This window comes from Orcinus orca, chromosome 7 (genome assembly GCF_937001465.1).
Source record: "Orcinus orca chromosome 7, mOrcOrc1.1, whole genome shotgun sequence".
In the NCBI taxonomy this organism is placed as follows: Eukaryota; Metazoa; Chordata; class Mammalia; order Artiodactyla; family Delphinidae; genus Orcinus; species Orcinus orca.
The window spans coordinates 37020648-37092736 of NC_064565.1; the positions used below are offsets into that span (position 1 = coordinate 37020648).

Sequence of the window (72089 nt, forward strand, 5' to 3'; positions counted from 1 at the left end):
TTTCAGTTATCATCACACCTCTTTAAAGTTGGACGTATTGCTCTTCCTTTCACATTTTATCCTACGTATAGGTACATAGTTCAGGTGATACAGGTTGCACATCTATACAAAACTCAAGTAAGGGGTAGATGTTAAAACAGGAAAAGGGAGTAACATGAACCAAGGCAATCCAGTTTTAGGAAATTGGATATAAGTTCAACTTGGAGTCTTACGGTAGAAAATTCATGACATGGCTTCATTGGGCAAGTGCCATCCATCTACCTCTGGCACTGGGCCCTTGCCCTCTAAGCTAAAGAAAGGGGCATTATTTGAACATATTATAAGGCAGAGTTTTACAAACTTTTCCAACTAAGTATCTCTGATAGAAAGAGCAAGAGAAATGGGGCTGTGTGTTTGTGTGCTCATACAAACTTTGGGGAAGGGTTATATGTGACAATGTGTGTGTTTATTTATGTGCTATCAGGCTGAAATGGTCTATCAAAAGCATAATATTCCTTTGGATTCTTACAATTTTCTTTAAAATCCTTAAAAATATTGCATGTACTCTATATCTACCTTATTTTCAAATAAATATAACAGTATAAAATGAGTACAAAAAAAGTTGATGATGCAAGATGTGCAGTTTTTCCCAGGGAATCTCATATACTTTATATTCCTCATAACTTGCATAATATCTGCTTAGTAAGTTAGGGTTGCTGTAACAGAATACCATAGACTGGGTGGCTTATAAACTACAGTTTTCACAGCTCTGGCGGTTGAGAAGTCCAATATCCAGACACCAGCAGATTTGGTGTCTGGTGAGAGTTCACATCCTGGTTCACTGACAATCATTTTCTCACTGTGTCCTCACATGGTTGAGGCAGGAAGGAGCTCACTAGGGTCTCTTTTACAAGGGCCCTATACTTATTCTTGAGGACCCCATGCTCATGACATAATCACCTCCTAAAGGCCTCACCTACAAATGCCATCACACTGCACATTAAAATTTAAGATATAAATTTGGGGAGGACACAAAACATTCACTCTATAGCAATATCCCCAAGGTTTTGTTTTTAACTGTGCATTTATGAAACAGGCATGTACATTAACAACTGAAGAGGGCAGAAAAATCCCCCAAATGACATAAGCAAATATATATATACCCAACTATCACTATAACTGTATTTTAGAATACTTTCATGATGCTAAAATGAAACCTGTACCTCTTAGGTATCACTTCTCATTCCCACCTCCCACCAGCCCTAAGAAACTACTAATCTATTTTCAGCCACTATGAGTTTGTCTATTCTGGACATTTCATATATTTAAAAAAAATCATACAATATGTAGTTATTTTTGACTGATTTCTTTCACTTGGCATAATGTTTTCAAGGTTCATCTAGGTTGTAGCATGTATCAGTACTTTAGACATTTTCATTGCTGAATAATATTCCATTGTATGATTATATCACACATTTTATTTATATATTCATCAGATGATCATCTGGGTTGTTTCCGTTTTACACAATTATGAATAATGTTGCTCTAAATATTCACATACAAGTTTTTACATGGAAATAAGCTTTTATTCTCTTGGGTATATATCAAGGAGTAGACTTGCTGAGTCATATGTTTCAAATTTAACATTTTGAAGAAATCACAAACTGTTTTCCAAAGCATCTGTCACGATATAAATTTCTATCAACAATGTATGAGAATCCCAATTTCCCCACATTCTCATGAATATGTGTTTTAAAGCATCTTTTTGAGAAGAGCCAACCTAGTGGGTGTAAAGTGGTATCTCATTGTGGTTTCGATTAGCACTTCCCCAAAGACTACTGATTTTGAGCATTTTTTCTTGTATTTATTGGTCATCTATATATCTTCTTTAGACAATACCTATTTAGATATTTTCCCCATTTTTACTTATCAGATATATAATTTGAACATATTTTTCCCACTTTGGATAGTTTTTTACTTTATTGATGATACTATTTAAAGCACAAAAGTTTTTATTTTGATAAAATCCAGTTTTTTTTCCTTTGTCACTGTGCTTTTGGTTTTATATCTAACAAGACATCACCTAACCCAAGACAACAAATATTTACTTATATTATGTTTGCTTATAAGAGTTCTTACATTTATGTCTACAATCCATTGAGTTCACTTTTGTATATTGTGTGAGATAAGAGTCCAGCTCCATTCTTTTGCATGTAAATATACAGCCCCTTGCATTGATAAGCCTATTCTTTACCCACTGAATGATCTTGGCACTTTTACCAAAAATCATTTGACCATATATTTGATAGTTTATTTCTGGACCCTCTGTTCTATTCCATGGGTCTGTATGTCTGTCTTTATGCCAGTACCGCAGTATTTTGATTATTGTAACTTTGTATTAAGTTTTGGAATTAGGAAATGTGAGACCTCCAACTTTGTTCTTGACTTTAAAGGTTGTTTTGGTTGTTTGGGGTCCCTTAAAATTCCATGTGAACTTTAGATGGAATTTTCTATTCCTGTAATAAACAATGTTGGGATTGGAATAAATCTATTCCATTAAATCTGTAGATCACTCTGGAGAGTACTGGCATCTGAACAACATAAAGTCTTCTAATCCATGAACAAAGGATGTGTTTCTATTTATTGGGGTCTTCTTTAAGTTTTTTCAACAACTTTTTGTAGCTTTTAGTGTACAAGTCTCTTGCTTTTTTGGGTTTTTGCTATATATATATTTTTTATGTCATTGTAAATGGAATTGTTTCTGTAATTTCTTTCTTTCTTTTTTTTTTTTTTTGCGGTACACGGGCCTCTCACTGCTGTGGCCTCTCCCGTTGCGGAGCACAGGCTCCGGACGCGCAGGCTCAGCGGCCATGGCTCACGGGCCCAGCCGCTCTGCAGCATGTGGGATCCTCCCGGACCAAGGCACGAACCCGTGTCCCCTGCATCGGCAGGCAGACTTCTCAACCACTGCGCCACCAGGGAAGCCCTGTAATTTCTTTTTTATATTGTTCATTGAAGTATATAGAAATTGAACTGATTTCTAGGTGTGGATCTGTATCCTGAAACTGCTAAATTCATTTATTAGTTTTAATAGATTGGGGGAGAATCTTTAGGTTTTTGTACATAAAAGATCATGTTATCTGCAAACAGGTAATTTTACTTCTTTCTAATTATGATGCTTTTTATTTCTTTTCTTTCCCAATTTCTCTGGCTAGGAATTCCAGTATTATGTTGAATAAAAGTGGTGAAAGCAGTCATCCTTGTCTTATTCCAGGTTCTAGAGGAAAAACTTTCAGGTTTTCATCACTGAGTATGATATCAGCTCTGAGCTTTTATATATGGTCTTTATTAGATTAGTTAAAAATAAGAAAAAAAAGTTTTTATTTTACCTTCTCTTATTCCTTCTGAAATGGTCTTCCTTATTTTATGCAGAACTGAGTTTCTAACCTATATTCTTTTCTGCCTCTCTAAAGAACTTCTTTTAACATTTCTTTGCAGGCAGGTATACTAGAAACAAATTTCCTCAATTTTTGTTTGTCTGAAAGAGTCTTTATTTCTCCTTAAGTTTTGAAGGATAATTTTGGGAATTCTTGGTTAGTGTTTTTTCACTCAACCCTTTAAAAATTTTACTCCACTCTGCTCTTGCTTGAATGATTTCTGAGGTAAGTTGGATAAAATCCTATCTTTGCTCTTTTATAGGTAAGGTGCTTTGTTCCTCTGACTTCGTTCAGGACTTTTCCTTTCTCTTTAATTTTCTATATGTTGAGTATGGTGTGGCTAGATGTATTTTTATTTATTTATTTATTTTTGATGTTTATCCTGTCTGCTGTCCTCTGGAGCTTCCTGGGTCTGTGGTTTGGTGTCTGATATTAGTCTGAGGAAATTCTCAGTCATTATTATTTAAAATATTTGTTCTATTATTTTATATCTTTTCTCTGGTATTCCTATTACAAGTATATATACCTTGTGTAGTTGTACCATAGTTTTTGGATATTCTGTTCTATTCCTTTAAGTTCTTCGTTATCTTTTCAGTTTTCAAGAGTTCTACTGACTCTAGCTCGGAGATTCTTTCCTCACCTGAGTCTAGTCTACTAATGAGTCCATCAAAGTCATTCTTAATTTGTGTTACAGTGTTTTTACCTATAGCATTTCATTTTGGCTCTTAGGATTTTTATCTTTCTGCTTACATTGCCCATATGCTCTTGTATATTGTGTACTTTATCAATTAGGAGCCTTTAGCACATTAATCATAGTTGTTTTAAATTACCCATCTGATAATTCTAATATTCCTGACATATCTGGATCTGATGCTTGTTCTGTCCCTTCAAATTATGTTTTTCTTTTTTTTTTTGCCTTTTGGTAACCTTGTGATTTTTTTCTTGATAGCTGGACATGTTGTATTGGGTAAAAGAAAATTATATAAAGAGACCATTAATAATCTGGGGGTAAGGTGTGGGGGTGGGGGAAGAGTTCTGTAGTCCTATGATTAGGTCTCATTCTTTTTGGTGAGCCCATGTCAGTGGACTGTGAACTTCGTAAGTGTTTCTCAGTCTCTATCGCCCACCTTAGGTGGAACAGGATGGATAGAGGAGTTGGCTATTCCCTTCTCCCATATAGAAGGCTAGAGTAGGATGGAGTTGAGTATTTTCATTCCTCCAAATCAATTAGTGTCTGATAATACCCCAACAGGTTAGTCTCTGATTAACTGGATTCCCATGAGGGCAGGCCTTATTTAGAAAAGTGCTGTGGTTTATTTCAAAATGCTTTTTTTCCTCTCCCCCTCCAGGAAGGACGAGGGGATTTTTCTCCAATATTTACTGTAGGAACCTGGTGAAGCTCTTGAAGATAAATCTCATAATAATGTGGGGACACCCTTATGATTGGTTTTTCCTGGAGTTTTTAACCCTCAGAGGTGTCCTCACTAAGCTTCTAGCAATTTGTCAATTCAGGTTTTCCTACCCTGGCACTGGCTCCCATGATAAAGCACTTAATTCTGTACTCTGGTAAGCCATGACTCCCTGTCCATCTTCTTTGCCCATGGTTTCCTTTAGCTCCTTGTGCACATTTAAGACAGTTGACTTAAAATTTTGTCTAGTATGTCCAATGTCTGGGCTTCCTCAGGGACACATTTCTGTCAATTTGTTTTTCTGTAAAATTTCCCCAGAGTTTCCTGTTGTTGATTGTTCAGTGCTGTCCTTTTGTCGTGACTTTTCTAAACAATTTTTCAAAGAATATATTCACTGCATTTGGCAGTCACTAAAGTGTTTATTCCTTTAACTCAGTGGTTAGCCAGTGGCCAGGCAGAGATTTTCTTAAATGCTTGAAGCCAAAAAGAGAAAGAAAAGAATTCTACCCTTCCAATCAATCATAGCGTTGATACAAACTGGAACATCCCTTCAATGCTAAACAGGCTGTCTACAGCTTTGCCTTTTCTTGCACCTCCTGCTTGTTTGGAACCTGCAGATCAGTCAAGGGTGCCAGCCTAGAGGTATTCCTAGATCTCTTTATGCATGTGTCTGGTTCTGGGCATGAACGTTGTCCTCCCTCTTCCCATGGTGTATGTGAGGGCCTCTAAGCGCTTATTCCTAAAAAAAGAGACTTCCTCTTTTTGCCGCCTCCTTCCATGGTTTTGGGTCTATATCCGTCTTATTAAGTAGTCCTCTGATTGCTGTAAGTTTTGGATTAAATTTCAGAGTTCTGAAAAATCAATTATGTCCATCTTTGCCAGTTCATGGTTGTTTCAGTGGAGTTCCCTACTCTACGATATTTTGTGACATCATTCACAGTACTGTTTTTGATTTACTCTCTTGGGAAAGGGAGGGATCTGGATAGTCTTAGAGTATTCCATTTGACCTTCCCCACTATGATCACTCTTTCTCAACAGATTAGTGGCCCAATATAGGGTTACACTAACTGATAAGCACATAGGTTCTAATTAAGTTTTCAAGGATTGAGGAAATACCAGTATATAGGTGGTGGATCCAGTGGGTTTAGTGGAAGGAGGACTTACTGCAGTCCAGTGTGAGTACTGGAAATAAATACTATATTTATTATCTACCTCCTATAGGTCCCCATTCTAGGGGAACTATGATAGTTCTTTGGGTATCCAGATAAAAATGTCACCTTAGAACATATGTTCAATAATCCTTGAAATGTCTGGACATTCCTCCTTTTCCAATGTATAGTTACCCAAATAAATGATAAGTACTGAGGCTCCTTTGGGTAAGAATGGGGTAATCATCATTTTATATACCTGCCATGGTGTTGCCGGGTCCTTCCTTCTAGAGATCCAGTGGACTCTGCGTATGAAAACTGGCTCATATTCAGAAACTGAGCAAAGGACCATGACTTTTAACTTAGGAGACTGATCTCACCCTCCTCATCCTCCATTCTTTTTTTTTTTTTTTTTGCGGTACGTGGGCCTTTCACTGTTGTGGCCTCTCCCGTTGCGGAGCACAGGCTCCGGACGCGCAGGCTCAGCGGCCATGGCTCACGGGCCCAGCCGCTCCGCGGCACGTGGGATCTTCCCGGACCGGGACACGAACCCGTATCTCTTGCATCGGCAGGCGGACTCTCAACCACTGCACCACCAGGGAAGCCCTTTTGTTTTGTTTTATTGATCAAAGATGTTAAGCAACACTCTTGTTGGACACCTATCACTTTATTCCCTAGATGTTCTATGATCCTTTTCCATAAAGATGTCTCTACAATCTTTCCGGTCTTTATGGTAATTGTGTCCTCTTGACTCTTCGTATTTAAGCACAATTACTTCCCCTCTATTACTTTGTTATCATGGATGTTAACAAGCACAGCTTTATCTGACTGCCTTTCCAACTATCCTCGCCTGCAGAGGAGAACCATCAACAAACTTATCAGTGATGCAGGTGCCTCTATTATCAGCATATTCCTTATGAATTCCTTAGTGAACGTTGCATCCACTCAGTCCTCCCATTGAACATAATTTTTGGTGAATCTTCTGCCCTTACATAATATAGTCATTCTAGCATTTCCACCTACCCCAGCCTATTATTTTTTCTACCATCTCTCAGGGTAACATAGACATTTCCACTTCACTGAAAGCTGACCATTATTTTTCCAAGATTCTAAGAGCAACCCAAATGGCAAGTTTGACCCCATCCTGTGGGGTTTTTCTCAATGTGCTAAATTCTGTGTCCTGAAAAAGTGTCCCTAATTCAATGAAATCTTGCTGATCTAATCTTATATTCTGATCCTCTTGGTCAAGTAGCCTTGAAGAACCAGTCTTAGGAGGACTTTCTTCATCCCTGTCAATACATGCTACGTAAACCTTGCAATTATTTAGAGTTATAATCTCTATCCTCCCTTATCAAGCCCAGCACATCCTCAAGGCAAATTATGCTGCGATTTAACCCTAGGTTGTTGTTTTTTTTTGGCCTGGCAGCAATGAGAGCAGGTAGGAACAGCTCCTGAGGGGCCACCTTTTGTCTGTGGGAGAGAGACTTCTGCAGAATCTTCCAGCACAGCTAGATGCTACATCATTTTTTTAAAAGGATGGACCATTTCTGGAAGCCTGAAAAGTCCAGGCAAGTTGCAGAGTCAATATCCTTGGGGATATCCCAACTTGTATCTCCTTATCATATTTCAGGATATCAGATTCCTCTCACCCTTCACATAACAGATCTGCTTTGCTGAGCAGTCAAATGTCTTTAGAGTGCTTGAGCTCTTACAATTAGGTCTTCAGTCTGCTGCTCATCTGTGTCAGCCCTTCCAGTGCTGGAGATAATGTCTTCTGTGATTCTTACATTAACTGCTTGTTAAGAGGTCTCAGTCTTTCATTATCCTCTACAGGGCTTAAATACATCACAGCAGTAACCAGCCAACTCTGCTGTCTTTGTAGGCATTGTTACTCCTATATATTTCAACTTTCCACACTTTATACCTACCACTGTATTCCCTCTATGGAGAAAATTTCCCAGATTACTGTTGGTAAAATTTTCAGCAACTGAAGCACCACATTTTTCTAAGTAAACTGCATGCCCTGCCTACCAACCAAATTGCCATCCTGCCTGTGAATGAGTCATTCCCAAATCCCAATCTTGTAGCCTCCTTTCTCAGACTATCCCAGTAGCAGTACCATTTTTATTAAATTTAGGTCTTCCAAGAAGCAGGCATCAAGATGGGATTAAACATACAAGAATTTCAATAGGGGAAATGTCTGTGAGAGAAAACAAGGATGAAAATAGGAAAGGCTGATCCTGAGTGAAGGAGATAGGGAAGGAAGGTTGGATGAAAGCATCATATAATACCAGGAAGTATAAGAATGGTTTGGCAAGAATTTCAGGGAGAGTTTGAGCCAAAGTCCACCATCAGAGGAGTCTCCTGTTTCCAAGATTGGTCCAGTGTTATGATTGTATCCCTGCTACACTAATCATTGGTTGGTAAGAACCTGTGGCCTATGTGAAGCCTGTGCTTGTTACAAATGAGGCAATGAATTTCAGAGTGCAACTCAACCTTTAGACAATATTGTTCCCTGGAAGTTGGAGGTCTGTAGGTATACTCATGGCTGCCACTCTATGTGAGATATCTTCAGTTTAAGTCTAGCAATTTATTTTTTAAATTAATCAGGTTGGATTTATCATAAAAGTATGAGCCTATGTAAATTCTAGATAATCTAGTAACATATCTAATTAAATTCAGATATTAAAGAAACAAGAAAAGAATTTCTGCTACCATTATTTAGTGTAACAAACACTGTAAGAAAAAAGAAAGTGAATATATATGGAAAGAAATAATTACATGTCATTATTCATAGAGGATAAAATCATCTATATAGATTACTAGGTTAATAAGAAAATTTAGCAGTTTTCTATTAGGCCTACAATCAAAAATTAAACTTGTTCCTTCAGACAAAAAACAATTAGAAATTGTAATTGAAATGCATGGAGAATTTTCAAAGTAATATATAATAATAAGTAATAAATGCTAGAAAAATATTCAGAAATTTTATAGAAAAAATTTACAAATTTATTGAAAGATAAGAAGACCTACATAAGTGGAAAGAAAAACCATGTTCATGAATGGGAATTTTTCATATTTTTAACTTCCTCAAATTAATCTCTAAATTCAATGTAATTCCAAAAAAAATTACAATGGGAATTTTTTTATAAACTAACTTTAAATTTTATATAAAAACAATAGGGTTATGAATCAATGAAACAAAGTTTGAAGGAAAATGAAAGTGAAGAAATTTTCTCTATAAGTTACAAATATATTTATAAATCTATAGTATGAAGAGAGTGTGGAATTTATGTAGAGATACATAAAGGGATCAATGAATCAGAACAGAACACCATACGTATATAGAAACTTTAAACATGAGCAATCTTCCACTCCTGGCTAAGAAACAGTACCAGGGAGTGGATTTATCCTCTGTGCCTAAAACAACCATAACACTGAAAAATTTATGAGAAAACTACTTTCAGACATTAGGCAGTGCAGGAAATTGATCACTGAGAAAGAGGAAACAAACAAGGTGAGCCCTTTGATTGTCTAAACTTACTGCCTGGAGAAAATATGTAAGTCACAGAGGCAGCAAAAAACAAAAACAAAAGCAGAAACCAAAGGAGACCCTAGTAGATCCTAGAAGTCTCCCTGACTTGAAGAAATAAAGTTGTGAGTCCTAAGCGACCAAAGCAGTCTGAGTTCATAGGTCAGAGGACCAGAAAGGAGAATGATACAAAAGATAAAGTTCTATAGGTCTATAGAAGGTCATTCTCAAGTCTTCAGCTGAGTACTGATTAGACTTTCTGAACAGAAATTTCCTGAGGTCCCAGAAATATACATCTAAAAAGATTAGAGGGAAAAAAATCCCTAGAGCTGGACAGAGACTAGAACTAGTTTGTGTTTTCCACCAACCAGAATGGAAAAACCTTGTAATTAATGAAAAACCAGGGAGTCAGGGAGTCTACTTAAGTATGGCTTAATAGTAAGTCAAATTTAGCCAAGGATATAGGCTTCCCTTATCTTGATCCTAACAGTAAACTTAAATAAAGGAACTTGAAAGGAGCAAAGTATTTTCAAGTAACTTAGCTGCATACCAAAAACAAAAGCTTAATAGTATTTGTAGGAATATGAAAATACCTGGCACCCAACAAGGTAAAGTTTACAATATTTAGAATCAAATAAAAAATTTCCAGGCATGCAAAGAAATAAAACAATATGACCCATAATAAAGAGAAGTTATTCAATAGAAATTAATTATTAGTTAAGAACATTAAAACAAAAAATATGAATTATATACTCCAAATGTTCAAGAAGTTAAAGATTGACCACGTTAAATTCAGACATAAAAGATATATAAAATATGACCAAATCAAATTTGTAGAGATGAAAAATGAATGAGATTAAAGAACACAGAGAATGAGATTAACAGCAGACTAGACTTGCAAGAGAAAAGATTAGTGAAACTGAAGATAAAGCAATGAAAAGTGTCCAAAATGAGACACAGATAAAAGGGACTGAAAATAAATGAACGGATCATAATGAGCTGTAGGACAACTTCAAGCAGCCTAATATACACATAATGAGCTTCCCAGAAGATAAGATAGAAATTGGGAAACAGAAAAAAGTATATGAAGTGGTTGCTTAGGGGCAGAATGGACAATGATGGTCTTGAGAGAGAGAGTACAAAGGGACATGAAGAATTTTGGGGAGACAGGTTCTTTTTCTTGATTGTAGTGACGATTTTATGAGTGCATATATATATATAAACTTATCAGTTTATACAATTTAAACATGTGCATTTTGTTACATTTCCTTAAAACCTTCATAAAACTGAAAACTTAGTGGCGAATAAATGGTCTAATGATTTTGGGAGAGCTTGTCATAAGGAAAATAAAGATTTACTCACTACGTTACATAGTATATGAAAATAAATACTAGACATAAGATCTAAGATTTAAAGGTAAAATTTGAAACATCAAGAAAAAATGTTTTTATGACTACAAAATAGAGGTCAAGTTTTTAATAAGACCTAAATACTAAATACCATAAGAGTGAAAGACTGATACATTGAGTTATATGAAATAAGGATATCCCACGCATCAAAAAACTTCACAAAAACATGAAAAGATAGATTGCATAAAAACTATTTACAATCCAGAGGATTACTATATAGAAGACAACTTCTGTCCAATTAATAAGACAAAGAAAACTTATTAGAAAAAATGATAAAATATTAAAATAGTTGATACACAGAAGAAATTACATTCCCAATAAACATAAAAAAGACCCCTGCAACCTCACTAGTAATCAAGAAACTGTAAGTAAAAATGACAGTGAGAATGAATCTGTATTTTCAGTAAGTAACAAAATGTTAAAAATCCTGATGTTACACATTGTGAAAAGAATTTAGGATAACTATAACTGACATTATTGTACACTGCTAGTGGGAATGTAAATTGTTTAAACACTTTGCAAAGCAAATTGTTATTATCTATTAAAGTCAAACATTTATAATACTTACACTTTAACTAGAAATTCCACACTTAGTCTTTCACCATAGAGAAAATCTCATGCATTAATTACCAGAAGATACTTATTAAGAATGCTACTCCAGTAATATTTAGAATAGAGAAAAATTATAAAAAACTCAATGTCCATCAGCAAAAACTGGATTTTAAAATTGAGTTCATATATATAAAAAATGTTATATGATAGACAAACTAGATGAACCAGTTATGTATAACAACACAGAAGTCTCAAAAACATAACAATGAGTTCCCATAAACAAGTAACATAAGAATATGTAAGCAAAATAACAAATAAATAATAGTTTACATTTTTCCCTTTATTTTTCGAAAGATATTTTTGCTAGGTATAGAATTTTGAATTGACTAGGTATAGTTTTTTTTCATGTTGGTACTTTAAATATTCATTTATTGTCATTGGGTTTGCATAGTTTCTAAGAAGAAGTCAGCTGCATTTCTTATTTTCATTTTCTCTCTGGCTGCTTGCAAGGTGTTCCTTTTATCTTTTCCTTTTTTAAGCAATTTGAAAATTTGAATATTATGTTTCTAAGAGTGTGTATGTGTGTCTTCTTATTTATCCTGCTTGGGTTTCCCTGAGCTTCTCAGCTCTGTGTTTTAATACCTTTCATTATTGTTGGACATTTCTTAGCTACTATTTCTCAAACCTTTCTTCTTCCATGTTCTTTCTCTCCTTTCCTTGTGAGACTCTAATAATGTGTGTTAGACTATTTGATATTGTATTACAGCTGTGTATGCTTTTGTTTGTTTGTTTTTTCATCTCATTACAGTTTTTGGATGCTCTGTTTTTTCTTTGTGATTGTATTTTGATAATTTTATTGGTTAACTTTCAATTTTGATTACCTTCTTCAGCTGTTTTGAGAGTGAGCTCTTTGAAGTCATTTTTCACTTTTGTTGCCTTTTCATTTCTATTTTTTAATTTAACTCTTTTTCTAGTTTTCAACTCTCTGTTGAATTCCCCATTTATTCCTTCATATTGCCCATTCTGTGAAATCCTTTAACATATCACTCATGGTTATTCAGTTCAATAATATCTGGATAATATCTGTCTGACCTTATAACTTTCTCTCTTCACAGTGGGTGAAGAAAATTTTTTAAATGTTTCTTCCTTTTTTTGTCTTGTAATTTTTATTAAATGTTAATGATAAGGTATAAAAAAGTAGAGAATGAAGAAAATAGTATTCATTCCTGCAATGGGCATATCTCTTCTACCAGGCTGTTGGTATGGGGTTTTAGCTGGTTTCTCTCTCTCTCTCTCTCTCTCTCTCTCTCTCTCTCTTTCTCTCTATCTATCTATCTATCTTGCTATGATAACTTAAGGACACAACAGGCTTCAAATTTCTTTAGTGGTGAGATTCTATTGGTTGAACTTAGGGTGATGGCTCCAGAGTTAGAAGGATTTTCTCATTGTCCTTGCTCTATCCTCAGCTTTACCCTTAACTACATGCTGTGCCACAGATGTGGTCTCCCCACTCTCTTGTCCTCCCTCTGTTGATACACTTTGCTGCTGCTTGTTACTAGATAGGTTACTCAGCTGATGATGTGGGTCAGGACCTTTTATCTGTTACCCTCATTCAACCTGAGTCTAAGGCAGGCCATGTATTCTTATGCTTTGAAAGGGTGGTTTTATACTTTGAAATATAAAACATAACACTACATGCTGTTTGTTGACAAATACACATATTTTGATTTATATAGCCATAAGTGAGATAGATTAATACTAAATATAGGATTATAGTATACTTTTGCAGAAAGAGGATGGAGAATAAATTGGAGCAAGGAACACATAGATATCAATAATATGCATATGATTTCCTAACATGGTTAGTTGTTAAAAGAATATTATTTTATTATTGTATTTTATATTTTATGTGAATATTGGGCACACATAATTTATGTTTAATAAGATAAAAATATCCCAAACTTAGCTTGAAATTTTATTCTAATTAGCTTTATTTTTCCTTTCTTCAATGATAGCAACCCATTATGCACCAGACATAATACTTCTTTACCAAGACCACTCAGATTTTTGTAATGTGACAATTAGTAGAACATAAATTAAAAAAAATTAATCATCTGGAAGAATTATTTCTCTACAAATATTTATGATTTTATTAAACTGAGTTCTATTAATTGGGTAGGAGTCATAATTGCCACACAAAAAATGGGAAGCTATGACTAGCTGAAAGAACTATTTGGAACACAAAAACTAGACCAATTAAAGGCTATATATATTTAAAGAAGAATAGCCTTTAAAATCAGCCTTAGCCAGGTTAGAATCTCATATTGCTAGTTGCATAAACTTGGGCAAATTGAATAACGCTAAGCTCTTTTTTCCTCAAATATAAAATGAAGATAATATGCCTACCTTGGCAGAGGGATTAAATAAACAGGGTACTTATTTTAATTTGTACAGAATAAAAATGTGTTCTTAAAAATAAGAAACTACTTCTGTGATTTTAGGAATGTCACGTGCCTTTTATGTACCAGTTTCCGTTTTTCCAACTAACCATAATTGCTTTTACCACCTACCTACAGAATTAAAAAATAAGGATAAAGTAAGATAACATATAAAACTTGCTCAGAAAAGGTATGCTACTGTAAAAAATTAAGTTATTATAGTGACTGGGTGTTTGCTTTCTTTCAGACAATTTAGTACCAGAATGGAAAAGCACTAAATTGAGTGAGATTAGAGATTTACCATTCTTCAGTGATGAGGTAAGCACATAATAACATGTTTAGGAGTCCAAAGGAAACAGAGCTGTGAACAAAGTTTTAAAAATTAATGGTAACACACAAATCAGAAAAATAGCAAAATAACGTAAATTTGGGGTTTTATTGCTTTTCTTGGCTTTTATTTTCAATATCATGATTTTACTTTCTGCAAACAGGATTAATATCTTTTTAATTGGAATGACAGTATGATGTGTAAACAGGTCTATAATAAATATAAACCATGGATCAGACGATCATGTGTATGGAATTGTGAAACATAGTATGGACAACTCAAATATACTGCAAACTTAAACATTTTTGAGCATCAGAAAAAGTTTTGACTGTATGGAATCAGTAATAGATTTATTTTAGAAGTAGTATAGATATACATCCTCCACACTTTTAATAAATTCTTAATAAAATTTGTGATAATTTTTACACCTTATTCTACCATATTTAGTCCCAACAATATTTGAAATCTATCCTACAAGACTTTTTTTCCTACTTAAAAGACTGAAATTGTTCTTACAAATCCAAATTAGTGTGTTTACAGAATTTATATAGTTTGTTTGCCTTGCTTTGATGTTTGGCAGTTGTCCATAAGTAGCTATTCTGACTAATCTCAATTCTATTCCATCTAAGATTTATAATGGTGGTGCTGAAAGAGTTTCATGAGGCACATAGAGAGAATTGTTTTCCTTTTCTTAAAGTTGAAAAAAATCAAGACACACTTGCGATTTCACAAGATGATAGTATTGGTCATAACATGAGCTCATAGCTTCTCCTAAATGCAAACAATACATGCAATGACTGACATGGATACCATTTTTTAAAGAAGAGATAACATTTGATTGAACCTTGGATCAGATTTCAAACCAATCTGATTTATTCCACTGCAGAAAAACCCTGACTCTTGACGGGAAGAATTTAGTTTAATTATCTACCACTTATGTCAGGGGAAAATTATTATGAAAAATACGAACCTGTTTCTAAAGTTCACCATGAGGCGACAGTTGTAACAGGAAGAAAGCATTAGTGATTTGAAGCTCAACTTACTTAGTTTTCACTTATGGTGGGAATGTGTGCTGAAAGTTGAGACATTTGTTACCCTTTCAGCAAAATAACTGAGGTGCTGGCTTTTTGACCCTATTTGGGTACCCATAGATGGAAAGAAGAAAAGGGATTTCAAATCAGAGTCCCAACGTGTGAGTATGTTTTTCTCCTTTCCCTTTTTGGTTCACGGCTCTCAGGCATCAAAAGCATAAGGTATCTTGGCCTCTTCTTTTCACAGCTTGAAAGTCAGTAAAGCTTTCAACAATCTCCTGTCCTTAATTGCTTTCTTTTCCATATATATTATATATAATTTTTCCCAAGCCCCAAAACAGCCATTAAAATTCACCATCAGCTATCCAGTTATAGAAGTAGCACAGAAAAGAGCTGAAGAGAACTATTAGTCATTGGCATAGAGCCAGGAATTCAAGCCTGATTTTCTACTTCTATTTCTTGAATTTAAGAGAATATGTCCCAAAGTAATTGCAGCTTAAGAGAAACTCTCAAGCCACACCATATATGTGTGTACAAGGAGAGAAAGAAATACAGGTGAAATGGATTAAAAACTACCTTGATTCTCAAAGTTTAAGACCCTTCAACAAAATGGATGAAATTTCAAGCTCCTTTGTCCTTTCACACTAAAGTTTCACAGTGTTGCAGGGTTTGTCCGCACTTGCTACAGAATAGGTTAAACCCAATGATTCAAAGTAAATTCTTTAGCCATCTTCAAGTTGGCTAAATAGCAGCTCTTTTAAATCAGATGAATACCCAGTAATCTATACCATCCCTGGAGCATGAGACAAAATGGTACTAAGGTTGACAGAGGGTCCCTTAAATATTCCTCAACTTTCCTAAAGATCTGTGGTCCTGCAACAAACTTGGCTCTATTTCCTGTCAAATTTTTGCTTGTCTTTTTTAGTGCTGAATTTATATTTCCTCAAAATATGCATCATTTGGACTCCCCTGTCTCTGACGTCCATTTGTTCTAGAGCATCATATGCCAGACATGATCATTTGTGTTTTATTTTGCTGTATGTGTATGTACATTGTATTGGCCCTTCTACTACCTACCAAGTATAACACTATCTTGAACATAAGAGAAATAAGGTACTTCTAAACTCTGTGCATTTATGGATATTTTCCATGTTTTAAAAACAGTGTGATAATATTACTTGTTATAAGAAAAATAATTAATTCTAAACTAGGTATTTCTATATTAAGGATCAGTTACTTCCCCAGTGATCAGTGCTAGTCTATAAGAGATTTCAGGTTGCCTAATCCTCTGAGGATTGAACAATTTTCAGCCCGTATATACCAGCATCTAATCTGATCGTCAGTGTGTTTTTTCATACCAAGTGCTCAGTAATGTGATTAATCTCTTAGAAATACTCATATTTCTCTACTATTCCCAATCCCTGGGCAGCTATGGGAATTATTAGTGTATTACTTTGTTGTTGCAAATGTCCTAGCCCATTTGACCCTAGATTGACTCAAAACCATGTATGTTTGTTTAATGGGCACAGTACCAAACTGAGAGTTTTATTCAGTGTTTCATCCATATGGTGACATTCAAGAACAATTGGTAAATATCATGAAAGAGAAAATCAAGCAAAAACATAGAACATTATCAAGTAGACCAGTTTTTAAATTTATCCCCCAAATAGGTCCAAATTTTATACTCCAGGGAATATAACTTAATCACATATAATTACTGAGGCACAACTACTCATGTCTCTCCACATGACATATGGAACATATGAAAGACTGCTAGTTTAGTGGCAATCTGGCCTCTTGTTTCTGAGCTATAACCTTAGAGGTCATTCTGTAAGATTTTCATACTCTAGGTAACATGCTTTATTCTTCTTATATGACATTAGGGCTGTATTTTCCAGTAGAGTATATAAACTACAACATTTTTAAAAGAAGAACAAAAATCTACATACAGTAGGGGAATTTTTTCCCACCTACTTTCTCAACATTAAATGTATGTTTTAACCCACTACAAAAACATTCAATTACTATATTGTATATCAGAAACTAATATAATATTGTAAATCAACTATACTTCAGTTAAATATATATATAATTGAAAGTCTAAATATTTCTTAATTAAAATATTTCTTTAATTGAAAATACTTCATTACGTGAAAAGAACTTAAATTTACAGAATACTTTCACATAATGAATCTGTCACTTGATAATAAAAAAGAAGCAGGAGACCAATTTGATGAACACAAATCCATGCATACAGAATGATGTTAAAGCTTATTTTTCCTTAAAAATTATGGCTAAAAAGTAAATCTTTCTACTCTAGTTAAGAAGTCATTATAATAAATTGTTAAATTTAACTGTTCTCTGTAAAGATTTCATTTAAAAAATTTTTAAATAATTGTCAAAAATGAAATTAACCCAGTTAACCATATAGAACAAATCTACCAAGACCAAGTAATGTCTCATTCAAAGTCTGAATTTATGTTTTCCTCAGGTGCTGTAAGACATCTCCAATATGTATATTTCATTGCTTCCCACAAAGCTATATTATAAATTTAAAAGACTAAAGCAGCTAAATTCTTGTTTTGTTGTTTTACGTGACGTATTTCAAGCACATGCTTTGAAGTGACAGCTTGGGGTAGAGTGAAAAGAAATTAGAACAATTCCCTGGAACCAACATTTGTTTTGTATTCTAATCCCAGTTATAAAGTTAATGAGTCTTCTTAGGGAATTGGAGTTCAAATAGTGGGTTAAAAGTTCACTGAAAGAACAAAGTTCAGGGGAAAATTCAAAGGCAGTCAAAAGAAGAATGAAGAAGAAGAGAAGGTGAAATGGAAAAGTCTAAAGGGAAAGGATGCTCTGAAATATGTTACACACACTTAAGAACAGGACTAAAAATCTCCAAAAAGAACGGAAAATGAGGTCATTTACCATTGTTCTCCATGGCAAGCACTATTGATGGAGGTTGCTTAGATGAATATCAAAAGCTATTATTTTTATTCAAATGCCCTCTCATCTTAACATGAATAGTCACCTCCCCTTAATAACATTTTAAAATTAATTATATCAGTTCATTCAATTAAGGGGATGCACTGACCATTTCTTTGGTTTCACAGAGGACATGATGAAGATAAAACACTAGAATTTCTGTCTACGTATTCTTTACATAAAAAAATACACATGAGTTTTGGAAAATGTAAATTAATAAGCTACATTTTTAATTCTAAAATTAGCTATCAGCACAACTCCCTGCTCCTTAACTAGAAATAGTTTAATTGATTGTTCTCCTGGGTTGATACCGGCTCCTCCACTTTGGTTTGTCTTAATGGTGGATCTTGACTGCCTGAAGAAGGAGCAAAGGACAGTGCCAGGAGTACTGAATTCAGCCTTGTGTTAGAGTTAACTGGCCCCAACTTGTGTACAAATCCAGTCAAAGGAAATTAGCTACATGTGAGGAAGAGCTCTAAATTGTTGTGACTGATTTTGAAAAATAATTCATATTTCATATATCCAGATCTGTTACCTTCTTAAAAAGTGTGGCTGTACATTTTTTCCAATTATCTTGCTATTGTTCAAATATTCTAGTGCTTTCTTAAGGAACTGAGATAAAATTAATGCCAGAAACTATAGTCTAAGTGAATTGTGATAATGGGCATTATTTTTATTTCTTTTTTTAGATAAAGAGATTGATACTCCATGAGGTTAAAACCTGTGATTTCTCTACCTTATAATGCTGAGTAACTGGGGACAAAACAGCTATATGACAGAGAAAAAGGAGAAGAAAAAGTGATAAATGAGATCTGAAGAAATTTACAAATGAAGCTCTAGCATTTTGATTGTACTAAGTATTAAAATACCTATATTGAAGGTTAACCCTATCTAAACTTTGTAAAATTTGTATATCTTTAAAAAAATTCATCATTGCTATTTCATAGTCACACCTATTTAAGAATCAACTTGTTAGGAATTATACATTTTTATTGTATCTATAAGGTAAATATAACTTAAATTATCATGAAGTAAAGTAAAACACCCTGATTAATGTTTTCCCTCTTACACAGTGTATCATTTGTTTAAAATTCAGGTCAATATGCTTTATTCAGAATACAGTGAATCTAATTTTAAAGTAGCATTATTTGCCTAACTTCCATGGACAATTTCCAATATTGTTCCTGCCCACTATAGATCCAGGACCATCAAAGATGCAATCCTGGGAGTATCTTCTGATTTTCTGATTTAAAAAAAAAACAAAACAAAAAAGCTGTTTCCATATCATCTCTGCCTCTCTCATCCTTGTCTTATAAAGCAGTAGTTGCTGGGATTATATTCCTGCATTTTAAGGAAAATGAGGTACTGAACTGTCTGTTTGCTTCCTCTGACAAATTAGTTTACTGTCTTCAGACTTTCTGAGTGGGCCCTCAATAAATACTGACCTGAAGTAAACTAAACTTCAACACATGGAATAATGTGTTTTCAGCAAATGAAAAAAAAAAAAATCCTGTAAATTTCAAGAGGGCACTGCATATAATGAAGTACCTTATGTGGACTTAAAGCAATAAGTGTAGCTATGGCAAAGACCTTCATCTAGGTATGAAGAAAGCAGTGAAATGTGATACTAAATTTTTAAGTTCAAATCTAGGAGGGTTTCAGGTCCAGGACACCAAGTCATTCAGAAACAACCTGGACATCAGCACACACAAAATAACCCACATGCCATCCAGAAATCCGAGTCACAAATTTTTAATATTTTATGATCTATAGATGTTATGAGAATGTTTTAACTAATTAGGTAGAATTTTCAGAATATCACATTTTGGAAGATTTACAGAATACAATATGCACACCATAGACACTAGGAAAAACTTGCATTAAATACTCTTTTCGCTGTTAGAAATTTAGTATAAATGCCAAATGATATTTACCTATGCCCCTGAGTTTATTGATTATTATCCTGGTTATCTGCAAGCTAATTTTCACTGTAACAGAGATGGCCTCTTATCCCCCAATTCTCCAAATAACCAGAAATCTGGTCTTTGTAAGACAGAAAAATAAAACACATGACAGACATTAGGGAGGACTGTGAGATTCATTGATTCAGTATTTAAAAAATGGTTATTTACAGGTGTGGGCAAGTGTGGCCTAGAACCCATGTTCTTGTGATTTGGTAGGTGACAGAGTCTTGCATTCATCTAAATTGCAGAGGTTAGCCTCTATTTACTTTAGTCTCTGCCTGATAGAAGTGTCCACTGCTTAGGAGAATCTAAGTGTACAGGACCAATATTTACTTCTGATGTGCTGAGAGGTGGGGAATTACAAAACTTGTCCCAGATGAAAGCAATTTTCCAGACATTTAAACTCACTGTTAAATTCTTTATATATGACTATCTTCAACTACTTGAATATTTCATCCTGTCAATAAGGTTAAACACTTTGTTTTTTTTTTTTTTGGCTGTTCAAGTTTTAAGTTTACTTGGTCAATAAAATGACATTCAGATCCAATACAAGAATTATATTATTTCATGTAACATCATAATCAGAATTTAAATTTTATATTAAAGTAAACTAGGTTAGAAAAATATTTATTGTCAGAATAACTGAAGTATCCCAATAACTGTTAAACATTTTTCTAAGGATACATTTTTAACAAGTGAAAGTTTGGTATTCTGTAAAGTTTAACAAACTGGTTATTGACCATATGCAAAATACAGTATGATTTGTTTCAGAGAACTATTTCTTCAGTTTACTTAGTTACCTAAATATCTATAAATGTTTTTGGAGATGTGAGATTAACTAGATATCTACAGACTAAAATAAAAATGTGTGCAATAAGGAAGAAGTTAGCATGCCTTGTCTCTTAGCAATTTCTCTTGAATACCTACCTACAAGTGATGATCATTATCATTCATCAGTTTCTCAGTATGTACACCAATTTCAGAGTCTCAATTTTGCCAGATAAATTTATAAAACTTACAAAAGGGAAGAGGAGTTTCCTGCATTGAATAGAAAATTAGAATTAGAATTCTATTTAGCTTGCATATCCAGGGAAATCCACATTAATTTGGAGAGAGATTCATTTGTGATATATGTTGTCATGGGTTTTAAAAGATACGTTTGAGGATGGAGTAAAGATTAAAATAGACCTCATATTTTACACTAAATGAAAGACATGTTTCCTAGTTATAGGCTACTATTAATTTCCTTGCTTCTGATATACCCAGAAGGAAACTACAATCTAAAGTAATGTTTTAAAAACTTCTATATCCAATATTAATGCAGTGAAGTAAGCTGGACACTCAATGTAAGGAAAGCTCATACCTACAAATATTGCTGAAACTCCAGTTAGTCAAGGAATCAAAGAAATTAAAGCATTTATACAGATTTTATTGAAAATAAATCACTATCATATACTCAAATGTATGCATGATTTGTTCATGGAGATTATTTTTGATCCTCTGTAGATTTCTTTTTGTAGAGTATCTCCTGCCCTCTTTAGTCCAGATTTTATAACTACATTGAGGAAAGAGATCTAATTCTACAGCATAATTCTGACTTCAGCTTCTTCTATTACTTGGTGAAAATAGGTCATTATTAGCCATTTCTGGCAGGAACAGTTGACAGGAAACAGGACAGGAAATGATATAATGATTCCAGAATTGTATATTTCCCCTATGCCCTGCTGTTTGGGGAATGACCTTACAGTTAACCAGGAAATTGGGCGGTGGTACTGAACCTCACTCATACTATTGAACTTTTTTGTCCCTCGCTCCTCTTTACTTAAAAAAATAGATTAAAATTCTAGGACCAATAGACATAAAGAAAACAAAGAAAATATTTATCTGTTAAATTATATCTATTTCTAGATTTTTGAGCAGACTATTCAAAGTAGACATTAATATCCAGTTAGCTAATAACAAATATAGCATATAAACCACTTAAATATTAAAACAACAAACTTCTAAATGCTTTTATATTTATGGAGCTTATTTTCTCATGAAAATGCAACTTTGATGCCATTTATTATTAAATACATAGTTTTTTATTTACAGTTAAATCATTACATTTTAAAACTGCTTTTTAAGATGTGTGCTTTTATATGCCACACAATGATAAATTACATTAATATGTGTGTCCGTTGTTATTTTTTTCTCTAAGATAGACGATATCTCCTACATGAAATATGCCCAATAAAAATTACATACCTAAAACTCACACAAACACATAGGCACAAGGATATCTATTTAAAATGTAAACTCCTCCATTTAAAATTGTATGCAAATGCAGTCAAATAAATTCCATTTATAATTTTTGTGTGGTATAAATTTACTTTATATCTTTAAAAACAGATATCCAATTCAGGACCTCACCTAAGATAATTAATTGCTCCACAAACAAAAGTGCAGACTCTAACACAGGAGGTCTGATGTTCACAGTGTGATCTAAACATTTTTTGTTACTCCAGCGTGGTATTAAGCCCTTTAAATATTTTAAAACACTTAACTATTTTATTTACATTCTTTTAGTCATTAACTTCAACCTGTTTTAAATTTATGTCACTGGAGAATTGAGAATAACAAAGCTGTACAAATTTAACAATTAGCCTTACTATGTAATTGCTCAGAATAAACATCCTGATTAGTCAAATCACTATTAAATTTTAATCAATGTGAGTGGGTGTTTCTATTTTTGATTGGGGATTTCACATGGATTTTCTAAGCAACTCCTTTTGTATGTGAAGTTGAGATGTTTTCTCTCTTCGTATTATGCCTAATGGATTGTGTCTCAATCTTACATAATGCACTGTTAGTGAGTAGTCAAAGACATTTTTCTTTCATATAAGCTTTCTCTTTATAATGCTAATGACACATTTTTCTTTTCTAAATGTATTTATTTTCTCTTGATGTTTAAATAAATAAAGGTATATATATAGAAATGTTCCAGTTTGTTATAATGATATTTTCAAGAAATAGAATTTAATTTCATGCAAATATTATTTGTGATTTTAGGTAAAAAAATGACTTTTAAAAAAGAACAATGCTAATTATTTGGAAGATGAGCATTTATTTTTTAAAAAGAAAATATGTCGTGATTTCACCCACACAAAATACAATATCAGAAGTTGAGTTAATATCTAACAATTCCTAAAATTCAGAAAACAAGTAATTTTTTTCTAGGAAGATTTATTCTATTAAATAGACATATAACTGTAGTTTTGTTTTTTGTTTAGTTTGAAAACCTTCCAATCAGAAACAACCAATTAATACAGAATAGGATTTTTGTATTTAATATGCTGCAGACTTCCTTTCTATTGATTTCTTAAATGAATGCTTATGAAGTCTTCAGGTGTTCTGAGATAACTAACTCATTTCCTATATATTCTCTTATGCCATCATTGTGAGAGCATTATCCCTGCAGTCAAATGTTCAGAACTACTTCATCTCTTTTAGCATTCTCTGGTAATTCAATGTAGTCTACCAGGGGACAGGTAGAATGGCTTTTGGAGTAACAGGTTCTATTACAAATGCAATCAATTCTGTGAAACAACAGGTTTCATTTTTTTTCAGCAATGTATTTAGTTAAAAGACTGAAATAAAATAACACATACACAAACATTGCATTTATGAAAATGAATAAAATATTTTCTTCCAATCACAGGAATCATATTTTCTAAATGCAATCTTTGTATTTTCTTGTCTTTTACAACCCAGCCAGTTCTGAATATGGTATTACTTTGAAACTTATCAGAACAAAGCACTGTTGAAATGACATTCTGCTTTTTTCTTGCTCAATGTACAGTTTGTGTTCTACAATTTCCATTTAGTCTGTTTTCCTTAATTAAATAATTATTCTGCTTTTTGAGAAGCTACATGTTTAATATGTGACTATGTAAATCTCCAGATAACTAAATGTACTTCCACTGTAATTTACCATTTCTAAGAAACATTTGAATGGGAACAATAGAGATCTCATCTTTTTTAAAGTAATGATGACAAAATTATGAAACTGTATTACTTACTAAAGTTAAAGACAAGTTTAAATGTGCCTTTGCTTTTCGTTTGGATCATTAAATGGTTAATCTGAACAAGCATGGGGGGAGGAAAAGAAATTAACTAAAGTAAGTCCCTTGTGATACAATGACACTTGCTCTATGCTCTTACGGAGAAAAAACATGATGATAAAACAGCACAAAGTGGAGTGTTATGAATTTTATTAATGACTAGGAGACAGTGTGCAAAACATCAAAGGTCTGTGGAAAAGATTAATGACCCCGTGTGAGACTGTTTAATTACCTCCAGCTAATTAGATTCTTGACCAAATTTTTAATATCTGCATTCCTTCTACAGCCTAATTGAGATTCCACATTATTTATCAATCTTTCAAAAAGCCCTTAGTGGACTGCTTTTTTAGTTTTTCCCTTTGCACTTTGACTCCATTTATGGTCAATTATTAAATAAATAGCAAAGTAACTATTCACTACAAATTGTATATGTGGAACACTTTATGCCTGTTTATTTTGACTAGGAGACTATCACTGGCATCTTATATACATAATGAAGCACTCCAACTAATAAACTAACTCCACCGTAAACAACGTGGATAATATTTTTGTTATCTGGGCTGTGCTCAGGAACTCCTCATGTGGTTTCTGTAAATTAGCCTTTGCAATAGTCAGTTAATCCTTTTTTCAGTTTACCTTGGTTGGGGCCCAGAGACCCATGGAATGTTATCATACAAACTAGAGAGAACAACTCAATCAATTCTTTTCTTGTTTTTCTTTTTTTCTTTTTGGTAAATTTAGATTGCCTTTTAGTGTTCAGAAAGTCTTAATTCCATGACAATTTGCATAAATAAATATCAAGCTGTTCCTTTTGAAATGCTGGAATTCCAAATATATATACAATATACTGTATATTGCATTTTATATATAGTTATATATCACATAGCATTTCTGAAGGAGAAACATTTGATATAGTACCATAATGGAAGGAAAGGGCACTGTTATGGACAACCCACCATTCACCTAGAAAATGCTGATGACTTGGATTGTCCTTAACACACAGTGAGTAAAACAGGAAGTCCAAACTCAGCAAGGGCCAGCCGAATTATCTTTGTCTAGGCAACAGCTTTTTCTAAATGATCTTACCTTTTTAATTCATTTATTTTTAATATAACAAATTCATTAACATGACAGATCAAATATTATTCTATCATCTATGTACTTACAGAACCAATGGAAAAAAAAGAAAAACTGTAGCAGTGCAAACACATCGAAAATGTCAACCCAAGACACATGAATCTAACAATGTGATTCTATTGAGGGATTCCAGGTATGTTTCGTCTTGGGTTCTAAAACCTAGAAAACATACATTGGGCTTCACAAAGCAAAACAAATTTTCAACTATTAATAATAATAATCTTCTATGTGTTTTTAGTATTATTCTTATGTTCATCATTTCATCCAATATTTATAAGCCATCAATTCATCCAACATTTATAAAGAGGACAGGGTGATTTTAACTATTTCATGGGAGGTGTAATTCTCCATCTTAACACATTTAAGCATGGCAGAAGAGTCATTCACCATTTTTTTTTTTGCTCACTTTTAGTACTTGGTACAGTCCACTGTGCCCAATGTTGCATTTATTCATACTGTTGATCATCTTTAAAATTAAAAAAAAACAAAAAACAAAATCCTGACAAGATGATTTCCAAAGTCACTTCCACTTCTAAAGTTCTATGATTCCAAAAGATTCTCATATCTCTACAACTCAAATACTTTCTTCCAGTGTAGTACCAAGTTTCACACCAATGGCCAGAGTCTAGAATCCCTATAAATAACTTCACTGTAGGCCTGCTGTATACTCATGCTCGAGATTCACATTTAGGTTAGATTAATATTAATAAGAGGAGCACCAACCTCCTATGAAATCTCATGGGAGTGAAAACAAAAGCAAAGCCTGTTATGCACCCCTAGGGAGATAGAGCCCAATAACAGTGATGAGATTTGGGGAAGTCCAAGGAAGATAGGATACATGACCAAAATAGCATGGAGCAGAGATAATCTCCCCACTCCACTCGAGAGAGCTGTAGATCTGAGACCAGATCCAGGACCCATGAATGAACAGGAGAAGGTAAAAATTTACATCAGTTAAGTCTCTGAACTCCAAGACACCACCAACCCCATGTCATAGATACCTGGATTTCAACATGAAAACTCTGGCAAAAGGCAAACAAACAAAAAAAGTTAGCTGTTAATGGTAAAAATAGCTATGAGAGGGACAAAGCCTTATCTGTCATTTGTGCCCGCACGAAAATAAAATTTCCAGATTCTTTCCCCAGAGAAAGTTTCAATGAAAGGGAGGCAGCATGAGGAGATTGGCACCTAGATTCCAAACACGGGAAGGAAAGCAAGAGAGAAAGTACAAGATACACCAATGTAAACCGTGATTTCTTCTTTATATCCTTGACTAAGATTGATCCAAGGACTTCCTCACTGGAATCTCTGGGACTCAGTCAAGGTAGAGGAAAGGGATATAATTGCACCGTGCCTCAGGCAACTCCTTTAGTTTTAACATACTGATCAGATGATCTAGTCAGGACATTCCAGAAGGTTTTAGACGAATAGAGAAACCTCAATACAGCACCACATTCTTAGTTCCGGCCTTAGCTAATAGCATTCATTCACCATCTTAGTCCACACATTCACTCATTTACTTATTGTTTTAAGCAAGCATGTTGTGAGTGTCAACTCTGTATGTGATGGCATGTAATGATTAATCAACCATGGTTTCTGTCTTCCAGGAGTTTGCCATCTAGCACAATCTTATGTAGTATCTATAAATGTGGAACAAATCTGGGGGCAGTCTACTATAAAAATGCATCCAAAAGAAATGCAGAGAGATACTTAGTAAAACTGAGGGCTCACTCTCCTTCCCCAGAAGTCCCAGGAAATCTTATTCATGTTTTTGGCACTGGGTTCACACTGAAGATTGAGGCTGAGATTCCTATGCTTTTAAAATCAAGGCAAAAGGCACCTGGCCAGCAGCAAAATTCAGATAATTTTAACATGATAATGAGGATAAAGGTCCCCTTTCCTTAATCCTACATCCATCTGGAAAAAACCTGTGGAGGACTTCATGACTAAAGCAGAGGAATCATCTAAGCCAACTTTCAGATCCTTATAGTAAAATCCATTTTAAGGCATCCTTGGTAGGCTTTCCTTTCAGAGCCTTACCTCCCAAGAGTCAGGCCACTTCTAGTTACATTTTAACACATCATTAGTTGTAATGCTGCCATTTATGCTTATATACTGTGTAGCAACTATTTAAGCAAACACTCTAAATTTCTCCATATCATTGTTATAATCGTAAATTCTTATAATTATGTTCTCAAAAACTGCAGGACTAATCTGGGAATAATTTCTTACCATTAGTTTTCTAGCTGCCATGCTTTTGCTCCATACTAAATCACTCAATAATTTGTTGGAAATACCAGTAGATTTTGGTGAGAATTAGGGTGAAACTCTTAGCAAGAAGACCTTTTTTCCTACCATTTAGTGCAAATTAAAAAGGAAAACTTATCAATAAGACCATCTAAGTATGAAATTTCAGGGAAACAAGTACTCTTATCCACTTTAGTAAAAAAATTTTAGTTTAACTTTTTTTAGTATGGAGTACTTACTTAATATAAAACAAGGGTCTGAAAATTTCTGTATCTTTGGTCCAATATTTCCCATTGATACAGTTCAATAAGAAGAAAAAGGGGATGATGATGATGAAAGTTATTCAAACTGATATCAAAATTATGGAGGTGTTTATTTCTAAATAGTACACTGGTCTATTATGAAGTTAAAAGAAAATATTGTGAAAATTTTACGTAATGATGAGAAATTATTCTAGCTCTAATTATGAGTAAAAAAAAATGCATACAAGTTTATAAGTAACCATGATCCAATATGTTAAAAATACACACAGAATATACTTACCTGGAAGTCTATATATTTTGTTTATTTTTAAGGGAAAAGAAGTTTTGAAAGGACATGTATAACATAGATCCACTTCTTTAGCAATACTTAAAAATAACTTGTTATCTTATTATATACTTTTAATTCATGGGGAAAATCTGTAAGACTATACAAGCTCTTAACATTTACTAGCTCTGAAATTGAAATGTTTAGAAATGTTTATTTTTTCAGCATGTTTTTGTAATGTTTGAATGTTTACAATAAATATTTTCTATCCATAAAATACATATTTATGAGTAGAAAAATTAAAACACATAGACATAAGCTGGGAAAGATAAACAATAAAATGTTATAATGGATTTCTTTGTCTCTATTTTTTTGTATTTGTCAAATTATCTAACATAACCATATATTATTTTATAATTACAAAAACATAAATTTTAATTAGGATGAAATTATCCAAATAAACATGCCAAATGGACTTAATGAATTAAAATCTAACTTCAGATAATATGCAATAAAACCTTCAAGAAATAAAGCACATATCCACTAATACCTAAAATATAACACTAACATAAAATAAGGATTTTTATTTTCTGATACTGTTATGTATTACTTAAAAAAAATGCCATACCATTAAGTTTTACACTACTAAAATTGTTGGTCAATCAAACATGAAAAGATGAGATTATGCATTTATGAAGCAGTCAGACAATTTTAGATCTTCCTTTTTCAAGACTTGCTAGAACTGACATCACATTGAATGTAAATTACACGTAAAATATAAAGCATTCTCTTAATTTTAATTGCTCTTGATCATGCCTGTTCAACTTATCAATTGTTCCTACATTTTCCCTTAGCTATATAAAACAATAAAACGTGCACTTGCAACAAAGCAGATATCGAATTTAGATCACTGATATTGTTGTTGACATTACTATTTAAAGCAGTCAAAGGAAGGTATGTGTGTGCATGGGAGTGTGTAACATGCCAGTTTTTCACTGGTTGTTACATTACATGGAACGAATATTCAATTCTATAAATAGAAAGAATATAAAACCTTAATCAATAAACTTGATAAAATGCATGTCAGTTTTTTTATACTATTTGCTCTCCAGTTTGGATAATTGCTGCTACCTGTAGCCTAAACCATTAACCTCTCAACCTCAGTAAATTGAGATTTCCTAGCAAAAAACCACAGCACCAAAAGGAAACCACATTTCTAACAGGAGAGTCTGTACCACACTGAATTTGAGAGTTAAAATTGTGTTGGCGTTTTGTATTTTCTTTCAAAAACAGCTTCTTATAACTCCTCAATAGGCTCTACTTATCCCCAGCCATGAAAAACAGCAGTGTTTCCAACTTTTCACCTTTCAACCAATGTGTCCCTGCAGTATTCACAGTACTAATGAAAGAGATTCTTGACAATGTCACTATGGACCACCCCAGAAGTGGAGTCCTGCCAATGTAAACCATTATTACAGAACTGACCACTCATCTCTTGCTGTGAGGTCATTCAGAAACTTCCCCTGCTTCCCTATTGCTCACACTGTCTCTAAAGAGTGACATCCTCCCTTGAACCATAGACACTGAGGCAAGCCCCCTGCTACTGATTCCCATCCAGATCGCTATGGACAACATCCACACTTTGATGCTACTGAATGGACTTTCTTTCTTTGGGGGGGAAAATCAAAGAACATTCAAAGAAAAAACAACTTGGTGATGACAAAGAAATGTCCACAAACTGATGCAGTCTTTGCTTTGGAATTTTTCTCACATCCTGAGCTTATAACAAGCAATGAAGCTCCTTGAGCATAATTATTTACTAATAAAAGCACCAAATAATATAAGAGCTGTGTTTTTGCCAGGATCACATTTAACTTCTAGGGGTGAAAATGATTTGGGTACAAATTTAGTCTACAGTTACTGACATGAGAGGAATTCAGTGATATGGATTATGAGACATGGGGACTATTAGACTCTATTAAATAATAGAGTGACCTGTCACACACAATTTGTGTTGAGTACACAGAAAGTTTAGGTTGCTATAGGTTTGGAAATTGCTATGCAAGGATAAGGGAACATAGATAAACATCCAGTGTTGCTAAGAAACAACTCATCCAATCATTTTTTCCCTAAAATAACTACCAAGTATCAGGTATTTTCATATACATGGCCAGACATGCCAGGTTGCCCTTATAGAGTCAAAGATAAATACATCCTCAGTGTTTAATTGGGTGTTTAAAGTGCCTTCCCCTTTGGCAAATTGGAGAACTTAGTCCTCCATGTCCCTGTCTTATACCTTTGCCTTTTGATTTCTTGCCTTTACTAATTGACAGTACAATGCCAAGAATGAAGGGTTAGTTGTCGCTTTACTCATTTGCCAAGAGATCAGCTTGATTTAGGCTCAGCAGTCCCTTATGTTCCACCTGTAGTGGATAACCACCACAGCATTGGATGGAAAGATTCACTTAAGCATATATCATCAGGAGAAGAAAAATATTTTGTCCTTGCTCTCATGAAAATAAATCATGATATAGACAAAGAGAGAAATATAAAAAGTTAAGTAAAATACAGTGGGGTGGGTGTTGATATAAATTATGAAAAATTATTTCTGTTTAAAATTGGAGAAGAATGTACAGGGGAGCTGACACAAAAAAGGGTTTTAACGAATAATTAGGAGTTTTCCAATGGAGGACTTGGAAGGCGAGTTTCAGTATGGAAGGATAGACAACAGCACATGTGAATGTACAAAGCCATGGAGAGAAAGCCAGGCAGGCTTTAGTTGGAAGTGACTCAGTGATGTTCTGGTAAATGGTTAACAACCAGCTCTTTGGAAACAAGCGAAAAACATGATATCCGTGAGTACACAGTTGGGAAAAGGCACACACCGTTTCCTGTTATGAGCAAGCACTAGCACCTTACTGAAGCTGGGTGATATGGTAGGTCCCCAATCTTCTTATACAGAAGTTATAAACATAATTGAGCATTTATGAAAATAGTTAATTTCACCAAGTAGTAATTCTAAATTTTTAGTTTTTGTTTGTTTTGCTTTTGTTTTTGTCCTTTTGGCAGGAGGGAGTCTCCTTCAAGCATCAAAGTCTGTTTTGCCAGTTTTCCTTTTACAACTTTGTTTGTCTTTAACAATATTTCTACTCTCCTCTGGGCTGAAGAAAAGATAATCAAGCCTATTAAAATATTATGTTAAGTAAGAGTCACTAGGACCCTCACTGAGGTCAAAAGATTTACAACCCAAGACTAAAAGACAGTGGTTTCTGACAGCTGTTGCAAGGCCAAGCCTTATTTCCAGATTCAGGACTATGGGTTGAAGGGTTAAGATGTCCTGAATATTAATCTCCTGGTGAGTAGAGTTGTAATATATGGATAGAAACATCATAAACAAGTAGGTTACTTTTGTGGTTTAAGCTGCAAAAGATCAGCTAGTTCCTTCATGTTAGAAAGAAGCAAAAGCAACAACAAAAATGTCTGCCATTATTTTATTAATAGAAAAAAATAGTGAATAATGATGACTTATTTAAGTAAATTGCTCATCTTATTAATGCAGGAGCCCCAAACAACATCTTTATAGTGTCTAACAGGTCATATAAATGAATTCAACAGGGCCAAGTAAAATATAGGAGAAGTAAAATAGAGTATCAGGGACTACGACAGACTGGAAAAGGAGCAGCTACCACCCATGCATTTGGTCATGGAATAGAGGTCCCTTTAAGAAAAACTGAGATTTCATGTAAAATTTCCTGATTCTTAAAAGTTGGCAAGTAATTCATATTTTAAACACACTGTGTGGGCCAAACAAAACATGTCAGCGGGCAGGATTTTGCCTGTTAGCCACCAACTCGAGACCTTTGCTTTCATTCATTCTAAACAGTGCAATGTGGTTTGTATTATGTGGTATTGGCAGGCAGGTAGTATGTGGAGCTAACGTGCCTGGATTTATTTTACTTATTAATTACTTTATATCCTGCCTTGTTCCCAGATGTATTTGAGATAGTTATTAAAAAAAAAATCATACAATAATATGATAAAGTAATTGAGGTGAAGGGAGAAAGGACTAAAATCATAAGAAGCATCCTAGGGAGAGGTAATATAAAGAAACAAAGGACATAAAGTTATAAAGTTAATAAAATAAAAGAAATAAAATTATGTAAGATAACAATGCTTCATTGAACTTCATAGCAGCCAAAGTAAAGAGTGAAACAAATTTCCTTGTAAAATTCATGTCCATCATGTGTCAGATAAACTATGCTAGATCATTGAGAAAAATGGAGCTTTACAAAGAACTGAGGTCAGACAAAAAAATTCTGCAAGGGCTTTTGTATTTTCCAGCAATGGAAGAACCTTTCTCCTCACACAAATGGCCTGGTCGCCTCATCTCCAGTAACTCTTGGCAGTGAAATCACAAACTACACTAAAGGCACAATATTCACACATGGTTCTTAGGGGCCTTTGTCAAAAAATATTACTTCCTCCTTCCTGCCCATATGTATACCCCAAATGAGGAAAGTTCTCCTGTGCTCACTGACAGATTCACTGATCACAAATATCAGTAAACTTTGTGGCCAAAACTTTAGTTAAAATCAGGACAGTTTTCAAAATTAAATTCCATTCAATATTTATTAAACACCCATAATATGTCAAATATGGTGCTAGATACTTGGTAATTTACAAAAATGAATAAAAAATATAAAAGTAACCTGCTTTTAATGAGCTTCCCTTCCAGTGAAGGAAACAAACAGGTTTTCAAATAATTATAAGATGCTGTGCTAAGTCATGTTAAAAATATATACGAAGCACAGAAGTAACAGAAAGAACATGATTATTTCTCTCTTGGAGGCATGAGAAAAGGCTCCAAAGAATATATAAAGTAGGCTCTTTAATATCATTTTGAATGATGATTAGAAGATTGCAGGTATCTCTGGGAAGGGCAAGTAGCCTTCTTGAGATATGCAAAAATATTTTATTTTTTGCCCAGAGAGACTTTTCCACCACTCTTTTTCTAAGGTGTTCACATCATTGGTAGTATCTCATTTTCAATTATATTCACGTCACTGCATTAAACAATACATTCTGATCCCTTCTTTTTATTACTCCCAGTGTGTCCATATGACTTACACCTGCTGCCCCACATTTAAGAATTCTATTCATTCCAACCAGCAATCATGCCTCTAGTATACATATAGTTCCAAGAAAATTGGTATTTTCTATTCTGATTCCCATATCCTAAACCTATGGCTTCAGGTTACTGGAATATGTAGCAGCCATACTCTCTGGTATTGTCCAATACCTTGGAAACTCTGACCAGCTGTAACTGTCAATTTACTACTGCCTTTTTGGTCAGATTCCCTGGCTGTTTTGATCAGATTCACTGACTCTCTTTTGTTCTCTTCTTACATCTTATTTGTTGGGTACTTTTTCCCTTACTGATCATGTTATTCCTTCTTTATGGCTAAAGGAACTCTCTTCACTTCATTTAAAGCCCCTAACATTATGAAAATCCCATTAATTCTTTGCAAATACTTTCACTTGCCCAGTGTGATGGACCTTACTCCTCCTTGGGAAACACTGCATCTGTTTCTCAGAGAATCCTCTAGTTTAACTAAACAACTATGATTTTCCAAAACAGTAATGATTCCAAACATCCTATCTATTGCTTTATACACGTAGTCTTCCCACACTTACCTCTGTAGTATTGATGTAAACTCTACTTATGGAAGAAAATGGTGTTAGTTAGGAAGAAAAGATATCTTAAGTATAGCACTCAATTGCATTTTAGCTCCACATCCTGAGACAGGAAAATTAGATTTAGCAAAAGAGTATCAGAAATACTTCTGTGATTACCTACATATATTAGATTCTCTCTCTATATATATTCAATTCCACAAAGGATAAAAAACATCAGAAGAGAACAGCAGACAAGCATTAGTAGACCGCACAGACAAGTAAATTCAAAGTTTTGGGAGGGCCCTAAATGTTGAAAAGAAAATAGACAATCCTAAAAGCACAAGTTCAGTCCTATGACCTCCATTTTTGAGGAACCAAGGTAGTTCGCACTCTAAAATTTGGTTATGTGCTTTGTTCTCAATAAAAGGCACAAGATCTCACAGGTAGGTATTTTTGGAAACAAAGAGGCAGAACCTTCTAGGAGCTGGTATATATCAATTTTTGTCAGGGTCAGAGGTCTAAGCTTAACAGGAGTATCTTCCTTTAAACCCAAAACATACACAGAAGCACCATGCTCTAGTGAATAACAGTACATGTTTAAGTTATCAATTTTTGCATCTCTTGATTTGGATTTGTGCTCTCCCTTATACACTGTCTCTCACTGTCCATTAGAGCACAATAGAACTTTCTCCTGGAAAAAAGTTTCCAAAGAAGAAGAAAATTTCCAAAGAGGAGGAAGGTTGTCAGAAATAGCAGGAGGGGGCTTCCCTGGTGGCGCAGTGGTTGAGAGTCTGCCTGGCGATGCAGGGGACACGGGTTCGTGCCCCGGTCCGGGAAGATCCCACATGCCGCGGAGCAGCTGGGCCCGTGAGCCATGGCCGCTGAGCCTGCGCGTCCAGAGCCTGTGCTCCGCAACGGGAGAGGCCACAGCAGTGAGAGGCCCGCGTACCAAAAAAAAAAAAAAAAAGAAATATCAGGAGGACAATGGGCAATTTCTCCTACCTCAAAGGAAGAGATCAGAAGAGGAAGAATCAAGAAGTTACAAATTGAGAAAAAAAAAAGTTATGAATTGCAAAAGAATGTAAAACCCTTAAAGTATAGAGGAATACATGTCCATGCCTCTTTATTGCTTTGTCACCGTTTACCCTTCCCCCTCCCCATAGCCTCAAGTCCATTCTCTAGTAAGTCTGTGTCTTTATTCCTGTTTCACCCCTAGGTTTTTCATGACATTTTTTTTTTCTTAAATTCCATATATAAAGCAATAAAGAGGCATGGACATGTATACACTACCAAACGTAAGGTAGATAGCTAGTGGGAAGCAGCCGCATAGCACAGGGAGATCAGCTCGGTGCTTTGTGACCGCCTGGAGGGGTGGGATAGGGAGGGTGGGAGGGAGGGTGACGCAAGCAGGAAGAGATATGGGAACATATGTATATATATAACTGATTCATTTTGTTGTGAAGCTGAAACTAACATACCATTGTAAAGCAATTATGCTCCAATAAAGATGTTTAAAAAAAAAAAAAAGACAATACACATTCTAAAAAAAAAAAAAAAAAAAAAAAAGTATAGAGGAATAAGATTTCTCGTCAAGTGTTGGACAATAAAACAGTGTAGAATGTGAAAGAATTCAATAGCTGATGTCCGCTACCCTTCGATAATTCTTTCACTTTTACTAAGAATTCATTTTCATTCCCTTTACAAAATCACTTATTGTTATCAAAGTCAATGTCAGACATTTCTATACAGAGTTAAGAACCCAAGAGAAGCACAATCTTTGAGATAACACCTACTCTCCATCGCTCTTAATAGATCAGCCTCAGATCCTTGATTTGCACCCTGTTGGTGAACAAGTAGGCGTACCAGCGCTGTTGCTCCAATAACTTCAAAAAGGGAGTGAGGAATAGAAAAGAATGCTGAGTCAGAGTTAGGAGAGACACGGGTTTTATTGACCTGAGACTTTACATTTATCTTTTAAAAATTGGTTAAAAATAAACCCATTAATTTATGTCTCTAAGAACATCTTGGGTCTTTACAGAGTTGGCAAAGCTGTAGTGAGAGAAACAAAAAGAAATAAACTTGGTTTTCCTTTTAACATACAATTATTGTCCTGTTAAATGTAAATTTAATCCCTATTTGAGACATGCAATTTAAATTGTGACCAAAAATATTATAAGCATGCTGACTACTTCTAATTAAATCAGGTGGCCTTATTTTAATGAATGGAGAATTTCGAGGCGATACCAGTTGCAGTAACAAGCTGATGACTTGCTTTTCACAGTCAACATATCATTAGCATTTGGACCCAGGAAAGAGAGTAATTATTTTTTTTAAATAAACTTTTAAAATTAAAGACTAGGTATACATAACATAGTCCACCCCTGAGTTTCTTTCTTTCTTTTTTTAAGTGCTCTTTGAAATAGACATAGACTAAACAAATTAAAATGTGCAGAAACACACCTGGTCCTTATCTGACCAACAGCTAAACCTTGGTACATGAACTGCATAAACTTATCAGCTGCTTCCTTTGCTCAGTTAGCATTGTCTTCTGGGTTTATTTTTTAAGACTTGGATCTGCATGGTAACCACTTAAACGTTCAAGGCTTGTTCAGCTTTATGGAATAAAATATAAATTGTTTACTACATCAGGGTATGGAGAGAAGAGCTAAATTCTCTTACTTTTAATATTTCTCTTTGATATCTGCCCTCCTGGACAGAAATTTCAAGCAACAGTTCCCAGCAAACATATGGGAAAACCCATTGGAAATATTGTAAGGTAAATTAATAATGGCAGATGCTGGCATGTCTGGATGTTGTTTATGCTGAAGAGTCCTGCATTCTTTATGTTTTGAAATTATTCTGTTGTAACCATTTTCATATTCGTTTAGTTTGGCGGTGTGTTCCCTCTCTAAAGGTGTCTGCATTTATTTGACTACAGAAAATATTTACTTTAGTAAAGGGCAGCTTAACCTTTCTTTAAATTTGAGGTGAGTTAAAGGTCACTGTAATTATTTGCTGTATTATTTGTGTCAGATTTGAATTACTATGAATACAGCCCATGCATTGCCCTTTATTATGAAATAAGCTAAAAGAAACTCAACTTCTGCATCCAGCCAGCATATTTTATGGAACCAATCAGTGTTGCAGAACATTTTCAAGGTTCTCTCTTGGACTGTGATTGACTGAAAGTGCTTGAGGTTAAGGTCCTTTCCCAGAGGGAGGGAAAGAGACGATTTAAAATGGCAGCTCACTCTCCCCGCCCCCACTCCCAGCTATGTTTTTGATGGCTAGCAGCCAGAATATGGACAGAGTGGGGTTCAAGGCTATTAGTGAAACACTGCAAGCAGTCACACTGGAAAAAATATATAGACAGGGCACTAGAAGGGTGGAACTGCTGAGCAGAGGAGGATTTCAGAACAGATAGGTTTTCACTGAGTGAAAATTCAAAGTTAAAACATGAATATTGGGATAAGAAAAGTCAGGGGAAAGTAAGGAGAAAATGATGGAAAAGTTTTGAACTCAAATAGGTTAAGGCATAAAAGTAGGTGAGCCTTCATTCTTTACCCTTCAGTCATGGAGAGAAAATAACGTAAGGTAACGTGGTGACCCCACCTTTAAGCACACACACACACACACACACACACACACACACACACACACATCAACCAAAGATATTTATGTATGATTCTGGTGACAAAGAAATATCAAAGTTCAAATAGCAACTGAGCTACATAAACAAGAGTAGTTTGTTTACTTAGGAGGATGCATGATGGGATGGAAATGAGTAGCACATTCAAAATAGTGAAAACAATGGGATTTATACTCCCAAATTAATCAGATGTTGCAAGTAAAGAATATCCTTATTTTCTTCATATAAAGATAATATTACCCTTTTGTTGTGTGTTCTAAGAATACTAATACCTGTATAGTACATAGGAAGTGCCTGTAACATAGCAAGCATTCAATAAATATTAGCTCTTATTTTCACTATCACTATCATTATTATTATTCAAATACTTAGGACAAAAAACATACCTACAGCAAACACACACCTTTGGCACAAGCTAAAGTGAAGGTAAAACTGAAATCGACTTCATACCTCTATAGCAAAGGCATTCAGTATTGATAAGATATGGTGAAAAGTGTCTTTCAGGATAACCTACATAATTATAACAGTATGGTCACAAAAAATGGAGATAATAGAGTCAGAGCAGGAAGAAAAAATTCCAAATATTCAAAAGCATCTGTAAGTGTTGGTGATGATGACGATTACTGCCCAATAGCTAGCCAGGATTTTATTTCAGTTCCAGGATATTCTGTATTCAGTTATAGCCAAAATTTCTGCCTTTTAGATTCTTCATCTACCACTTCTTACCACAATAAATAAATTCTGTAAAACTAAATTAATGGTCGTTAATAGTGCATGTGGCTTTCAAAGCAACCATTTTGAGGGTTTTTACATACCATAATTTACATACCATAATAGTCACCCATTCTAAGTGTATAATTCAATGATTTTTAGTACATTTACAGAGCTATGCAACCCTTCCCTCAATCCAAACATTTTAATGGCTTTATTGAGAAGCAATCCACCTACTATATAATTCATTCACTTAAATTTTACAATTTAAAGGTTTTCAGCATACTCACAGAAAGCATTTTGCTGCTATCAGGACAATCTACTTTTTAGAACATTTTCTTCATCTAAAAAAGTAACTCCATACCCATTAGCAGTTACTCCGCATTTCTTCCAAATTTCCTCTTCCTAGACAACTACTAATATGCTTTCTATATAATCTCTATAGATTTGACAATTACGGACATTTCATTGTATATAGGATCACATAGTATGTGGTCTTTGTGACTGGCCTCTTTCATTTAGTATGTTTTCAAGGTTTATCCATATTTATCAGTACTCCATTCCTTTTTATCTGCAAGTAGTATTCAATTGGATTAATATATCACTTTTTGTTTATCTATTCATCAGTTAATGAACGTTTAGGTTGTTTGCATTTTTGGCTCTTAAGAATACTGCTGCTATGAAGGTTCAAGTGTAAAATTTTGTGTGAACATATGATTTAATTTTTCTTGTGTAGATGCTCAGGAGTGGAATTGCGAGGTCATAAGGCAAATCTATGTTTAATATTTTAAGAAACGATAAAATTGTTTTCCATAGTATTTACAACATTTTATATTCCTATGAGTAGTACATAAGGTTTCCATTTTCTCCTTGTCAATTCTTGTTTCTTTGTTTTCATCCATTTTTGGTAATAGCCTTTCCGGTGGGTGGGAAGTGGTATCTCATTGTAGTTTTGATTTGCATTTTCTTAGTGAGTAATGATGTTAAACATCTTTTTATGTGCTTATTGGCCATTTGTATATCTTCTTTGGAGAAATGTATATTCAAACCCTTTGCCCATTTTATATTGGGTTGTCTTTTTACTGCTGAGTTTATGTATTTTCTACATTATTTATCAGATATATGATTTGCCAATATTTTCTCTCATTCTGTAGGTTGTCCTTTCACTTTTTGATGGTGTCCTATGATAAACAAACGTTTTTAATTTCGAAAAATTTATTTTTTTCTTTTGTTGCTTGTGCTTTTGGCGTCATATCTGAAGAAACCATTGCCTATCCAAGGTCATGAAAATTTACGCCTATGTTTCCTTCTCAGAGTTGTATACTCTTAGCTCTTACTTTTTAGGTCTGTGATCCATTTTGGGTTAATTTTCATATGGTGAGCAAGAAGTCCAACTTCATTCATGTTTAGAGTCAGTTGTCCCAGCATCATTTTTTGAAAATATTTTATAGTCAGTTGTTCCAGCATCAGTTTTTGAAAATATTATTCCCTTCCTATGCCCCCCCCACAAAATGACTTGTCTTGGCATCTTCGTTGAAAATTAATTGACAATAAATGTAACTTTATTTCTGGACTTTCAATTCTGTGTCATTAATCTATATGTCAATCCTTATGCCACTACCAGATTATTTGGATAACTGTAGACTGTAGTAGGTTTTGAAATTGGGAAGTGTGAATTCCAACGTTGTTCTTATTTTTCAAGATTGTTCTTACTATACTGAGTACATTGAATTTCTATGTGAAGTTTAAGAACAGATTATTAAATGGTGAAAAAAAAAAAGACAGCTGGGATTTTGATAGGAATTGCATTGAATCTTTATCTCAATTTTGGGTGTATTTGCCATCTTATCAATATTGATTCTTCCAATCCATGAACATGGAATATGTTTCAATTTATTTAGGTCTTCTTTAATTTCCTTCTTTATAGTTTTTGGAGTATAACTTTTATACTTTTTACAGAATATATGGTTAAAATTATTGATTTTTTTTCCTTTTGATGTTATTGTAAATAAAATTGTTTTCTTAATTTTATTTTTGGATTATGCATTGCTAGTGTATACAATTAAATTTTGTATATTGATCCTAAACTCTGCAATTGGGCTGAACATGTTTATTAGTTCTAGCTTTTAAAGTGGATTCCTTAAAATTTTCTACCTACAAATTATGTAATATGCAAAAAGAGATAGTTTTACTTGTTCCCTTTCAATCTGGATATCTTTTACTTCATTTAGTTGCTTAATAGGCTTGACTAGAACCACTGGTACAATAATGAATAGAAGTGGTGAGAGTGGACATCCTTGTTTTTTCCTTATTTGGGGTGAAAAGTGTTCAGTCTTTTATTATTAATTATGATATTAGCTGTGAATTTTTTGTAGATGCCCTTTATCAGTTTGAGAAAGTTTCCTTCTTTTCCTAGTTTATTGTTTTTATCATTAAAGGGTGTTAATAGAATCATGTGATTTTTGTCTTTTTTCGTTGATAATTTATATTACATTGACTAATTTTCATGTTGATCCAATCTTGCTTTACTGGATAAATCCCATTTGATAATGATGTATAGTCCTTTTTATTTGTTGCAGAGTTGGTTTGTTTGCTAGTGTTTTGTTAAGGAATTTGTGTGTCTAGAGTCATATGAGATATTGATCTGTAGTTTTCTTGTCATGTCTTTGGTTTTAATATCAGAGCACTGATGACTTCATAGAATGAGCTAAGGTATATTCTCTCTTCTTCTGTTTTTTGGAAGAGTTTGTAAAGAAATTAAATACTTGGTAGAATTCACCAGTAAAGCCATCAACCTGGGTTTTTCTTTGCTTGAAGTTTCTTACAATTACCAATTCAATCTCTTTACTTCTTATAGATCTATTCTAATTTTTTCTTGAGTCTATTTCAGTAGCTTGTGTCTTTTTATAAATTCCTTTTCATTAAATTATCACTAGTAATGGTGTCTCCCTTTCATTCCTGATTTATTGTCTCTCCTTTCTCTCTCTCTCTCTCTCTCTCTCTCTCTCTCTCTCTTGCTCACTGTCTACCTAGCTTAAGATTTGCCAGTTTTATGAATCTTTTCAAACAGCCAACTTTTGGATTTTTAAAAAAATTTTTATCCTCTATTTTATTAATTATCTGGTCTAGTCTTCATTAGTTTCCTTATTTTGCTTTCTATAGATTTAGTTTTATCTTTTTTATCAATTGTATTAAAATGAAACATTAGATTATTGATTTTACTTCTTTCATTATCTTTTTATTCTTTTTTAATATGGACATTTACAGCATGAATTTCCCTGTAAGCCATGCTATAGCTGAATCCCAAAAGTTTTTATACATTGTGTCTTCCTTTATGTTCATCTCGAAGTAGTTTCTAATGTTCTTTGTGATTTCTTCTTCAACACATTGGTTATTTGGGAGCACATTTTTAAAGTTGTACATATATGAGAATTTCCCCAAATTTTTTCTTTTATTGAACTGTATTTCATTCCATTATGGTCAGAGGACATATGCTGGATAATTTAAATAATTTTAAATACACTAAGGCTTGTTTTATAGTCTAGCATATGGTCTATCCTGGAGAAGATATGCCCTTGAGAAGAATCTGTATTCTGCTGTTTTGGGGCAGAGTGTTTAGCAGATGCCCATTTTCTTATTAATCTTCTGCCTAGTTGTTCTATCCATTTCTGAAAGTGTAACACTGAAATATCCAACTATTATTGTTGAATTATCTTTTTCTCATCAGTTCTGTCAATTTTTGTTTCAAGTATTTTGAGGCTCTGTAGTTAGCTGTATATAAGTTTGCAATTGTTAAATATCTCTGATGGACTGACAATTTTCGTTAAACAAGTTATAAAAGTTATAATTTTCCTCATTATCTCTAGAATATTTTAAAAATCTATTTTATCTGATACTGGAGTATAGCCACTCCAACTTTCTTATGTATACTATTTGCAAAATTTATTTTTTCCATTTGTTTACTTTCAATTTATTTGTATCCCTAAATCTTAGTGTGTCCCCTATAAACAGTTTAGAGTTGGATTTTTTTAAAATTGCAGTTCACAATCTTTTTGATTGGGTTTTTAATCCATTCACACTTAATGTTATTATAGATATTTAAATTTGTCTGCAAATTAACATTTTGTTTTCAATATGCTTCATGTTTTATTATTGCTGTTGTTATTGCTTCTCTGCTCCTCCATTACTGCTTTTTTCTAGGAAGAGATTAAGTTGACATTTTCTAGTGTAATATTTAATTTTCTTTTATAAATGTTTTCAAAATGTTTAAAAAAATTGTAGTGGTTGTTCTAGGGCTTACCATATTCATCTCATCACAATCTACTTCATATTTATACAAATATAATTACAGTGAGATATGGAAAAGCTATTCTCATAAAGCTCTATTCTCTCCTCACACTTTTGATGCTATTATTATACACCTATATATGTAAAAATCCAAACATTACATTAGTATAACTATTATTTGGTATAACATTATGGCTTTTAAAGATGCTGAGAGAATAGAAATTCTATATTTATAGAATCTGTTATAGTACTTACCATTTCTGTTTCTCTCCCTTTGTTCCCATGGAATCAGTTCATCATCTAATACAATTTCCTTATTCCAATACAACTTTGCTCCCATTCACTTCCTTTGTATTTTATTGTCAAATATATTAAATTTCTATGTTATGTCAACATACAATTGTATACATTATTTTTACAATTATATTTAAATCAGTTAAAAAATAAAGATGTATACATTACATTCTCTTTTTTAATTACATAATTACCTTTACTGGTTCTCCTGTGTGCATGTGCGCATGTGTGTGTGTGTGTATTTGCCTATTTGTGTATGCATTCAAATAAGTGTCTGGGGTTACTTGCTTTCAGCCTGAAGAATTTCCTTTAGTCCTTCTACCAAGGTGAGTCTGCTAGCAACAAATTCTGTGTTTTTGCTTATCTGGGAATGTTTATATTTCATCTTCATTTTTGAAAGATAAGTTTTGCTGGATACAAGATTCTTGACTGACACAGTTTTTTGTGTGTGGGTTCTAAATATGTCAATCTTCTACCTTCTGGTTCCATTGTTTCTGCTTAGAAATTAACTCTTAATCTTACTGGGGTTCAACTACCTGATAAATTGCTTTTCTCTTTGCTGCTTCCAGTATGTTCTATGACTTTGTCTTTCAACATTTTTACTATGACGACCCTGGGAAAAGATCACTTTTTATTTTTCTCACTTGGAGTTTGTTGAGTTTTTGGCATGTAGGTTAGTATTTTTCATCAAATTTGGGAAGCTGTCAGCCAGATTTCCTTAAAATATTTTCTTCTCTTTTCATTCTTTACTTCTGGCACTTCCATTATGTGTATGTTGGTGTACTTAATAGTAAGCTTTTCATTTTCTTTCTTTTTTTCCTGTTCATCTCTATAGATGTAACTTTAAATTTGCTGATTCTTTCTCATGTCAGATCAAATCAACTGTTGAGCCCCTCAAGTAAATTTTTCATTTCAGTTTTGTACTTTTAAATTTCAGAGTTTTCTTTTTCTAAAATTTCTTTCTCTTTCTTAATAGTCTCTATCTGATGAGACATTGAGATTATATCTTTCTTTAATTCTTTAAGCATGTTTTCCTTTAGTTTATTTTTCCAACATATTTATAATATGTGCTTTGAAATCTTTGTCTGTCTGAATTTGCACATTTTCAAGGGCAGTTTCTATTGATCAATATTTTTCTTCTGTGTCACACTTTCCTGTTTCTTTGCATGTTTTGTGTTTTATTTCTAATTTGGACAATTATATAATATATACAAACTGTGGCTACTGATCCACTATTTCCCACCTCAGTGTGTAGCCTCTAATGTTTCTCCTCAGAGGGTAAAGCTTTGGGAATCTGTATAGTCACCTAAGGATGACAATGGTTTTAGCAGGACTCTCTTTGCTCTTTCCCTGCCTCTTCTTTAAGTTTGGCGTCTCCTTTTGGCATCATACTCAGGTGTTAGCCTTCACTAACTGCTGGCTAATTTTTCTATTGTTTTTGATAATGCCCTGAGACATAGTTGCTCCATGGTCTGATCCAATTAAATCTGGGATTCTTTGAAGAGGTAATATTTGAGGATGGCTCTTATTGGCTACCTTTTTCTCTGGTTATTTGTGGTAAACTTCTCACTGATTTATGGTTTAGTTTGTTGCTCTAATATAAGCTAAGAGCCCTCTCTTAATTACTTACCTCCATATTCTCTATTATTTTTAATAGCACATTTAGGTCTGAACTTTCTCACACTTTGCTCAAAATAAAGTTGTTTCAGGTAGAGCTTTAAAGCTCTCTGCTCTTATAGTCTAGCTGTTCCCTGCAAAAACTTCTATGCCACCGCTCTGGATGTGGGGTCATGGAACGTGTCGCACTTCAGTTGGAATAAGACTGCAACTCCATCAGCTGGGCATTAGTCTGAGTTTGGAGGGGTGAAGGCAGTCTCTTGTCTTCCTGACATGCTTCGCCAAGCACTGAACCTCTGTACTTCACGCAAGCTGGGGTAAAGGCAATCAGAGCCATGGTACTCTCAGCTTGTTGAACTTGGTGTAGAGTTTCTGCCCTTCATATTGGAGATGAGTAGAGAAAGCCCCAGACCTCTCAGTTGCTCTTACCTGGAATTAAGGCTCTGGAATTGGAAACTGGGAGGATGAGAAATGCTGGTATCCTATCCCTCCCAGAGATATACTGTAGCTCTTGAATGAGAACTGAGAGGAGAGGGAGCCCTTAGCTCTTGGGTGCACCTGCCCTGAAAGGAATTTCCATCATGCTGAGCTGGGAGAACAGCGGGAAGTAACTAGTTGTGGCTTGAAGGCCACCACAAACTCTTGCTATTCTTTCTGAGATTTAGTAGATTTTCTTGACTGAATATTTCTTCATTTGCTTTATGTCCTTAGAACAAGTTCCAGAGACTAAATAGTTGTTTTTTATTTAAAATAATTTTCACAAGTTATGATTGTTTCACTAGGGAGAGGATCCACAGAGCTCTTCATGCTACCACTTTGGAAGTCAACTTCCTATTAGTATATATTTTTATACATATTGTGTCTTAACAGAAATGCTTAGTCTGGTGAAACTAACTTTTTTTTTTTTAGAATAAAACACATAGAAAGTCAGGCAAGAAATTGTCATGGGAATTTACAATATAGGAGGCAATGATGACTTAATGTGATTACTGTAAAGCAATGTTTCCTGCATCAAATGTCAACTTGGTTTGTGAGAAAAGTCCATATTTTTGAAATTCACCTCCAAGCTACTGAGTCAATTGGTTTCAGGAAGAGTCTGACAATTTGCATATTTAAATAAGTGTCCCAGCTGATATCGAATGATGTGGTCAAAGTATTCCATTTTGACTACTATGGGACTAGGGAAAAAAATTGAAGATGGAAGAGCTAGATTCAAACATGTACAAAATATGTAAAGGAAAAGGAAAGAGTGAATTAAAAAGAGATGCATTTCTAAGAAAACAAGAAAACTGTAAAATATAGCTAATTATACTTCACCAATGATTGACTAGCCCTGGAACTCAGAGAGTGAAAGAACTGGACTGATTTAGGATATCTTGAATTAAACAATGGACCCTAGGTTAAACTAAATTGCAAATGTAATTCCATTTATTTAACACTCATTTAATAAATATTTTTTGAGTGGCTACTATGACCAGGCACTAAACTAGGAGCTTGAAGTATGTCAGTGAACAAAATGAATGAAGATCCCTTCCATGATGCAGTTTAAATCTAAGGTCCAGGAAAATATAATGAATTCTTCTGAGCTAATTCATAGCACCTAAAAGGGTACAGCCCTAAAATTATGAATACTAATTCGGTGTCCTAACATCAGTGAGAATAGACAGAAAAAAACATAGGCACACAAGTGATACTGGGTAAAAGTGGCGAGAATTAAGTCATTTAGAAACTCAAGTATTAAATTTAGAAAAGGACCACCAAGAAGAATTCAGAGCTCAACTAAAATTATTTGTTTCTAGTCACCATTGGTCTGACAATAATGGGTTGAGATCACTTCATCAACTGCTTAAGAATTAAAGGAATAGTGGGCCAGAGCAGACAGTCACAACCTCTTGAAAACAAAACAAAACATGAATTCTGTTTTAGCACTCACAAGTATTTCTACACATGAGAGTTTAAGGGTTTTGTTTTTAATGAAACAATGCTTGAGAAGTCCTTGGGAAATGACTATAATTATCTTCCTTAATATTTATTGAATACCTACTGTATGTCAAGTACAGTGATCCAGACTGTACATACTATACACTATTTAATGCTTATAACAATCATATATGCTATGGAAGAGCATTTCTCTAACCCTACCGGTGGGAAAGCTGCAATTTAATTTCTCCAGTCATACATAAACTCAATGGCAGAGGTGGGGTTGACTTTAGAGTTCTGCTGGCTTAACCTCTTCACCATCCTAACCATTAGTACAATTAAATCTATGGAACAAATGATTCCATACTCAGTAGTAGGAAGAAAGCAGAATATTGGAAAGGTAGAAAGCCAATAAGCAAAAATACTAAAGCTTTTAAGAAAAATTATTGGGTGTATGCAAAATGCCAAAATATTACTATCTATCTTAGTAAACACATGAACACACAGATTATGTGGGGTTCATAGAAACAGCCCTATAATTCCCTCAAGAGTGAATTAATGTGAATTCAAATGGTTAACAATGATATCCTTTAAACTTCCTTGCATGCCTAATTATGCAAAGAAAAAGAGAAAGGTCTACTTATTCTTTCATACTGATAAATATTCATAATTGATTAATAATGATTGAGCAGCCACTGGGCTAAGTGAGATATAGATTTCAGACTCTTGAAACTCTGTTTAGTAATTAAACCCCACTTCCTCTTATGGCTTATTTTTTCATAAACTGAAAACTTGAGCCCCTAAATAAGTATGAGGTGATTTCAGCTCCCTTAGCATTAGGAGAAAATGACATCTATCTTCACCCACAGTTCTTGACCTAATTGCAATCACTTTGGGGAGCTGGGTAAGTGCTATGCCTTATTCAATACTCCTGGGTTTAAAGTAAGGTTGAGTTTTAATAAATGCTTACAGAGTAGATAAGAAAACTTTACCGTATACGGGGGTGGGGGGCGGTGGCGGGGCGGGCAGAGCATTCCATGGACTTGGCTGGAGAAGGATGTGAATTCCAGAAAGAGAGGTCAGTCAGTTTTGTCACAAGTTGCACAGTAGTCCTGGTTGGGAATGGGATAAAATAACCCACCGAGAAAATGGCTGCTTCCTAGTAGAATTGCTCTTTATAATTTTATTGTCTATGTAAATATGAATTTGAGATGTTTCTGGTTTAATGCTTGTCATTTTTAGAAGGCAATGTTGTACTAAGTAACTGATTCTCCCCATGATAATGCCAAAACATAAAGATCATACTTAAAGGATGGTGAGGAAAAGGACATAGGAGAATGTGTTAGAATGAGATAATGGTATTCCCATATCAGCCTCTCAGATTCATGTGATCTCTCTACCTTATAACCCTCAGAACAGCTCCAATGCTTAACAGCAAATATAATATTTTTGCCCTGTTAAATTTTAGAACATGGAAGTGAAGAATAAATTTGCCTCAGTGTATTACTGTAGTGGAAATGGGGACCCAATGGATAAAGAAGTCTCCTCTTCTATTCTCCTCTCCTCTCCTCAGGAGAGGTCATGGCACACTTGACAAAAGTTCTCACCTTTTGCACTACAGCTGAGCAAATGCTTAACTACAGTATGGTTTCTGATAATGTATACCCAGTTTCGTTAAAATAACAAAAAAAACAACTCTCCATTATGGATTGGAATTCAGGGTAAAGAATAAAAAATAAACATGTTAAAAAGTTTTTAGCAGATGGAAGCCCCCCCCCTTTTTTTTTTTTTTAATGGTACGCCGGCCTCTCACTGGTGTGGCCTCTCGCGTTGCGGAGCACAGGCTCCGAACGCGCAGGCTCAGCGGCCACGGCTCATGGGCCCAGCAGCTCTGCGGCATGTGGGATCTTCCCCGACCGGGGCACGAACCTGCGTTCCCTTCATCGGCAGGCGGACTCTCAACCACTGCGCCACCAGGGAAGCCCATGGGAGCCCATTTTAAATTTATAAGGATGCCCAACTGGCGCAAAGGAAGCAAAAATGATAAACTCAAGAGGCCCAGATGTTGTTTTATAGGCAATCTAGTGAAGGGAAAATAACCCAGCTTACTTTATAACTAGGGGAAAAAAACGCAAGCAGTGCAAAGTGATAATATTATAAAACTCTTTATCAAATTATTTCTCTAGTGTATAAATAGGTTGTTTAGTGCCAGGAGATAGAATAGGAGACATAGGAATTTGTTAGCTAAGCAAATTATTAGCCATTCAAATAAGCTCACTTTGAGAAGTCTGATGAACTAGAAAAAGGTCAAAATGTTACACCAAAAACAAATTAAGTCTTAAAACCAATCTCAAACATTTACAGTGCTGCTTAACAGCTTTTTTCTTTTTTTTTTCTCTTAAGAGGCCCCCAGGCCACAGACTTTAAATAAATTTGTCCAGCCTTAAGGAAATGGGGCAAGGTAAAATGAGAAAATAAGTCAAAATTCAACTTGTACATTAGCAATAACACCAAACATTTCTTGCTAGACTATTAGATAGAGTCATGGGGTTGCCAGCTTCCATATCTGTATTTATGTTATAGCAATTATTCCAGGCATTAGAGTTAATATTTATAATAGTGAAATTAATTGATACAATAAAGAATTTGGATATGAGGATAGTCTGGAAATTCAGGACCAATTTTCAGAGTTGCACGGAGTAAATCAAATGGTTGCCTGTCTAACGTTCTCAGCCTTCACCTGCTACTCCAATTTTTCCTTTCCCAGTCAGTGAAGACAAACAAAGGCCAACAAAAAGACACAACCATTCTATACCTCTATTCACCTTTGATTGGACAGAGATTCTGAGCCCTCACCCTAAGGCTTCCTCTGCCTGTAACAACCCTCTTACCTTCCTTAACCAGCCATCATCTTAGAGAAAGTATTTTCTGGACTTCACAGTTTGTGCTACACATTCCAACTCCAGAAATTTTCACAATGTTATCACACTATGTGAAAATTAAAAGTTTATATCACTTTTTAGAAATAGCGTGGAAACCTCTTGAGGATAAGGGACCGTGCCTTATTATCTTGGTACTCCTGGGTACCAGACTTTGGCATATTACAGGCCTCTGATAAATATTCAGTGGACTGAGTTAAAGTTCAGTATAGTCTTTGGGGAAACAAGTAACCCCACAGGAAGTCTTAGAAGAATTAGAAAGGTATTAAAGGGCTGATGTGAATTTGTAGTTGCTTGATTGAAAACATTTTGGTTGCTGACAATGGAGACAATATTAGAGGATTCATATTCAGCACCAATGATTAAACTATTGCAGTGAAGCTGTTTAACCTTCTGAGCCTGAGGTTTTTCATCCATATAATAGTGATACTGGTAAGACTTAGTTTACTGAGTTCCTCATAAAATAATCATTACAATGCTCTTATCTGATTCATTGTGAGCACCCATTAAATAATAGCTGCTATTGTTAATATTATGATTGTTGTTAGGAATGAGAGCCAGTGTTCCACAGGTAGTAGCAATTAAGATTAGGAATGTATAAACAATGTCCTGTGTACATTCAAGATGGTTAATGCAGTCATTTTTAATATGCATAATCAACATAAATATATATAGTATGTGCCTTGTAACTTTTTTTATTAAAAGTTTTACTTCCAAAGGTAGCTTTCTATCCTCTTCTTTCAGACTTCTATTGTCTCCTTTCCTCCTTTTGCCACCATAAAGTGAACAGCACACATTCAGCTTTTTTAATGACTTGGATATTTTGGAAAGTTTGAAATTAAAAAAAAAAATCTACATGTTATCCTCAGTATCTAAAATAGACTGTAAAGCAGTAAACATTATCCATTTGAAATTTAAAGAAATACAATGAAAACATGTTGAATTAAATATACTCATATGAGCATATTTATGGCAAGCAGTAATTTTGTTGACTAAGGGAAGATTGCTTTGGATTATCATTTATTTTGATAAAACCAAACTTCTTTCAAATAATAATGTACTTTAATTGCATAAGGAATCCATTCCATCTGTGTGTGAATATTCTCTAATTTACAACTTATGGGAATACTTCAAAATATGGCTATCACACATGAAGGTATATCCCTCTAAAACAAGTTATTTTTCAACACTTAGACTTAAAGGATTTTTTTGAATTGTAAGAATACATTTCCTCTACCCCTCCCTTTAGAAAAATCCATAGATCAATTTTCTTTTTTAAAAGATATTATAATAACATGGAAAATTTTTAAATAGATTTAAAATAGAAAGTCGCTATTAAAACATCCTAGGTAAATTGCTTCCTTCAATAATACAATCTGCTTTAATAATATTGTCTCCATTGTCGCACAGCATTTATTTTGCAAAGATTGCTATAAATCCAGTGACTTGATGGGCACTATATACTCACATTTTATTATATGGAACTAAAGTGTCTATCATTGGTTTCAAACATATTGGAAAATAGCAATGTTGTGCTTAACTGTAAATTTTTTATTTGTATTAATCACAATTGCATGTTTCCATCTATCCAGACTTGGAAGCTATAAACTCAATGAATTTATATCCTGTTTCATTCACAAATGAATTGTGCTCCTGAATTTTAACATGCTATTCCTAAAACTATTAGCTGTGTATATGCTTTATGGGATGTTCCTACACAAGCTGGCTGTTCATCAATTTGGTGTCCATACCTTTCTTTGAAAGCTATATTATAATTAGAGTTTAGGGCACTACTATTCAGTAACCATAAAACAGACATAAAATAATTATAACTCATTTAGTGAAATTAGAAAAGGAGCAATTATTAGACTCCTATTGTGAAGCTTTGCTGTGAGGGATACATAATCTATCTGCAAGATATACTTTAAGAACACCATTTTCAAAGAAATAAACTAGATAGATGACTGCTTTGTCTTTGTGCACTTGAGGCAGAAGGGATGGAACTGAAAACTTCTGTTGTGTATGTGAGTTTCCTGAACTTTCCTGAATGTAGACAGGCAAATTAAAAAAAAAAAAATTCTAAGGATAGTAAATGCTTAAGACAGATTTCTGCTCATTCTAATTTGTGAAGCTGAGAAATTACGTGTCTCAGAGGTTGTAAATATGTTACATAAATTAATTTTTATTTGTAAAGTACACTTCCCATAAACTGCCAAAAATAAAATACCGCACACATGTTGTTTTTTGTTTTTTTACAGTCTAAGGCACTGAAACCCTGTCTGAAAATCTTAATGATCAAGTTTTCCAGTGTACTCTATTGGGCTTTATAATTTGCCTTTTATTATTCAATCATCCACCCCCTGGCAAAGGTACGTTCATCCATTCAGAGATAAATGAGAACAGACAATGTTTAAGACTATCTCTGCACTTCATTTCATTAAACCTTGCTTCATCTAAATAATTTTACAGTGATACCAGACCTCCAATGTCCAATGTCCGATGTGTATACACATATGTACACAAGCATATATGTGTATACATATGATATAGAAAATAATCCACTTAATAGAATACTAATGTTTTATGGAAAATAAATCGACAGATCTTGTAAATCTGTACATTTCATTTCTTTCAACTGTTGCTGAGAAGAATGCCTGGTGGCAAGAATTCATATATCTAGGCTGGGTGAAATGGCACAGTCTATGAAATGAAAGGACTTAGTGACATATCTCCATTAAACCCCATGTGACAATGAGAGAAAAAATGAAATCTCTTGGCATTGGCTTTAAGGAAGACAAGATGAAGGTCTAGTCTTTCTTTCTTGTTACCCTTAATGATTTATTAATATTTGCCTTATGTAATAATATTGACAAATCTAACATGTAATACCCCCCAAATTAAATTTTGACACATATTGCAATTGTGAAGGTGTTGGTTGAAAAAGCAAAAAAATAAAAAAGGCATATACTATTAAAGTGCTGAGTCCATCACTAATTTTACTTGTCTAATAACATAAATTCTGTTTTTGTTTTACAGGCTAGTTGTTTTAATATTTTATTATTATTTTTAAAAATTATTTATTTATTTGGGCTACGCTGGTTCTTAGTTGCGGCACATGGGATCTCTTTTTTTGTTGTTGTTAACATCTTTATTGGAGTATAATTGCTTTACAATGGTGTGTTAGTTTCTGCTTTATATATAACAAAGTGAATCAAGTTATACATATACATATGTCCCCATATCTCTTCCCTCTTGCGTCTTCCTCCCTCCCTCCCTCCCTATCCCACCCCTCTAGGTGATCACAAAGCACCGAGCTGATCTCCCTGTGCTATGCAGCTGCTTCCCACTAGCTATCTATTTTACATTTGGTAGTGTATATATGTCCATGCCACTCTCTCACTTTGTCCCAGCTTACCCTTCCCCCTCCCCGTATCCTCAAGTCCATTCTCTAGTAGGTCTATAAATTCTGTTTTGATTCTTGTTCAATGAAAGCAGAGATACATCCAGAGAATTATCTCTGACAGCTATGAACAAAAAGAAAGAAAAGGTTTTCTTCTGAGAGTATTTTTCTGTCATTTAAGCCGTTTACATGTTTCTTTACTTTTACCTTTCTTTCTTGCTTTCTGACCACTAGGGACCCAATGTTAGCACAGGGTCACTGGGGCTCTGTCCAGCTCTAGACACATGTTGTTAGAGTCAGGGTTTTATGATGACAGAAGGAGATTTCCAGAATGCACTGGTGAGTTCTGTGACAATTGTTAAGCTTGTCATTTACAGGAAATAAAAGGTAAGTCATTGATTACCTTCAACACTCACTACCTTTTTTTTGAGTATGTGAAATGCTTTTGTTTTTCCCATTCAAAAATAGCAGTTAGCGGCCCCCCCAAATAGACCACATTATTCATAGTCCAAGACTCTCAGGCATCATAATTTACATTGAGCCAAAAGGAATTAAGACTTTTAAGATGAGTTCAGTCTTGCTAGACAAGTAAGGGGAATTAATTGAATGAAAATGCAAAATTAAAAGCAAATGATGAATTTGGCTAATTTCTTCCTCTTCCAATGTTCCAGTATATTCCTCTGACCATTCTCCAGGAACATTGCTTGAACTAACAGCTGTGAATTATAGGTTTCCAGTAAAGTACGGAGTTTTTTTTCCTTTTAAGAAAAAGTATCTGATGAACAGTTGTCTCAAAGATTTAGAGGATTCATTTCAGTTTTTAATAATCCCATGTGGCTTTAAAATATTGTAATACTTTCTCTCAACATGTTTCCCACTATACAGCTGTGAAATTAGTAGGACAATTTAAATAGGAAGAACAATGTTTTAATTTTTCTGTATCACAAGTAATTTTAGGGATCAGGTAAGAATTTAATAGCAATAAATATTATTATTCCATGTGTATAATAGTTTGGTAATTTAATCAAATTGATCAATTCTTTATTAAACATAACCAACTTGTCTGATTTCTTTGATTTTAAAAGTTAAAAGCATACTTACCTATCTGTATTTTATGTGCCAAGTCAATTTATTCAAAAACATCAAACAGACCAAGTGTGCAAGGTACAGCATAGAATTAAGAAAATAATTCATCTCTCACAGACTGTTTTACATTTGCCATGGATGTTTTCCCTGCCACATTTCTCTTGCATAAATAAGATAAATGACATTTTAATATTGATAAAATTTAATCATCAGGTGGAGAGGAATTTAAAAGAAGGAGGAAAGAGGAGATTATATTGATCATCCAAATAGATTTATTAATAACCTCATATAAATCAGTGCTAAAAACCTTTAATAAGATATCTAAATTTAACTCGTATACATGTTTGAGGTATTAATAAGAAAGAAAGATAGCTAGATATTAGAAAAAACAGACTTTAACAAAGAAAATAGTTTTATGAAATATGTAAAAGATGATTCTTACTATAGGTGTAGCATATATGGACTCAATGTCACCTTACGCATCATTTTAATGACATTAAAAATGAAGAAGTATTCACTTTTTTTTGAAAATGAAAACAATCTTCAAAGAATTCTATACTTTGGGGAAGTTATTTTGAAAATTAATATAAGTGGACCTATCCAAATTTTAGGTAATTTAAATATTTCCAATTTAAAGATAAGAATATGAATGCTTATATGAAAATATTCATCTAAAGGTTTTAGACATGACACTATAATTTCCTTTCTTATGCTGCTTTGATTAAACTTTCAAATGCAATGCCTCTCCCTTAGTATAACAAATTATCTAAAATATTTTACAAACTTTATGTGTAATACTTTTTTGTATAATTTATAATACGTATAATTTATTTGTAATAATATTAGCTTTTAGGCACATAGATGCTCCTTTTAATTATTCATGAAATTTATATGGAAAAAGAATGTTTATATGTAACATATATTTCTAATGAGCATAGAACAATAGAACCTTAGTATATTCTCAACATATTTTGAAATGTTGATGTTTGTCTTCAGAAAAATCTGAAAGATTTTAGCATAAAACAATCTTAGTGTTCATTGTGAATATGTGAGAACTGTGATCTGTATATTTTAACTGTAATCCTAATATGATAAAATAAGTGTGCCCCTCTGTCCCTTCCCTCTACTTTCAGACCGCTTCAGAGCCCTGTGGAGCCCTTCAACCTCAACCTGATCCTTTGAAAGACTTGTTGTTAATTGTTTTATTTTCATGATTTTGGTTATTTTTACTCTCCATTACACCTCAGTAAAATATTTTGAGATTTTTAAGATGAAAAATAACACAAACTCATGAAGAAATCTGTAACAGTAAGCTGTAAAAGTTGGGATGATATTTAAGTCCCAACCCTTGATGTCCTTTGAAATCATTAGGAATAATATTGTAAGAATACAAATCTAAGCCTATGCCATCCTTGAAACCAAACAGCATGCTCATCCTTTTGGTGTTAAGAAATTTCCTTTTCCAAAAAGAAGCTTATTTTCTAGCTTACTTAGTCAAAGCAAAATGTTAGATTGAAGTCAAAAGTAACCAAGATGTAACTTTAGTCATGAGATGCAAACAAAACTCCAACTGCCTGCCTTTATAGTTAATTACCAGTTTAGAAAGCTACATTTTTCTATCAGAATTAACTTCAGCTACAAGAAGGATAACTGACACAACAATTTAAAGTTTTTCAGTTAACCTAAATGTAAAACTTTAAGTTTCTTCTGGTTTAAAGAAAAGCACAGACAAATGCGGAATTTTTTTCGCACACTATCATAGAAATAATACAAACATTATGCAAAATGTACTTAAATTTGCACATATGAGGTGACACAATGAATTTTTTCTCCAGTCCATTATAACATTAATTATTTGAATCCAAGTCAGGTCCAGAGAAAACTAAAGAAGAGAAAGAAGTGAGGGTGGGAGTGAGGGAGGGATATAAAAAGGGAGAAAAAGAAGAGAGAAAAATTGATAATGTGAGAGATGAAGCTAAACAAAATCCAATATTGCTATACTTTTGATATAATATTAATACGTTGATCAGTTGGTCAGGTAGATTCTTTTGTTACATCCAACTCAGAATGTTAAAACTTGTCTTTGTAGGATGATAATTCTGATAATATTCAACTAACATTCTTTCTCTAAATCAAATTTGTAAACTTTGTTTACCTTACCATATTCTTTCTGTAACCTCTCTCAATTTTTATAGCAGTAAATTAGCACAGATGCCAGTAACAGAAGGAGGCTCTTCAAAAAAATGAAGACATCTGTCTTTTTGAAGAGGGACAGAGAGCTTACAAGAGGAAGACAGAAAAAATAAATAAATAAATGAAGATTCCCTTATGTAGGCAGAGCAAAGTGAGAGGCTGAAGTGATTCTGACTTTAATCTATTCAAAGTCAAGGTGGTTACTGTTGCATCAATACTATTATGGGAAGGGGGGAAACATTAGGTGGCATGTCACACACACACAAAGTATCCAAGATAAGACAAGTACTGAGGAAAATACTTGAGCACAAACGTAGATATCACTATAAATCTTAAAATTACTATGAATTGCATGAATTCTATCCAGATTAAAAAATCAGACAGGGCTTCCCTGGTGGCGCAGTGGTTGAGAGTCCGCCTGCCGATGCAGGGGACACGGGTTCGTGCCCCGGTCTGGGAAGATCTCACATGCCGCGGAGCGGCTGGGCCCGTGAGCCATGGCCGCTGAGCCTGCGCGTCCGGAGCCTGTGCTCCGCAACGGGAGAGGCCACAACAGTGAGAGGCCCGCGTACCGCAAAAAAAAAAAAAAAAAAAAAAAAAAAAAAATCAGACAGAAGCCAGATATTCAATGTTCATAGAATTCCAATAATGTATTTATGCCAAAAACCAGGTGCTGGACAGTGGTGAAAACAACTCAATAAAATCAGCATTGATTGGCAATACCCAAAAAGACTTGGTTTAAGCAATAGAATTTCTTTTCCATCATCAAATAAAATTCATTTGTAAGAACTAGATACTCATGAAAGGTTGTTGCAATACAAACTGTCTTAGATAAATATCAAAGTTCAAAGACTTTTGAAGTGGAAAAGGACTTTGAAAATCATGTAGCCCATCTTCACTATTTTACATATGAAAATCATGTAGCCCATCTTCACTATTTTACATATGAGAAAACCAAGACCCAGAGGTATTAAACTTTCTTATCCAGAAATTTCTTAACCACTGGTATAGATTGATAGATAGGACACAGATACATAAAATGGAAAAGATATAGATGGAAGATATAGATACAGATGGGATATAGTTACAAATATTGTATCTACAACTATATCGACATATCTATGTCTGAGCTTTATCTATTTATCTATCTATTTACCTAACTACCTATTTACCTATTTATATGGATCAATTATAAAGTTCTATTTTAACATGGTGTTAGTTCTTCTAAAGAAGAAAGATTTCTAATTATGTCATAACCCACCATTTCTTTCGCAGCAAATATTCAACCTGATGTTTCTTAAAACATTTTCTATGTCATGAATCCTGAAAGTTAAAATAGCCCTCCTTTGGAATAACCTACCTCAGTCTCTTAAAAATGTTTGTAAGAGTGAAATCAGAAGGTGAATGTCTTGTCAGTCATAGGTGTCACTTGTTTCTCTTTTTCTGAATAATTAATATATACAGATTATTTTTCATATCCCAATATCTCCAATCCATTCAAAATAAAAATAATTATTCATAGTATTTCATTTAAACTTGAGTTAATGTATTTGAAAGAGTGGATAGCTCTTCTGTGTAGAGAATATATTCATCAGCCTATTAGAGAGAGTATTAAATTCCAGTTTCTAATATTATTTACATTTCTTCTGACTCTATCTCTGTAATGCCTGGTCCAATCTATATTATTATCTCTTACCTTTTGCCTATTAACATCAACAGCACTTCTTTTTATTAGTCTCTTGGTACTCACTGATATTTTATGCCTAATGATGCTTAAATTTAATTGAGCTGTAAGTTTCTCTTTAATTATGAGGCTCTGTGATACCTTCAGCACTTTTCCTTCTATAGTAAAAAATTCTTTATAACCCCTTTAAAATCCTTCATCTATTAAACCCCTAGTAGACAAGCCATTTTAAAGAGAAAGACTTTGCAATTATGTTAATGTATTTTTTGAATTTTATCAAAATCCTTTATTTCTTTTCTTCCAGTTTTATTGAGATATAATTGACATACAGCACTGTACAAGTTTAAGGTGTAAAGCATAATGATTTGACTTACATACTTCATGAAATGATTATCACAATAAGTTTAGTGAACAACCATAATCTCATATAGACAGAAAATTAAAGATATATATATGTGTGTATATATATACATGTTTGTATACACACTCCCCACACACATAGTGATGAAGTGTCTAAACGTTGGCCTTTGGTGGTCTAGTTCTCACTAGAAAAGTCTTTGGCTTGAGAACCAAATATATATTTAACCAAAAAAATGTTGTTTTTTTTTTTTATGTTTCAATTATGTTTTGTTTTTCACCCTAGTTTAGTTGTGTTCAAGTGGTACTTACTATTTTCCACAGTTGGTATATCAGTATGAAAGATATTCTGATGAGTCAGAGGCGCATAATTTTTTTATTGTGACAGGTATTCAATCAGCCACTTAAACTTGTGAAATCTTCACTGTGTGTGATGTCCACAGGTAAAATTTCAAAATTATTGGTTAATTATCTAGATAACATATCTCTACATTAAAACATTCCCAGCTGGGTTTCCCTGGTGGCGCAATGGTTAAGAATCTGCCTGCCAATGCAGAGGACACAGGTCCAAGCCCTGGTCCAGGAAGATCCCACATGCCCCAGAACAACTAAGTCTGTGCACCACAACTACTCAACCTGTGCTCTAGAGCTGACAACTACTGAGCCTGTGTGCCACAACTACTGAAGCGTGTGCACCTAGAGCCTGTGCTCCACAACAAGAGAAGCCACCACAATGAGAAGCGCGTGCACCGCAATGAAGAGTAGCTGCTGCTCGCCACAACCAGAGAAAGCCCGCGCACAGGAACAAAGACCCAATGCAGCCAAAAATAAATAAATAAATAATAAATATGTTGATTATTAACATCAGTGGCTTAAAATAATAATATTCATTATCTCACAGTTTCTGTAGATAAGAAATCTGGGTGAAGTTTAGCTGAATGCCTGTGTCTCAAGGTCTCCCACAGGCTGCAAGCAAAGTGCCAGATATGGCCATAGCTGTCTCAAGGCTCAACTGGGAAAGGATCTGTTATGGTCTGAATGTCTGTGTCCCCCCAAAATTCATACGTTGAAATCCTACCCCCCAAAGGAGATGGTATTAGTATGTGGGGGCCTTTGGGAGATGATTAGGTCATGAGAATGAAGCTCACATGAATGGGATTAGTGCTCTTATAAGAGACTCCACGGAGCTTTCTATCTCCTCCTGTCATGTGAGGATACAAGAAGTCTGTGACCCAGAAGAGGGCCATCTCCCATCTCAGGTTTCCAGCCTCTAGAACTGTAGGCAATGCTTTTTCTTTTGTGCTTTTTATAAGCTACCCAGTCTGTGGTGTTTTGTTATGGCAGCCTGAACAGACTAAGACAGGAACTGCTTCAAGCTCTCTTACATGGTTGTTGGCGGAATTTAGTTTCTCACAGGCTGTTGGACAGAGGGTTTCAGTTCCTTATATGCTACTGGCCAGAGGCTGGTCTGAGTTCATTGCCATATGAGACTTTTCCATCAGAGAAGGTCACAAGATATCAGACAGAGATGGGGGAAGAGAGAGAGAGAGAGAGAACAAAAAGGAAATTATAGTCTTGTATCCTAATCATGGGAATGACATCCTATCACTTTTACGGTGTTCTATGCGTTAGCAGAAAGTCACTAGGTCCAGCCCACACTCAAGAGGAGGGACTACACGTAGGTATGAATACCTGGAAACAGGGATTACTGAGAGCCATTTTTAGAAGCAGCCTACCACAGTCCACCCTCTGGCCCTCCTGATTCATGTCCCTTTTGTGTAAAACTACATTCACCCCTTCCCCAGATTTGTAGAAGTTGTATCTGTTACTGTAGCAGCTTAAAGTCTTATCACTTATATTAGGACCAGATGTGGATGAGGCACCTCAGGTTTAGTTCCTTAAGTATAACTCCTAGAGTATAATACCACTTAATCAGGCCTATAAAATTAATGATAAAAGTTATCTGCTCTGCAAACATTCAACATACAATGGTGGGACAGGGATAGGATAACTGCTGGAAATGACCACCACAATATAGGGGACAAGAAAGGAACAGCTACTCTCACCTTTATCTTGGTAAAATATATAACAATTCGTTCAAAGTAGATCATAGACATAAATGCAATTGGTAAAATACAGAAATTCCAGAATGAAAGAGGGTAGAAAATCCTAATATCACTCTGCTAGAGAAAGATTGTTTAGTACATGTATTTACATTTGTATGTATATATATATACACATATATATATGTATATATACATGTATATATACACACACACAAAAAAACCTTTATACACATATATATGCATATAAATTAAACTTTATCAAAATGAGAACCTTCATACATACAAAGACACTGTTAAGAAAATGTAAAAGCCAAGCTATAGATAGGGAGAACATTTTTATAAAGTATATATCTGATGAAAGACATATATGCAGAACATTCAAAGGATTTTTACAACTCAATAAAAAGAAGTCAGAGTCCAATAAAAACAGGCAAAAAAAATGGACACTTCACTGAAAAAGATATATGGATACTAAATAAGCCATGAAATAATTCTCAACGTTGGTAGACATTAGGAAAATGTAAATTAAAACCACTACATACTAACAAGAATGGTTAAAATTAAATGGAAAATACCAAGTGTTAGTGAAGATATGGAGCAAGTGGAACCTGCATACATTGCTAGTGGGGAGTGCAAAATAATACAGCTCTGTTGGAAAACAGTTTGTCAATTTCTTATGAAGTCAAACATACACACAACACAGTAATTTCACTCCTAGATATTTATGCAAGTGAAGTAAAAACTTGCTTACCCAAATACCTGTATGCCAATACCAGCTGGAAACAACATAAACGACCTCAACCCACTCCTAGAGGCCTGGAAACATATGTCCCGATATAGTGACTTTATTCATAGTCACCAAATCTAGAAACAGGTCAAATGTCTGTCAACTCATGTACAATAAAATACTCTTCAGCAATATTAATGAATGAACTACTGATGCATGTAACAATGTGGATGAATCGACAAAACCTTAAGCTGAGTGAAAGAAGCCAGGCACAAAAGACTGCACACTCTGTGATCCAGTTTATATTGTATTTCCATTATGGAACAGGCACAACTACAGGAAGAGGACTCAATGTCTGTCAGGGTCTAGTAGTAAAAGGAAGTCATTGACAGAAAAATCCACAGGAAAACTTTCTGAGGTGCTGGGAATACTCCATATTCTGTATTATGGTTGTGGCGGTGATTACATGGCTGTATGCATTTGTCTAAGTTTATTAAAGCACTTACTTAAAGACAGTCGATTTTAAACTGCATTAAATTGTACTTTCAATACATCTGACTTAAAAAAGGAAAAGAAACTACACTGAGAGCTCCCACTATGAGAAGGATGCAGTAGGTTGCAATAGGAATGCTCTCCCTAAAGAATTTTTAAAAGCTGAATGTATTTCAAAATTATTTTTACAGACATGAACTTTTATTTATTAATTTATCTTTAAAAATTTATTTATTTTTGGCTGCGTTGGGTCTTCATTGCTATGCGTGGGCTTTCTCTAGTTGAGGTGAGCAGGGACTACTCTTTGTTGTGGTGTGCGGACTTCTCATTGTGGTGGCTTCTCTCGTTGTGGAGCACAGGCTCTAGGTGCACTGGCTTCAGTAGTTGTGGCACTTGGGCTCAGTAGTTGTGGCTCGCAGGCTCTAGAGCACAGGCTCAGTAGTTGTGGTGCATGGGCTTAGTTGCTCTGTGGCATGTGGGATCATCCTGGACTGACCAGGGCTTGCACCCATGTCCCCTGCATTACAAAGTGGATTCTTAACCACTGCACCACCAGGGAAGTCCAGGCATGAACTTTTAAAGAAACAAAAATTAGATGAACAAAAAGCCCAGAAAGCAGAGAGTGTCTCCAAGGGGATTTCATGTTCATCAGATATTTTTCCCTTGAGGAATTTACTGAATTGTGGGCATTTTCTAATCATAGGTTGATGTTCTAGCTTACCTTAAACTTACTTGTTTGGAGCAAAGAGAAATCAGCTAAACTCTTAAAGTTCAAGCATCACAGGAGTAACAATTTTAAAATTTGAGAAGCCTCATCACTAGACTAGTGTTCCCTAAAACATACTGCAGAATTTCAAGACCGCAGAAGGACTGGGAAGTTATTTAAAAGTTTCTAAAAAGCAGCAAAAGTTTTCCTAGAGTCTTATAGACTCTGCTGGGTTGGGAAACTCTAGAGGGTAAAACTCAGTTTGCTGTAATCTCATCAAGATAAAGACAGAGAAGAAAATCCAGGCTTTCAATCAAATCTCAAGAGGGACAGGCCCAAGAAACAAAGCAAACAAAAGATAGAATGAGTCATTAAAGTTACAACCAAGTTCTGCAACAAATCAATTATGATTTCATTGAGGTTTCAGCTTTTTCCTATCTCTCTAGCAGAGGGAAAAGGTAGAGAGTAACAGTATCTTGAACTTCTGTGTTTCCTTTATACATAATATCTGCCATACAATAAAAATATTATATACTAGACCTGAGAAGAGGCAGAGACTTAAGCAAAAAAAATCAAGAGAAAACAGAAGACATTTACCAAGAGATTACATAGATGTTAGAACTTGCAAGGATATACTTTAAATATTCATGATTACTGTTTAAGAGAATAGAGAATAAATATAAAAAAATAAGTAAAGTGAAAGAGATTTCAACAGAATATTAAAACATATAAAAACAGAAAAACATTCTATAACTGAAAAATACAATATCTGGAATTTAGAACTAAATGGGTGGATGGAACAGCAGACTACAAGTAGAAAAACACAGGTTTTGTAAACTGAAAGAGAGGTCAATAGAAAATATAAAAATGTATGCAGAGAAAGAAAAAATAACAGAGCATAAAAGTCATGTAAAACATGTTTAAAAATTCTAATATACCTGTAATGAGAGTCACAGAGGAAGAGGAAAAAAAATGTGGCAAACTATTTGCAGAGATAAAGGCAAAGGATTTCAAATCTACTGGCAGATATCCATTTATAGATTTGTGAAGATTAGCAAAATCAAAGAAGGATAAATACCAAGGAAACTACACCAAGAAAATGACAGAAAACATTTTTTAAAAATCTTAAAAGCAACTAGAGAAAAAGTAGATACATTATCTTAACAGGTGCAACAAAACAGAGAGATGACTAATCAACATAAATTATGAAAGACCAAAGAGAGGAACAACATCTTACTGCTCACAGAAAATAAATGCTAACCTAGATATCCATGAAAATATTCTTGTGAAAGAGAAGGTAAACAGGCAATTTCTGACAAAGAGATAGTTTGCCACTATCAAGCTTTCACTAAAAAAAAAAGCTAAATCTATAGGCAAAGGAAAAGGTCCTAAAAAGAAACATATAAATGGGGGAAGGAAAGAAGGATTTTTTAAAAAGTGAATATGTGGGGAAATATAAATAATTAGCGATTATACAAAACAATAACTGTAAGGTTTTATGTGATTTTAAAAAATAAATAAAACTAACATGTTTGACAACAATAAATAAAAACTAACATGTTTAACATAAATAAATAAATAAAACTAACATTTTTGACAATATTTTAAAATGTTGGGAATTTGTGGAAGACAGACTGTAAATGCTCTGATGTTCTAGCAGTATTTTACAGATAAAGTAACTATTTTGATAGTGAAAATCAATACCAAATATTGTTACCTAGAGTAACCACTATGAGAATAATTAAATAATTATAATGATATAATTGAAGAAAAATAAGAAAAAAAGTTGGTTAATCAAAAAGAAGGCAAGAGAACAATTACAAAGTGAAAATTAAGTGAGTCTGAAAATTCATAGTATGATTGTGGGTATATATAAATAATTTAAATATAAATGGACTAAATCAAGTAAAACTCTGGGATTTTCAAATCTACTAAAAAATATACATATACATTTAATTTGCTTACAAGATGTAGGGAGAGAGAAAGTTTGAAAGTGAAAGGAAAAAGAACTTACTAATAATAACCAAAGGAAATACTGTATGATGCTACTAATATCAGACAAAACACACCTAGAGTCAAAAGTATTATAGAAATAAAAAGGACTATTTCATCATAAAGGGGTCAATCCAATTTTTTAAAATATTAAATATATTGTACCCAATAACATACAGTCAAAATATATAAAACAAAAATTTAGACAACTGAAATGGGAAATAAACGAATCGACAATAATCGGAGAGGTGTTTTTTTTTAAACGTCTTTATTGGAGTATAACTGTTTTACAATGTTGTGTTAGTTTCTGCTGTATAACAAAGATAATCAGCTATAAGTATACATATATCCTCATATCCACTCCCTCTTGCATCTCCCTCCCACCCTCCTTATCTGACCCCTCTATGTGGTCACAAAGCACAGAGCTGATCTCCCTGTGCTATGCAGCTGCTTCCCACTAGCTATATATTTTACATCTGACAGTGTCTATATGTCAATGCCTCTCTCTCACTTCGTCCCAGCTTACCCTTCCCACACCCTGTATCCTGAAGTCCATTCTCTATGTCTGCGTCTTTATTCCTGTCCTGCCCCTAGGTTCTTCAGGACCTTTTTTTTTTTTTTTTTTTTTTTTAGATCCCATATATATGTGTTAGTACACGGTATTTATTTTTCTGTTCCTGACATACTTCATTCTACATGACAGACTCTAGGTCCATCCAACTCACTACAAATAACTCAATTTCATTTCTTTTTATGGCTGAGTAATATTGCATTGTATATATGTGCCACATCTTCTTTATCTATTCATCTGTCGATGGACACTTAGGTTGCTTCCATGTCCTGGCTATTGTAAGCAGTGCTGCAATGAACACTGTGGTACATGACTGTTTTTGAATTATGGTTTTCTCAGGGTATATGCCCAGTAGTGGAATTGCTGGGTTGTATGATAGTTCTATTTTTAGTTTTCTAAGGAATCTCCATACTGTTCTCCATAGTGGATGTATCAATTTACATTCCTACCAACAGTATAAGAGGGTTCCCTTTTCGTTGCACCCTCTCCAGCATTTATTGTTTGTAGATATTTTGATGATGGCCATTCTGACCAGCATGAGGTGATACCTCATAGTAGTTTTGATTTGCATTTCTCTAATGATTAGTGATGTTGAGCATCCTTTTATGTGTTTGTTGGCAATCTGTATATCTTCTTTGTAGAAATGTCTATTTAGGCTTTCTGCCCATTTTTGGATTGGGTTGTTTGTTTTTTGATATTGAGCTGCATGAGCTGCTTGGATATTTTGGAGATTCATCCATTGTCAGTTGCTTCGTTTGCAAATATTTTCTACCATTCTGAGAGTTGTCTTTTGGTCTTATTTATGGTTTCTTTTGCTATGCAAAAGTTTTAAGTTTCATTAGGTCCCATTTGTTTATTTTTATTTTTAATTCCATTTCTCTAGGAGGTGGGTCAAATAGGAGCTTGCTGTGATGTCATAGAGTATTCTGCCTATGTTTTCCTCTAAGAGTTTGAGAGTTTCTGGCCTTACATTTAGGTCTTTAATCCATTTAGAGTTTACTTTTGTGTATGCTGTTAGGGAGTGTTCTTATTTCATTCTTTTACATGTAGCCGTCCAGTTTTCCCAGCACCACTTACTGAAGAGGCTGTCTTTTCTCCATTGTAAATTCCTGCCTCCTTTAACAAAGATAAGGTGACCATATGTGCATAGGTTTATCTCTGGGCTTTCTATCCTGTTCCATTGATCTATCTTTCTGTTTTTGTGTCAGTACCGTATGGTCTTGATTACTGTAGCTTTGTAGTATAGTCTGAAGTCCGGGAGCCTGATTCCTCCATCTCCATTTTTCTTTCCCAGGATTGCTTGGGCTATATGGGGTCTTTTGTGTTTCCATACAAATTGTGAAATTTTTTGTTCTAGTTCTGTGAAAAATGCCATTGGTAGTTTGATAGATGCAGTTTTTGTGCATCTATTGAGATTATCACATAGATTTTATCCTTCAAGTTGTTAATATGGTGTATCACATTGATTTATTTGCATATATTGAAGAATCCTTGCATTCCTCGGATAAACCTCATTGATCATGGTATATGATCCTTTTAATGTCCTGCTGGATTCTGTTTGCTAGTATTTTGTTGAGGATTTTTGCATCTATGTTCATCAGTGATATTAGCCTGTAGTTTCCTTTCTTTGTGACATCTTTGTCTGGTTTTGGTATCAGGGTGATGGTGGACTTGTAGAATGGTTTGGGAGTGTTCCTCCCTCTGCTATATTTTGGAAGAGTTTAAGAAGGATAGGTGTTAGCTCTTTTCTAAATATTTGATAGAATTCACCTGTGAAGCCATCTGGTCCTGGGCTTCTGTTTGTTGGAAGTTTTTTTTTTTTTTTTTTTGCGGTATGCGGGCCTCTCACTGTTGTGGCCTCTCCCGTTGCGGAGCACAGGCTCCAGATGTGCAGGCTCAGCGGCCATGGCTCATGGGCCTAGGTGCTGCGTGGCATGTGGGATCTTCCCGGACTGGGGCATGAACACATGTCCCCTGCATCGGCAGGCAGACTCTCAACCACTGTGCCACCAGGGAAGCCCTGTTGGAAGATTTTTAATCAGAGTTTCAATTTCAGTGCTTGTGATTGGTCTGTTTATATTTTTTATTTCTTCCTAGTTCAGTCTTGGAAGGTTTTGTTCTTCTAAGAATTTGTCCTTTTCTTCTAGGTTGTGTATTCTATTGGAATATAGTTGCTTGTAGTAATCTCTCACGATCCTTTGTATTTCTGCAGTGTCAGTTGTTACTTCTCCTTTTTCATTTCTAATCCTGTTGATTTGAGTCCTCTCCCTGTTTTTCTTGATGAGTCTGGTTAATGGTTTATCAATTTTGTTTATCTTCTCAAAGAACCAGCTCTTAATTTTATTGATCTTTGCTATCATTTTCTTCATTTCATTTTCATTTATTTCCAATTTGATTTTTATGGTTTCTTTCCTTCTGCTAACTTTGCACTTTTTTTGTTCTTCTTTCTCTAATTGCTTTAGGTGTAAGGTTAGGTTGTTTATTTGAGATGTTTCTTGTTTCTTGAGGTAGGATTGTATTACTATAAACTTCCCTCCTAGAACTGCTTTTGCTGCATCCCATAGGTTTTGGGTTGTCGTGTTTTCATTGTCATTTGTTTCTAGGTATTTTCTGATTTCCTCTTTGATTTCTTCAGTGATCTCTTGGTTATTTAGTAGTGTACTGTTTAGCCTCCATGTGTTTGTATTTTTACTTTATTTTCCTGTAACTGATATCTAGTCTCATAGCATTGTGGTTGGAAAAGATACTTGATAAAATTTCAATTTTCTTAAATTTACTAAGGCTTGACTTGTGACCCAAGACATGGTCTATCCTGGAGAATGTTCCAGGAGCCCTTGAAAAGAAGGTGAATTCTGTTGTTTTTGGATGGAATGTCCTATAAATATCAATTAAGCCCATCTTGCTTAATGTGTCATTTAAAGCTTGTGGTTCCTTATTTATTTTCATTTTGGATGATCTGTCCATTGGTGAAAGTGGGGTGTTAAAGTCCTCTACTATTATTGTGTTACTGTCCATTTCTCCTTTTATGGTTATTAACATTTGCCTTATATATTGAGGTGCTCTTATTTTGGGTGCGTAAATATTTACAATTGTTATAGTTTCTTCTTGGATTGATCCCTTGATCATTATGTAGTGTCCTCCTTTGTCTCTTGTAATAGTCTTTATTTTAAAGTCTATTTTGTCTGATATGAGAACTCTTACTACAGCTTTCTTTTGATTTCCATTTGCATGGCATATCTTTTTTCACCCCCTCACTTTCAGTCTGTATGTGTCCCTAGGTCTAAAGTGGGTCTCTTGTAGACAGCATATATATGGGTCTTGTTTTTGTATCCATTCAGCCAGTCTATGTCTTTTGGTGGGAGCATTTAATCCATTTACATTTAAGGTAATTATTGACATGTATGCTCCTATTACCATTTTCTTAATTGTTTTGAGTTTGTTATTGTAGGTCTTTTGTTTCTCTTGCATTTCCTGGCTAGAGAAGTTCCTTTAGCATTTGCTGTAAAGTTGGTTTGGTGGTGATGAATTCTCTTAGCTTTTGCTTGTCTGTAAAGGTTTTAATTTCTCCATTGAATCTGAATGAGATCCTTGCGGGGTAGAGTAATCTTGGTTGTAGGTATTTTCCTTTCATCACTTTAAATATATCCTGCCACTCCCTTCTGGCTTGCAGCGTTTCTGCTGAAAGACCAGCTGTTAACCTTATGGGGATCCCCTTGTGTGTTATTTGTTGCTTTTCCCTTGCTGCTTTTAATTTTTTTCTTTGTATTTAATTTTTGATAGTTTGATTAATATGTGTCTTTGCGTGTTTCTCCCTGGAATTAACCTGTACGGGACTCTCTGTGCTTCCTGGACTTGATTGAGTATTTCCTTTCCCATATTAGGGAAGTTTTCAACTATAATCTCTTCAGATATTTTCTCAGTCCCTTTGTTTTTCTCTTCTTCTTCTGAGACCCCTATAATTTGAATGTTAGTGCACTTAATGGTGTCTCAGAGGTCTCTGAGACTGTCCTCAATTCTTTTCATTCTTTTATCTTTATTCTGCTCTGTGGTATTATTACCAGTGGTATCATAGTAATTTCCACTATTTTATGTTCCAGGTCACTTATCTGTTCTTACACCTCAGTTATTCTGCTATTGATTCCTCCTGGAGAATTTTAAATTTCATTTATTGTGTTGTTCATCACTGTTTGTTTGCTCTTTAGTTCTTCTAGGTCCTTGTTCAACGTTTTTTGTATTTTCTCCATTCTTTTTCCAAGATTTTGGATCATCTTTACTATTATTACTCTGAATTCTTTTTCAAGTAGACTGTCTATTTCCTCTTCATCCATTTGGTCTGGTGGGTTTTTACTTTGCTCCTTCATCTGCTGCGTATTTCTCTGTCTTCTCCTTTTGCTTAACTTACCGTGTTTGGGGTCTCCTTTTCTCAGCCTGCAGGTTTGTAGTTCCCATTGATTTTGGTGTCTTCCCCCAGTGGGTAAGGTTGGTTCAGTGGGTTGTGTAGGCTTCCTGGTGGAGGGGACTGGTGCATGTGTTCTGGTGGATGAGGCTGGATCTCGTCTTTCTGGTAGGCAGGACCACATCTAGTGGTGTGTTTTAGGGTGTCTGTGAACCTATTACGATTTTAGTCAGCCTCTCTGCTAATGGGTGGGGTTGTGTTCCTGTCTTGCTAGTTTTTTGGCATAGAGTGTCCAGCACTGGAGCTTGCTGCTCGTTGAGTGGAGCTGGGTCTTTGTGTTGAGATGGAGATCTCTGGGAGAGTCCTTGAAGATTGATATTATGTGGGGCCGAGAGGTCTCTGGTGGACCAGTGTCCTGAGCTCAGCTCTCCCACCTCAGAGGCTCAGGCCTGACACCTGGCTGGAGCACCAAGACCCCGTCAGCCACATGGCTTTCTTTCTTTCTACTCCTCATGTATATTTATAGACTTCTAATGGACTTCTCCTTCTTCACAATGAGTTCAGTTTTCACACCAAGTAGAGGGAAAAGACATCTTTTAATGTAGCAGCAGTGAAATAGCTCTGAGAGGCTCCATTTCATAGATTTCTTTTCCTTTTCTTTTGTGATTCATCTAGTTCCACTTGCTCATAGGGTATTGTGTGCAGAGGCCTTGCACCTGGCACTTCAGAACAGAGTTCCTTGTGGGAAACTGCTGCGCCCAACACCTCACTTTGGGGGCCATAATAATGGGAGAGTTTAACACTTCTCTTTCAGATAAAGAAAATTCCCAAAATATGCAACCAATATACCAGATGTGGACACATAATTTACTTGATGTTAACTCAATAAATCTTACATTCATTTGCAAAATATCTGAAAATTTACCTCAAAGTTAGGGAATAAAACAAATATAATAGAGGCTGACTCCATTGCTTAGGTTTGACTGCTGAGCTATTTCAAACCCCACTTCCCCTGCTTCACTTTCTGCCTCATATTTGGGCAAGCTGATAAGAAAGCCCCAGTGCTCTCTCCTTTGGCTCTAATGAGGAGTTCAAACTACCCAAGATCCAGTCTGTGTGAGGGAGCCCTCACTCCAGCAACACCCACAAATAAATATAATGCTTTAAACCAGTCACTTCTCCCAGCTCTCTCTTAAGCCATTTTCAGACCTGCATGAGAGTCTTCCCTACTTTCCCTATAAAGCATCATTATATAAGTTATACACCTTTTCATAACCTCTTGGTATGTGTATGGCATCATCAGTCTCAGCATCCAAATCAAATATTGGGTGGGGTGTCCATCTGCTTCTATGGGGTGCTAGCACCACTTCTATTAAATATTGTACTAGTGGACACACACACACACACACACACACACACACACACACACACGAAAAAGAAAAGAAAGAGAAAAGAAGAAAGAATATAACAATTGGAAGGGAAGAAATAAAAACTTATAACTCAGGAATGAAATTATTTTGTACCTAAGGAATTTTTTTTAATTTACAGAAAAACCTTTAGAATAAATCTGTGAATTTTACAATTTTGCTCTACACATGATTAACAAATAAAAATTGTATCTCTAAATACCAACAAGCAAACTGAAAATAAACTTCTTTAAAAAGGTAACAACTACATTAGCATCAAAACCATTGCATCCTTTTTTTTTTTTTAGATTCCATATATATGTGTTAGCATATGGTATTTGTTTTTCTCTTTCCAACTTACTTCACTCTGTATGACAGACTCTAGGTCTATCCACCTCATTACAAATAGCTCAATTTCGTTTTTTTATGGCTCACTAATATTCCTCTGTATATATGTGCCACATCTTCTTTATCCATTCATCTGTTGATGGACATTCACGTTGGTTCCATGTCCTGGCTATTGTAAATAGTGCTGCAGTAAACATTGTGGTACATGGCTCTTTTTGAATTATGGTTTTCTCAGGGTGTATACCCAGTAGTGGGATTGCTGGGTCATATGGTAGTTTTATTTTTAGTTTTTTAAGGAACTTCCATACTGTTTTCCATAGTAGTTACAGGGCAGGAATAAAGATGCAGACATAGAGAATGGACTTGAGGACACAGGGTGGGAGGGGGAAGCTGGGACGAAGTGAGAGTAGCATCAACATATGTACACTACTGAATGTAAAATAGTTAGCTAGTGGGAAGCAGCAGCATAGCACAGGGAGATCAGCTCTGTACTTTGTGATGACCTAGAGCAGTGGGATAGGGAGCATGGGAGGGGGCTCAAGAGGGAGGGGATATGGGGACATATGTATGCATATGGCTGATTCACTTTGGTGTATAACAGAAACTAACACAGTACTGTGAAGCAATTATACTCTAATAAAGGTCTGTTAAAAACAAACAAACAAACATTGCATCCTACCAAAAGCTGTGTTCTATTTCTCTAAAGATACAAAATATTATTAAGATACAATTTTTAAAGATTTAAATAAATGGAGTACCATATAATGAATGTAGATTGGAATGGAAGATTCAATATGCTAAAAAATGTCCTTTTGTGTCAAATTAATCTATGATTTCAACCCAATTTTTCTCAAAATATAATTGAGTATTTTTGTGGAAACTGAAGCTGACTCATAAATCCATATGAAAATACAAAAGGCCAAGAATAGAAAGGCAGTGATATAGAAGATGAATAAAGCTAGAGATTTCTCAGCTATCAAGCATTAATAAAAAGCTTTAGTAACTAATATTAATTAATATAGCAGGGTTTTAGCCAAAGGACAAAAAAACAGCCAGTGGAATAGAATAAGAAGGCCAGAAACAGATGAATATATATCCAGTCACATGATTTATGACAAAGGTGGCATGGAGTTTAGTGGAGATAAGATGGTGTTTTCTCAGTAGATGGAGCTAAGTTGATTATTTATCCATATGGGAAAAAATGAATTTAGACCCTTTCTTACAGCAAAAACACGAAGATATTCCATATAGACTGTAATTCTTAATGGGAATGTAAAGCAATTAAATTTTAATCAAAAACATAGAAGAACATCTTCATGACTTCAGAGTAAGCAGAGAATTTTTA

General features: G+C 34.4%; 1 long non-coding RNA gene across 1 annotated transcript; it reads left to right on the plus strand.

The window, feature by feature from the left end:
* Positions 1–2504: 2504 nt before the first annotated feature.
* LOC125964988 (uncharacterized) lies at positions 2505–23132 on the plus strand. The gene is made up of 3 exons (XR_007478385.1): positions 2505–2967; positions 14152–14222; positions 18938–23132. It is a non-coding gene; the product is annotated as an uncharacterized LOC125964988 (long non-coding RNA).
* The last annotated feature ends 48957 nt before the right edge of the window (positions 23133–72089 follow it).